The sequence below is a fragment of the Balaenoptera physalus genome (genome assembly GCF_965194825.1).
Source record: "Balaenoptera physalus genome assembly, chromosome: 7".
In the NCBI taxonomy this organism is placed as follows: Eukaryota; Metazoa; Chordata; class Mammalia; order Artiodactyla; family Balaenopteridae; genus Balaenoptera; species Balaenoptera physalus.
The window spans coordinates 40,271,206-40,343,294 of NC_138886.1; the positions used below are offsets into that span (position 1 = coordinate 40,271,206).

At 35.8% G+C, this 72,089-nt stretch overlaps 1 long non-coding RNA gene and 1 pseudogene across 3 annotated transcripts; both read left to right on the forward strand.

The window, feature by feature from the left end:
* The first annotated feature begins 16,089 nt into the window (after positions 1–16,089).
* LOC309664995 lies at positions 16,090–25,842 on the forward strand. 2 transcript variants are annotated; one of them, XR_014266134.1, is made up of 2 exons: positions 16,090–16,205; positions 16,373–25,842. It is a non-coding gene; the product is annotated as an uncharacterized lncRNA (long non-coding RNA). The 2 variants fall into 2 exon arrangements; XR_014266135.1 differs by having other exon boundaries at positions 16,127–16,205; positions 16,286–25,842.
* Positions 25,843–27,346: 1,504 nt separating this feature from the next.
* On the forward strand, positions 27,347–41,965 carry LOC309664302 (ferritin light chain pseudogene; annotated as a pseudogene). The gene is made up of 2 exons: positions 27,347–27,373; positions 38,842–41,965. The product of its transcript is annotated as a ferritin light chain pseudogene (transcript).
* The last annotated feature ends 30,124 nt before the right edge of the window (positions 41,966–72,089 follow it).

Genomic DNA, 72,089 nt, shown 5'->3' on the forward strand with positions numbered 1-72,089 from the left:
ATAAAGATGTTTTTTTTAAAAAAAGAAAGAAAGAAAGAAAGTAAAATGTGGGACTCAAAACTTCCTCTGATTATTTCTAAGAGACCCAAAGTGAAAACTACCACATGCCCATGAGCAGCAGAATGGATTAATAGATTGTGATTTTTATAAACAAAAAGATAACACACAGCAATGAAAAAGTATCATCTTCAACTACACACAACAATATGAATGAATTTCTTAAATATAATATGTAGCAAAAAAGCCAGACACAAAAGAATGCATACTATATTGTCAAATTTATATAAAATGGAACGCAGTCAAACTAGTCTTTAGGTTAAAAGTCAGAGGCTGGAAATGGTCACACTTGAACGGAATTAGTAACTGGGAGTATGGAGGACTATGTCTTTGTCTGCATGCTGGGTACCTAGTTGTGCTTAATTTGTGATCATCTTTGAAGTGAAACATTTATGGTATTTGTACTTCCCTGTACATATAATACACTTCAATAAAACCTTTGAAGGGAGAATGCAGCTGGACCTTAAGATTGCATCTGTATCCATCATGGATACCTTGGAGCAACTAACTCTAGGCTTTTTCAGGCAGAAGAGCATTGGAAAAGTGTGGGCTTTCGATCCATTTGCCTGAATTGGAAGTCTCCACTGCACTGTGACATTCATTAGCAGTGTGTCCTAAGGGAAGTTTCCTAAGCCTGTTTCTCCAGTAAATTTTTTATGTATTTGTGCCCCTCAACTACTTGATGGGGTTTTGTAAAGCACAAATGCAAACCCTGTAAACTGAGAGACCACAAACAAATGTATGGCATTATTCTTCAACAGCCCTTAAATATCTTGAGTTAGTACTATCATTGGCAAAAAAAAGTCAAATTCTGTATTTGGAAGGTTAAGTAATATTTCAGTATGGCCAGCAATTCTCCATAGTTCAGTGGCTTCACACAATATTATTTCTGAATCCTGTAAAAAGTCCAGTTGGGGTTTCCTGGTTTAATGGCCTTCAGGAATCCTGTCCTTGGCTAGGTCTTTGAGATCCTCTCATTTTTTATTTGGAAAAAGAGACCACAGGAAAGGTACATCTATTTCCTAACTGCTTTGTTCCTGAAGATATATGCATTATTCTCACTTCACATTCATTTTGAGGGGAAGTGGCCACATGGTCCCAACTCGTCACAAACAACCTCAGGAAAGTATGAAACTTTATTAGTCCATTAGTCTGCCACATTGCCCTTATGTTCTCCTGCACAAACCACAGATAATTTTTGAGGCTCTATCAGGTAAGCATTTCACACCAAATTCATAAAAATATGAAGATCATTTGATCTACAAACATATGTAACTCTCTGGAATATATCCTCCAAGTGGTTGACTTTAAACTCAATCTAAATACCATGGATTTGCTCACACTTCTGTGAGACAGCTTACATTCATGAACAAACATTAGTTATGCCTAAGTCGCAATTCCTAGGTGTCAGTTCATATCAATCTGAATTTGACACACTTTACTCTTTTGATCTTTAAGGTGAGAAATATCTTGGTGTAGGAGAAAGCACCCAGCACTGATAACTGGGGTCATGGTTCACCTTCTAAATTTGTCATCAAATGTCAACACTTCAAACTAGAGAAAATTCTTATATAGGACTTATTTAACCTTCATAAACTTAATTTACCAAAACCCATTGTTAAATATTGTCCTCTAAAACTTTGGAAATGAAAGCTTTACTTTTACAATAGAAGGCTTACATAAGATATGGGACTTATTCCAAATCACAAAATTGGAACCAAAACTTCAGGCTCTGTATTACCAGTCTGATACATCATTTACTTCTCAGTAAAGCAGGACAATGTCAAAAATAAAAGTGTAATAATGTTTGCATGTAGGATACTCTAATCATCAAGTTTAAGAAAAGATTTGATAAATCTGGTAGACTGTTTTACTGGTAAAAGTTCTCTCTGCTCCTTGATAATTGACCCAAGTAGTACCAGGAACTTTAATTATATCAATAATCACCATAAATTGTATTTATTCCTCATTTTTCGATCTATTTTGTACTTGCAGACTTAGGATCACAAAACATAAGGCAAAAGGTATCACTCTGGAGAGTTTTCATCATACAGACTTTTGCTCCCAGGAAGTGGTTATTTCATTTTAATAGTCCTGTATCTATCTATACATATATATGTAGGTCTCTCATGCCTGAAATGAATTTTCAAGACTCAATGTCTTTATGCTAAGTATTCAGCACTCCAAAAACTACTGCTTCTGAAAATATGTATAGGCCAGGAATGAAGTGTTCTATTTTTACAATGAGATGCAGATTTCCTATTAAAAAGTAAAGCTTTCATTTTCAAGGTTATAAAGGATAGTATTTGAGTTTTGGTGAATTAATTTAGGAGGCTAAAGAAGTCCTACACAAGAATTTTCTCTAGTCTAAGTATTTACCTTGATTATAAATTTGAACATTATTATTAGTGTCCAGCCCTTGACTCTGAATATTTGGGTCAAATAAATATCGGTAGCTGGTACTTATTCACTTTCTGTTGCACTATTTTCAGTTAAATTTGATCTCAAAGCTATTTACACAGTCTCAGGCATCAATTATCAAAATGTATTGATATTATTTTTCCATTTGTCTCTATGTCTCAGAAATACTTTTTTTTAGTTCCCTTTCTTCCTTAAAGCAAAAAACAGGAGGGACACATAAGAAAATGAGGAGATATTTCAGGGTTGAGGTAAGATGTAAAGAATTGTTCCTCTCTTTCCTCCAGTTATAAATAGTGTTTCAAACTCTATTTATCAAGTAAGAATAGATGACTGTTATGCAATGTAGGGCATTGTGGGCCTGGCGTCTTCAATATTTCTCTGATAAGTTTGTAGAGTCCATGGTCACAAGTAAGTACAGGTAGATAGTAAGCTCCATGCACCATCTTCACTAACCCTACACACCTATCAACCAGCACAATGCCTAGCACATAATACTTGATTAAATATTAATGATGTATGGTTGGTAGCAGTTCCTCTACCTCTTGGCCAGTCCTGACCTGTAACATCGTACACACTTCTCTCAATGTTATAGGTAAGCCAAGTAGACAATCACCCTGAAAGTTCTTTAAATGGTCAAGAAAACTCCTAATGTCCCAAACTATACTCTGTCACCTGAAATTCCACTTTTGAGTTTCATTCATTTAGTTAAAAATGTCATTCTTGTTATAATGCAAAGCAAAGAAATATAAAACTGGAGAGTTAATAACATTTGAATCCATTTTAAATTATTTACACATACGACAAATGAGTATCAGATTTTTTCCCCAGTGCCATTTGGTTGGAGGAGGGAATCATTCTGTGGTCTTAGAAGTAGGTTGAGAAAAACCCAAGTCAGTAAGATGAGTTTAGATGAGTTAGAATCAAGAAAACCTCTCCTTATCTCACACTCTTGCCTATGGATGACATAATACTAAAAGCATAGAGATTATTTGGTTATCACCAGTACTTGTATTATACATAATGAAAATGAGATCCACAGATGTGAACTGGTTAAACAGCTAATCACTGGTAGAGCCAAGGTTAGTTTTTAGGAGACCTGACTTTTTTTGGTGCTCCTCCTTTCAGAACTTTGATTTCTTATTTACAAAAGCTAATCCTACTTCAAAGTAAACTAAATCTTATAAAATATTCTGGAAATTCAAAGGAACCTTAAAGGAATATCAACAAATCTCCTGTCTCTGTAATTTTGTACAGTATACATAAATAACTACTTAGGCTCCTTTAGAGTCATTTAATTTTCCAAACATGTAAACTGATTAAGTGTGAAGATTTATGATTATGTAGTTAGAAAAACTGGGTTTAAAAAATATTCTCCATCATTTTCATCAATACTAAATCAGCTCATTGAAATAATCATTGGGATCTATGGCTATGGTGAAAAAACTTGTATTGCTGTACATATAAAGAAAATATCTTTGGGACTTCCCTGGCAGTCCAGTGGTTAAGACTTCTCCTTAGAACCAAAGAACCAAAACAGAAAAGAGAAGCAATACTGTAACAAATTCAATAAAGACTTTAAAAATGGTCCACATCAAAAAAAATCTTAAAAAAAAAAAAGAAAATATCTTTCCTTCTATTTCAAAAATGTATTCAATAAAGAAATTATGATTATGCAAAAAATATGTATACCATGTGCAGTAGTGGAGTGCTGAGGTTAACAGAGTCAAAACTAAGTATATCAGGCAGTGTATTAGAGTTCTGCAGTGAAGTAGGGCCAACAGGATATATATGGATATGTATATATGTGTGTGTATACAGATATATGTATATATTTATATATAAAGATATTCATTACAGGGAATTAGCTCACACGATTATAGAGGTGCAGAAGTCCCAATATCTACAGGATGAGTAAGCAAGCTGAAGACTCAAGACTCAAGTCTGAGTCCAAAATCCTGAGAATCAGGAGAGCCAATGATGTTCCATTCTAAAAACCAGCAGGCTTGAGATCCAGGAAGAGCAAATGTTTTAGTTTGAGTCCAAAGGCAGGAGAAAAGTCAATGTCCCAGTTCAAAGGACATCAGGTGGCAGAATTCCCTCTTATTCAGGGGAAGGTCAGCTTTTCTGTTCTATTCAGACCTTCAGCTGATTAGATGAGGCCCACCCACATTACAGGGGGCTGATTTACTCAATACACAGATTTAAATTTTAATCTCATCCAAAAACACCCTTAGAGAAATAGTGTCTTAATCCATTTGGGCTGCTATAAGAAAATACTACAGATTGGGCAACTTAACAAACAACAGAAATTTCTCACAGTTCTGGAGGCTGTACATCAAAAGATCAGAGTGCCAACATAGTCAGATGCAGACTTTTCTGGACTGCAGACTTCTTGTTTTATCTTCAAGTAGCATAAGGGACAAGGGATCTCTGTGGGGTCTCTCTTATAAGAACACTAATCTCATTCATAAGGGTTCTACTCTCATGACCCTTCGGTCACCTTCCAAGGCCCCTAACTCCTAATACTATCACTCTTGGGGCATTAGAATTTCAACATATGAATTTTGGGGAGACACAAGCATTCAGACTGTAGAACCCAGAATAATGTTTAACCAAACATCTGGGCACTCCATGGCCCAGTCAAGTTAACACATAAGAGTAAACTTCACAGGCAGGCCGGTCTCATTAACTCATCACAGGCAGGCTACTCTTTCCAAATATCCTTCTGTATCACATTCTTTAATAGAAACACAAGAATTTCTTGGGAAAAAGGTTGAAACAATTCTACAATTGGGATTAAGACATATGTAGGCATATATGGCAACTGAATATTCTGGGACAGATGATAGAATCAGACTTTAAAGGTGTTAGACAGAGCTGCTAAGAAAGACATATCCTAAATGTAGACCAAGTCAAGCAACAACATTATTATCAGATAGAAGTGGCTTACTGGATACAGATTAGTGACTATTTTACAAAATGGCCTGGGCCCAGCCACCTTAGCATCTAGTCCCACAGAACAGAAGGACTATATGTGAAACTAAAGCAGTTGTCCCGTTCAATCTGTGCTATTCCAGAGCTAGGCAACTTGGCTCTAGGACATCTTTTACAGAGCACAACAGAGAGAAAAGAGCTAACTCTGAAGATGATCCCCAAGGCCCATAGAACTGAAAAAGCTTTCGATAGCAGCAGAATTGGAGGGTACCAGAGGATGGTGGGAGCCAAGCTTGCTATGTCACAGAAAGGGCAGCTGTGTCAATGGTAGCTGCCGTCTACATTAACTAGAGAGCACTGTAAGTGAGCCCTCTGTGATATCCTGAAACAGTTGGGTGGAGAAGGAACATTTTTCATAGTGCGGTGACTTATTGAAAATTTTATGTAGCCAAACACTCTACTGATAAATTTTCATTTTGTGTTTTACTGCTCTAGACTCATAAAAACATATAAAAATGAGCTTCCCAACAATCCTCCAACCCCAACTCTCTTCCCTCCAGAGACAGTCAGTCCCAAAAGTCTAGTTCTCAGCTCTACATATACCAAGGGGCATAGTAAACAGGCTTCTTTTTGCGTTTCTTTGAAAGAAGACATACCCTGGACTGTGGGCCATGATGACGACAATCCTTAAATGGCTCTTTGTGTTTGGAGGTTGAGGCAACTCAGAGAATCTAAGGAGGACAAACAATAGTGTGCTACATATAGCTCATACTCTCTTGCAAGAACCAGTTTTTTTTTTTTTCAGGAATTTTGTGTTGTTAAACATAGCCATTATTAAAATTTAGATTATATAAACTTACTGTGAAATAAATTTTATTAAAAACAATGTTAATGAATACTCAAAACTCATCACTTCCTAATTATTTTACTACATTTTGTTATTATCTACGCTCTTTCTTGAGGTTGTTTACCTGTTTTGAATTTGTATGGTGGAAATAAGAAAAAATCTCTTTCCAACTTTGCCTTCGGTGACATCATGTTGGTAACCTGAAACTGGCCACGGTGGCAGCATTCACACTACAGAAATTGGCAAACACTACAATTGTGGCTTCATTTTTACAGTGAGCCAGTTGGAAAACATTTACTGTCACATCAGTGGGTTGACAATGTGAGTGTCAAGGTCCAATAATGCTGATCTGATCCTAAGTTACTGTGAGGTCACTGAGGATGAAGAAGAGGAATGTGGTTACAACTTCAATATGGCACCCATGCATAGCAGGATTTCTAAATGTGCTGTGTCTATGGAGAGTGGATTCTAAATCATGATATTCTGGAATACCTCCTACCTTTGAAGGGATCATTCCTTTCTGATCAAAGAATATTGGCAGGGATGACCTTTGCCAATGAGGACCAAGTCTCTCTCCACTTTTTCTGGTGTAGTAGAAGCCTCAGATTTCTTCTACAAAATAATGGAAGGGTTTTCCACTATTGGATGGTATTGCACATTTGCCAAACTTGGTGGTCTGTGTCTGGATCCAAAATACATTTTATTTATATGAAAAAAAATCTTGAAATCTATGATATTACTGGTACCCCTAGTATTGTGTAATGATTCATACTTGTTATATCATGGGGAAAAATGCCTTGTTAGTAAAAATTGAATGTGGTACTAGCATATCTCATAGGGATTATTATTATAAACTGTATTTGTTACCAGGTTTCATATAGACCAAACATTTGAAATATTTATATTGTCATAGAACAAATAGTGGTGTGATTGATGCTTTAAATGTATGCATCTAATTCCAGAAACTATGTCCCATAGTTACAATCTCCCCTCCATGTCTCAGATTTTGTGAGGTTAAAAAATGATTTTACATGTGACATTGGGAGAATTTATGAAGTTAGTAGAGAGGTCATATGACCCCTCTCAAGATCCCCCAAATCATGCTACCTTAGAGATACTCTCAGGATGGCTGATATATTACAGTCAATGCAGCTAATAATCTAGTAAAATTAGGGTATTAATGTTACTGGGCATTTGTTGATATTCACTGATTAGTGAGTTAGTCATGAGAAAAACTGCCCTATCCATTGTATCCCAGGATCTAACCAGGGAAACAAAACCATTTTACAAGCAAGAATAAAGGGAATTTAGTACAGGGGATTGGTTACACAGGTCATGGAAGAGCCATGAGACCAAACAAGGGATGTGAGACAATCCAGAGATTATCACCAACAGAAGACTGCTACCCTCTTATGCTGGAGGGCCAAAGGAAGCAGGTGATATCACAAAAGTCCAGACAACATCCAGGTTCACCTGTCTGACAGGATTTTTAGGACCTAGAGCCCCAGAGTTGAAGACACTGCTTCCAGAGATGCCATCAAGATAGAGAGGGAGACAGAAAACTACTCTGGTTTCTCCCTTCCTCCTGCTCCGCAATCTCATACCAGGGATTCTCATTAAACCTAACCATGTTAACAGTGGGCCCTTGTATATGTAGCTTATAGGGGTCAGCAGAGAAAGAAAAGGACAAGGAATAGATCTGAGGGAAAACAGGTACAGGACTAATAAATCTATAAAATCCAAAATATATATCTATATCTGGATGGATAGACAGATAAAGACAAATTCCCCCCAATGTCCATTAATATTATGACAAGGGAAAAAAAAGAATTTTTTTCTTGCCCGGGTATATTATCTGAATGAGCATTTAATTAATTACTGAATTAGAAGTTTACACACTTCTAATTATTTACACTATTCAATTGTCATTTAGCTTCCTAAATGAGCACAAGATTGCCCAAATATCAAGAGCCTATTACTGATCCAAGAGACTCTTCTTTTCCATTATTCTAATGCTCTCTATCTATACTCATACTGTGAGAGGTACTACAAAATGGAAAACTAGATTGATTTGACAGTTAACCCACTCTTTTTCACCTTGCCTTCTCTCAGATATGCTGAGAAACATAAAATGGCCAAAAGGCAACAAGAAGGAGGAGGAAAAGTACAAGAATTCTCCGCAAACTGAGTGATGGATGATTGAGAACTGACTCCCTTTGCCAAGTGCTTTTATTATCCCACATGTTATCCCTGCATCCCAGGAAACAGCTTGAAGTAACGTGTCAATATTATTATTGCTACTTCTTTGCCATATCCTCATTCCACCACCAAAAAAATAAGAGCCCATCAGAAAATACATAATATTAGCCAAGACTTGGTTTTTCCTTCCTAGAGTTACTTCTGTTTCATGCAGATCCTCTTTACAAAGCTATTCTTAGAGTCCTCTTTGGTATCATAAACTTAAACTAAGGAAAACTACCTTTCCTTCCTTCCTGACACATTATTTCATGAGGAGTGTGTCCTGTTACTTACACAGACAGGCAGACTTTTTTCAAAGCAGAAAAGCCATCTATTTCGCTTGCTTTCCATGTGCTATCTATATACTACAATTAAGCACTTTAAGCATACAAATTTGTTCTAGAAAATAGGCAACTCAAAAATACAAACAAGCCTTATAATAGTATTCAAGTAACCCTTAAAGTATTTGAAAAATAATCTTGCTTTAAAAATTAGAGTGTGGAAAAGAAGAAGTAAAGCTGTCACTGTTTGCAGATGCCATGATACTATACATAGAGAATCCTAAAGATGCTACCAGAAAATTACTAGAGCTAATCAATGAATTTGGTAAAGTAGCAGGATACAAAATTAATGCACAGAAATCTCTTGCATTCCTATACACTAATAATGAAAAATCTGAAAGTGAAATTAAGAAAACACTCCCATTTACCATTGCAACAAAAAGAATAAAATACCTAGGAATAAACCTACCTAAGGAGACAAAAGACCTGTATGCAGAAAACTATAAGAAACTGATGAAAGAAATTAAAGATGATACAAACAGATGGAGAGACAGACCATGTTCTTGGATTGGAAGAATCAACACTGGGAAAATGACTATACTACCCAAAGCAATCTACAGATCCAATGCAATCCATAACAAACTACCAATGGCATTTTTCACAGAACTAGAACAGAAAATTTCACAATTTGTATGGAAACACAAAAGACTTCGATTAGCCAAAACAATCTTGAGAAACAAAAACGGAGCTGGAGGAATCAGGCTCCCTGACTTCAGACTATACCAGAAAGCTACAGTAATCAAGACAGTATGGTACTGGCACAAAAACAGAAATATAGATCAATGGAACAAGATAGAAAGCCCAGAGATAAACCCACGCACATATGGTCACCTTATCTTTGATAAAGGAGGCAAGAATATACAGTGGAGAAAAGACAGCCTCTTCAATAAGTGGTGCTGGGAAAACTGGACAGCTACATGTAAAAGAATGAAATTAGAACGCTCCCTAACACCATACACAAAAATAAACTCAAAATGGATTAAAGACCTAAATGTAAGGCCAGACACCATCAAACTCTTAGAGGAAAACATAGGCAGAACAATCTGACATAAATCACAGCGAGATCCCTTTTGACCCACCTCCTAGAGAAATGAAATAAAAACAAAAATAAACAAATGGGACCTAATGAAACTTCAAAGCTTTTGCACAGCACAGGAAACCATAAACAAGGTGAAAAGACAACCCTCAGAATGGGAGAAAATATTTGCAAATGAAGCAACTGACAAAGGATTAATCTCTAAAATTTACAAGCAGCTCATGCAGCTCAATATCAAAAAAACAAACAACCCAGTCCAAAATATGGGCAGAAGACCTAAATAGACATTTCTCCAAAGAAGATATACAGATTGCCAACAAACACATGAAAGGATGCTCAACATCATTAATCATTAGAGAAATGCAAATCAAAACTACAATGAGGTATCATCTCACACCGGTCAGAATGGTCATCATCAAAAAATCTATAAACAATAAATGCTGGAAAGGGTGTGGAGAAAAGGGAACCCTCTTGCACTGTTGGTGGGAATGTAAATTGATACAGCCACTATGGAGAACAGTATGGAGGTTCCTTAAAAAACTAAAAATAGAACTACCATCCGACCCAGCAATCCCACTACTGGGCATTTATCCTGAGAAAACCATAATTCAAAAATAGTCATGTACCACAATGTTCACTGCAGCTTTATTTACAATAGCCAGGCCATGGAATCAATCTAAGTGTCCATCGACAGATGAATGGGTAAAGAAGATGTGGCACATATATACAATGGAATATTAGTCAGCCATAAAAAGAAACGAAATTGAGTTATTAGTAGTGAGGTAGATGGACCTAGAGTCTGTCATACAGAGTGAAATAAGTCAGAAAGAGAAAAACAAATACTGTATGCTAACACATATATATGGAATCTTAAAAAAAAAAAAAAAGTCATGAAGAACCTAGGGGCAAGACGGGAATAAAGACGCATACCTACTAGAGAATGGACTTGAGGACATGGGGAGAGGGAAGGGTAAGCTGGGACAAAGTGAGAGAGTGGCATGGACATATATACACTACCAAATGTAAAACAGATACTAGTGGGAAGCAGCCGCATAGCACAGGGAGATCAGCTCAGTGCTTTGTGACCACCTAGAAGGGTGGGATAGGGAGGGTGGGAGGGAGACGGAGGAGGGAGGAGATATGGGGATATATGTATATGTATAGCTGATTCACTTTGTTATAAAGCAGAAACTAACACACCATTGTAAAGCAATTATACTCCAATAAAGACGTTTAAAAAAAAAAAGTTAGAGAGTAAAAAAATTTGAAAGAATTGGCCACACTCCTCCAACAGATTCTCTTAACATTTAGCAGAACAGAATTTACACTGATTCTGGTTTATGAGTAAAAGACAAGTCAACTTTAAAGTGAATCATAGATGACAATGTTTTTTTTTTCCACGTGCCTGCTTTGGAGCCGTATTTCTGCTGATCACTCAAAAATTTCTTCTTGAGTATTTTGTGATATATTAGAACCAGGAATAAGGGATGTTAGTGCTGGAAGGGCCAGCCAATGGTCTGCGATTGAATTCACAGATCCTTTCTGCACCAGACTGTTTAAGATCATTGAGTTAGCCTAAGAATTTTGAAGCTGTAGAATTCAGGACAGTACATTACAATATGCCAATATTACTATTCTCCTGCTCTGACATTCTCCACTGATTGACAGATGAAGGAGAAGAAAGGGCAGTCACCATTAACTGAGAGTAAATGAAACTGGAATATTAAAATTCAGGATTATTTGAGTGACTGAATTGGCTGGCAGAGTGTTCTCCAGTTAAGGGTCAGGAAAGATTAATTCTGCACATGACACTACTACTGTATTTATACAAGTCTACTGGGACAATTGTTTGCCTTGAATTATTTTCTTCATTCATTTCAGTCAGACAGTTGTGTTGATTGATTTTTCTTTTTGATGTATGAAATGAATGTTTGACTGAATTTACCATTTAATTTCCACTAATGCACTGTAAAAACAATACATTAGTCAAATCAGATTGGCAGGTATGAAAAAGTTTACCCCAGAACTAGACAGAAATATAATATTGCCTTCTACAGAAACGTAGGTCATATGCCCTGGATTTGGGAAATGTTCCAATTTTAACTATTTTGCCACATTTCAAAAATGTAGGGTGACTGATCCCATAGTAAATATAAGAAGATCTATGAAGTCCAGTTAAAAATAATTTTGTGTGAATCTGAGAATCACATAACAGAAAAGAAAAAACTAGTATGAGATAAATTTTACTGATTTTCATACTTATCAAGAGGTGTTTCTGTGTTAAACTTTTGAGTCTTATTCTAGAAGTTCTTTAGGAACAAATACTTCAAATATATTCATAGAAAACTCTATTTATAATTTCATTCTTCCAATATTTATAGTTACTATGACAGGCCATTTCTCCATATCCCATCCCACAATTCTCTGCTCTGAACATTTGGAAATTGGTGGCATGAGCAGGAAAGTGCAGCAGTTTTTGAGATTGTTATTGAATAATGCTGATTTTATAAAGACTGCTTTCTTCCATAGTTGACAAACTTACTATGGTACAGATGGTTGGCTACTACTCTTAGAGATGAAAAAGTTCTTAAGGAATTTTCCATATTCCATTCACCAATCTGTGTTCTTGTTCAAAGCAAAATTAATTCCTTTCAAAATTAACATATTAGCTTAATAACAATTTTTAATCTTAAAATAATCTATCAGTGAGAATGGGAATTTTTGGTAGGAAAAAGTGACAAAAGATGGGACAAAACAAAGAATTCATAAAAAGACAAAACAGAATTTTTTAAATGGTGGGTAAGAACTTCTGTTTCCCACTATATCAGTTTACCTTAGGAAAACATACTAGAATGGCCAGATAAATCATAAGCAACATTTGACTGTGAGTGTTAGAAAGCTACTGAGGTAGCCATGACCTAGAAAAGTAAAATAGAGAAAGAAACTCACTGAAGCGAGAACAATATTCTGCACATGCTTTTCTAGCCCAGTCATTTAGAAACTATTGATGAAGAACAAAAGTCTGAGAAACCAAATGTGGCTCCTAAGAGGCAGAAATGCCAGTAGATCTTAGAACAATGTCATAGGACTAAGGAAACCAGAGTTGGAATTTAGAATAACAAGGCAAAAAAAAAAAAAAAAAAAAACAAGGCAGATCGAATTTTAAGGACCAAAATCCCAGAGAGAGTAAAGATTCAGAGAATTGAGCTGGATTCAGCAACAGTGTTCCCTTGCAGTATTTTCCATGTGTAATAGGTAGACAAGGCAAAATGCTAAGAAGTCAAACAGAAGCCAACTGAAGTCAAAGCAGAAGTCAAAAGCTAACTAAGTCAAAGACTTAGTTGGCTTATAATGCTGAAGAGACAAAACTGGGGTTCAGAACCTATCAAAGAATTGTGGCCCAATGGAAAACTAATGATATGAATTAGGACATTGAAAGTCTGTGTGTGTGTGTGTGTGTGTGTGTTAGGAAGGTTGAAGCAACATCTACATTGAACCTTATAAAGAAGGAAAATGAGTATGAAGTTTGTCCAGTGACTGAGGTGATCTTCCCCTCTGCTCCCTACCTGAGAATAGGAAATTCTCTCCTGAAGAAAATACAGTTGACCCTTGAACAATGTAGGGGTTAGAGACGCTGACTCCCTGTGCAGTCAAAAATCCACATGTAACTTTATGGTCGGCCCTTCCTATCTGTGGTTCTGAATCTGAGGATTCAACCAACCACAGATCATGTAGTACTGTATTACTTACTGGAAAAAAATCCATGTACAAGTGGATCTGTACAGTTGAAACCCAGGTTGTTCAAAGGGCAACTGTAATGTCATTCAGATTCTCTACAACTTGTCATATCCCAAGTCTGGTATTCATTGAAGAACCACCAAGACTACCAAGAAAAGGAGAATTAGAATAAAAATCAAAACAGAATCAGAATCATAGATGACCTAAACATTAAAGTTCATACATACTTTGGTAAATATTATCAAGTTCAAGAAAATAGATGACAAGGTGGAGAATTTAACTAGATAACTGGAAGCTATAAACTGATTGAAGTTGAACTGATAGAATTAAAAATTATACTAAATTTAAAACTCAGTAGTGGATTGGACACAGGTAAAGAGAGGTAAGTGAACTGGAAGACAGAGTAGTAAAAATATTAAGACTAAAGCGTGGAAAACAAAAAGGATATAAAGTACACAAAAGTGCATTTGAGACATATGGGCCACAGTAAACATTTTTATCATATGTTTAAACTGGAGTCCAAAGAAAAAAGGAGAGAGAGATTGGGATGAAAACAATATTTCAGAAATAACAGCTGAGAGTTCTCTAAAACTAAAAAGAATATATCGAGCAATAAATTCAATAAGCACTAAAAAAATGCAACAAGAATAAGTACAAAGAAAACCACACCTAAGATAACCACAGTACAATTCATGAATAGCAAAGAAAAACAGAACATCTTAAAAGTAGCCAGAGGAAAAAGAGAGATATTACTTTCAAAGGAACAATAGGATTAAGATTACAGCTTACTTCTCAACGAAAATGACTGGATACTAGAAAATAATGGAATAACATTTTTAAGTGCTAAAGAAAATAACTGCCCATTGAGAATTCTAGAGGCAGAGAAAATGTTGTTTGCAAGGAAAGATGAAATAAGGAAATGTGCCGACAAACAAAATTTAGAGAATATGTTCTCATCAGAACTGACTGAATTAAATTATAAAGGGAGACCCCCAGGCAGAAGGAAAATTATCACAGATGAAAATAAGGACTTTATAAAGGAATTATGTATAACAGAAAGGATAAATAAGTGGATAAATCTAAATAAAATCTAACCGCACAAAAGAGTAATAATAAAATATATCAAAAATCAGAATGCATTAAAACAAATGGAAGAGGAAGAAGTAGTAAAAGAAATTTAAGATCTCAGCATTGCCTGAGAAGCAGTAAAAGAGCTAATAAGTCCTGGTACATGTGCAACTGCTACTTATGTAAAAATAACAAGCTAATACAAGGGAAAATGGAATTTGAAGAATCTAAAAGGAAGAAGAGCAAAAAGAACATAACAAGGTGGGACAAATAGTAAACAAGGAGTAAATAGTCTATAAGAAAATACATTAACTGTAAATACTCAAATTAAAGGACAAAGATTATTGAAACAAACAAAAAAACCTAATTCTATGCCACTTACAAGAGACAAGAGTCAGACTGAAAAGTAAAGGATGCAAAAATTATGTCATAACAACAATAAATAAAATTGAAGAAGTTTTTTTTAATGTTAACATAGATTTGAAAGCAAAAAGTACCACTGGCGATAAGGCAGGATAATAAAACCTACTGTTACTTTACAAAGAATATATTATAAATCTAAACTTCAATGCAACATATGAAGGGAAATTCCAAAAATCTAAGTAGAAATAGAAAAATCTAAATTACCTAGATCAGTAACATAGAACCACAACAACAAATCAGCAAATTATAGAAGATCTAATACCACCATTAAAAACCTTGGCCTAAATTTACATAAAACACTGCACCAACAATGATGGAATATATACATTATACGCAAAGTTTTAGGTGCACATGGCACATTTATAAAATCAACTATATGCTGGTTATAAAACAAGACTCAGAATAAGCAAGAAATTTAAAAATCTATAACCAATATTTTACCAAATAGTTGGATATTGAAAACATACTTCTGATCATTATGTAGGTCAAAGATAAAGTCGCAATGGGAATTAGAATTTTATTAATTGAATGATAATGAAAATATGCCATAACAAAACCTGTGGGTTGCAAATAAAGCTGTGGTCACAGAGAAGTTTAAATATCCAAATGATATATCTCTAAATGTAAAAGGGAAAGGAATAAAGCAACTAGAAGATAACCTATCACCCTGAGGTAGGCAGCTCCTGAACTGTACCTGGTGGGGAAGGCAGGGCAGAACTTCAGGAGGCCAGCGGCAGGCAGCATTTGGAAGCAGGATTGGCTTCCAAATGAGGCCAGCTGAGAGCACGCTGAACACCATGTCAGAAGCAGTCTCCAAGAAAGAGCATTTAATGTACAAAGGGATGACTAAAATATATTTAAGAGCTAGCACCCTGACTCCTCTTAAGGATGACTTACGTTGCTGGGGAAAAAATAAGAAGTGCTCAATGTAGAAGGTGAATAGCTGTGTAATTCCCAGGAGAATCTTGGTACCAGGACCACACAATGAAGAACTTGGAGTCCCCATGGCTAATCCAGCAGAGAGAAAAGGAGAAACAGAGATGGGAGAGAAAATAAAGGGAACTCTTGGTGCAATTTGGCGCTCCTGCAGACCCAAGTCCAGGTATACGCTCTTTATCTCCACATCTTAAATAGAAGCCACCACGTTCCTAGGTCTTTCAGGTACTTAGAATTTCTCTTTAGAACCTGAAAATGGGGTCAGGTTTCCTGTCTGGATTGCTACAGTACAAAATAGAAGCAGGATGTTTGAAATAGTTCTCCATCTGGCAGAGGAGGCCTTGCAGCTGTGAGCCACTCACTGCGAACCAGCAGGACATGAAGGATTCTTGAGCAGATCTGAAGGTACTGGGAGGCCTTTCAGGAGTTAAATCCCACAGTAAATACTGTACCTTCAATGGCCCTTTTCCCCTCTCTGTCCAGTCTTCCTCCACTCCTGTGGGGGCCCAAAGGGGTTAAATGAGCACTCTTTGACTTGTGCTTGGTGTTCCCAGAACTTGGGCTTGGAGACGTCCATGAAAAGTCTACTGGCTTGGGTTTCTTGGTCTCTCTGCTCCAGGCTAATCCCTTCAACCCGCTTTTTCCTTTTCTGCCAATAATCCCCCTCTCCAGACCTTCCTAATGCTTTTCTGGGGCGGGAGGAGACTTCCTGAGGGCAATGTTTATTTCTAGAGGGAGAGGTGACGACATGACTTCACAGTGGTCGTCCCCTTGATTATTCAGTTTCTGTCTGGATTAGTCCTGGGTGTTTGTGCACCCCACCCCCAGCCCCAGGAGGCTTTAGAACACTGTGCTTATCTCAGCACTGAGCCTCTCTCTAGCCTCCTTCCCTCTCTCTCCTTACCCATCTTTACCCACAGGACCTCTGAGGAAGATAAGCAGTTCACAGAACCTCTGCTACAGAACCAAACATACTGAAATGACTCTTTACGAAGATATTGAAACAACAGAGAAAGAATACATGAGGATTGTTTCTCCTGAGGGTTCAATTACGTAGGGGGCCTTTAGCAAACTTTGATTGATAAATCTAACCTTTCCTTCCTTGGCAATAGTTGATCACACTGTGATGAAAACAAGTTAGAGAATGGAAAAATAATATTTGGATTTCAACGAAATAATAAAAATGCAGGGACTATCTTTGACTTTTGCAAGGTGAGAAGTGAGTTCACATTTTGATTATGTGATGGCAGGAATCCCTTTTAAAACAGGGCCAGTCTGCATGATGCATTTAAAAATCAACCTTTGCAAATATAGCCACAACTCCCACAAGATTTCTTGATTTCTCTGGGGTCAGATAAACCATCACATTTCAGAGTGGTGCCCTGTATATGAAAGTGATAAACATAATCTGGAAGCACAGCAGTGGCTAAAAATATGGAGCTGGCAGCCATTCGTTGAAATGATTTTTTGCTTTTAATTCATTGCATAAAATGCTAAATGTCCAAATTCAGGCAGGTAGATCTTACCAACCGTCAAGAGCTTCAGCCCTGCTAACAGCTAAGTACGCACTTTTAAACCCTATTTTGACTGTTCCAGAAACTTATTGGGTTTCTTTAATGCCTCTGTTACTATTTCCTTTGTGTCATTCTGTGTTTCTTTAAAAACATAGCTGTGTGACCTTGGGGAAGTTATATTATTTCCTTGAGACTTGGTTGCCTTTTCTGTGAATATCTGGGTATAATTTTAGTATTGCTCAATAGAATTTTCTGTGATAATGAAAATATTCTATATCTGTACTATCCAATGCAGTATTCAATAGCCACATGGAGCTAATAAACATCTTTGAAGTATGGCAAATGCAACTGAGGAATTGAATTTTTAATCTTATTTTTAAATTTGTTTAAATATAAATAATGCTACATGGCTAGCATCTGTTGACAGTACAGATCTACATAATATTTTAAGGACACTCTCCACTCAAAAACTCTATCATTCATTAACTCAACCTAAATACTTTTGCCCTTTGACAAACAGAAAATAATTTATGCTTCCCTTGAAATTATTTTTCAAGACCTTTGTCAGTTTGGGGACATTATATTCTTAAAATTGACTTTGCTTTACGAAACTTTAATAATGTTGGAGTTTTCTGCCCTTGGTAGCACCTTTGTGATTATGGTAAATATTGTGGATGATCAAGGACCATTTCAAGAGATCATGGAGAGAAACCTCCTTCTGGATTTAATTTCATTATGAGGATGTCAAAATGCTAAATTGCTTAAAATAAAACCCATACCGTTTTTATACTAAGTTATATTCTACATGTAGCTGGAAAAATGTTAAAAATATTTTTAAAGAACTGCACATCTATTTTTGAAGCTGATTTGGCTGTTCAAGGCTTGCTAGCACTTTATCCATCTCACTAATATTTCACTTAGTAAACAAATGCAGTTGCCATAATTGCTGCATATGTGTCTGTGTTCCCTTCTAGGTTATATGTTTTTGAAGTTAGAAACTATATTTATATCACAGCCCCTATGTATAGCACAATATCCATTGCTAATTCAGATTGTGTTTTAAGATATGAGACAAAATTTAAGACTTTTGTTATAGTCATAAACATCTAGCAAACCAACCAGAAAATAAAAGCTAATTTTCTTTTGGTAGGCCAAGAACAAAAAAGAGAGGAATACCTAGTGCAAAACCATATCTCTAATAACTACTGTTGGATTTAGAGCACACACATGCTAAACTTATTTTAAAATATCTTCTTATCAAATACTTTGAGGTTGTACCTGAAAAAATTATATCAGAAGTAAAAATAATCATGTGGTCTGAGCAGCCTGGATCACACAAAGTAAGTGTATACTATATATCAAATAGATAAACATGGTCCTACTGTATAGCACAGGCAACTATATTCAAACCTTGTAATAACCTATAATGGAAAAGGATCTGAAAAAGAAATATATATATATCTGAATCACTTTGCTGTACACCTGAAACACAACATTGTAAATCAACTATACTTCAAGTAAATAAAAAAAAACAAAGCAAAGTTAAGTGTAAAGGGAAGTATAGTTTTATAAATTCACCTCTGATATCCAGTGGGCCAACTGAAAGACAACAGAAACTACAACTTTCTAGGACACAGGACATGGCCAGCAAACTAGGCCGTCACCCTCGGTAACGGTCATACCTGCCAAAAAATATACAGACTAGCCTGCATTCATGAATACACAAGAATTCTTCATTTATCTGGCATTATTAGGCAATGAGGTATTGTATGTTAGGATAATTTTTTTATATGACAAATTTAAGAAGAGTTATTTTAACCTTCACTCAGTAATTTTTTTCTAAAATTAAGCAATGTATCCACTGGTGTATCTAATGTTTCCTTGATAACTTGGGGTCATCAGTTCAGTCAACGTTTGCATAAATAATGCAAATGGAAACAAGACAGGCATGCTTACTGAAACTGAAAATGACATAATACTGGCTGGAATAATTGATGAGAGAGCAAGAAAAAAACAAAAATGAAAATAAACCGTGATCAAGAAACAATCAGTCAAGTTCTGACTTTCTGTACTTAGTTTCAAAAGGAGATACCACAAATCCCAGTGAGAGACTCCAGCATCGTTAGCTGTCTTTCTCTTTTGTTTCCACCTTCCTTTCCTTTTCCTTCTACCCTAGATTGGTTCCAGGAAATGTTTATAGCTGCTTGCAAGACAAATTCTAATACTTGCTTTCTCTCACACAAACTTCACAATATGTCCATGTGATAAACAGTGTGGAGGTAAAAGACAATTCATCACAGGGAGGTCTCCTATGAAAATAAAATTAGAAACCAGCTTCTAAACACGCAGAGAGTAGGGCATGGTGTCAGGCACTAATTTCCTTCCAAATTCCTCTACATTTCTAATAGATGTTCTTATTTACCCAGATCTCTTTTTATTGGTGTCCTATTCCAGACTGCTCCACTCCGCCCATCCTCATCCTGTAAAATACATTCACACTCTTTTGTGGCCCTACTTATCTGCCCATTAAATAATCAATCATAGAACTGTCGGAGTTAAATATAGAGTGAAATTAAAATACTGGAGTCACTTGGGGGGTTTAAGCAGCTCCACCAGAAAATACTGGGCATGGATTTAAAGAGGCTGCGCTGGACTTGCGCTTGTCCAAGTTCTTTCTCAAGAAGTATCTGAGATAAGCCTAAATTCAGAGTTAATCAGATTGGCCTGCTTTCTCAGGCGGACTGGAATTCATTGTTCTTTCCCCCCAACACCCTGAGGTCAGTGTCACTTTCCGGAGACGAGGTGGACTTCTCTGCCTACTGCAGAAGCTCAGTTCCCCCCGGGCCCACTCCCTGTCTGAAATCCCACACTTGAGGCCAGATGCCAGCCTTCTCAGAACATCAGTGGTCTCCTTTCAGTTTCTGAACTGCTCAGATTGAGTCCCTGTAGACTCTTTCTCAGCTTGAAACCTGATCTTCAACCCCTTTCCCTGACCTCGATGGTTACCTTCCTACTTTAGGCCTCAGTTGCTTTAGCTATAAAATGATATATTTGCCCTTAATTCTAAAGTCTTCTTTCTAAAGCTCTACAATGTGGTGGCTCCTTGAGAATGTTTCTCTTTGCTGGTTTTAATTTTGTAGAGAATTAAAACCACAGTTACTCTAAAAGACAGTAAGTTACATTGGATAAGGAAAGTGTGCTTTAGTAGTTAGAGTAACAGGGATGGAAGACGACTTAGTGTGTTTTAAGATACTCATGATCCATTCTTGTGAGAGTCAGGGGAAGAAGTGGGACAGAGTTAATACCAAATGATTCTGACAAATTCAATTAACCAAGGTGTAGCCGATTAGTTACTACTTGAATAAGCCACACATATCCAATTCAAATTTTCCTTTATTTTTCTAAGACGGGATCCCAGTGAACTGAGTCCCATGTTCAGTAACTCCACGTTCAATGGCTTAGTCTTTAAAAACTGTTATGTTGCTGGAAGAAGAAATGTTGCCTGTCAGTCCTAATTGATGTTTAGCTATCAAGCACATTTGAAATAAATTTATTACTTTGCCTGATCTCAGTGTAATACATTCCAAAGGGGCAAAGAGCACACGAAAATTTATGGAGTCTCCATCTTCTACACTAAAGTGTGCAATAAATTTCATATTATTTGGCCGTGAAGTTCACAAGCCATAGAAACCACACCATTAGCAATGTATACAGTGGTAAACAGCAGGTAATGATAATGATATAAAACAAAATAGACTGTGTATGTTGGCACAGCTGCCAATAAAGCAATCATTAAATGCATTCATGTGCATCTACGGTAGGTAAGCTCTTTGAGGGCAATTGCTATGAATTCTACATACCTTTCAGGATATTATAGCCCAGTTTCTATGGCCTTTATTCAAAGACGCTGAGAAAGGGTTACTGTGGGTAAATTCAGACCTTCTCTCAATATAGCATTTGGTCAACATGCATTCTGAACAGCAAAATTTCACACTGCTTTCAATTTTCCTACACTAATTGCCACCTCAACAAATGCAGGATTAAATATAATGGATTATAAGAAGTTAGAAAGGAAAGATGGAAGAAAAGAAGGTAGGAAAAAGGTGGGTATGGAGTACTTCAACATTTATGTAAAGAGTGGACCTAAAACTAACCTGAGGTTACCATAAACTATGAGCATATGCTATAGAAACTTAAATGAAAAAAAAAATAAAAACAGCAAGGGAAACTCAAAGATTCTTTGTTTTTTCACTTTACTGCATACACACGTCCATCTTAAATAGTCTATATGCTTATATCCAATAAGAGAGCATTGTTTTGCAAGGCTATTTGGGTTCTATCAGCATGTAAAGGTCGGACAACTCAACTTTAGCAGAGTTAGCCTTCAAGTGAATAATTGCTTCTTTCAGGTTGTGAGCATTTGAATTTTCCAGAAATGTTTCCCAAAAAATGAAAACTAAAAGAGTCCTACGACAGCATCCTTTAGAAGTTTTATACTATCAAGGTTTTTTGTAGGAAGAGTATACTTGTTGATTATCAACACAATGATTCCAAGCAGGTCAATTTATGCTGAGAATATTATATAACAAAACCCACTTCACCTCCATTATACTGACAATGATCTTCCTTACTTCCACCCTGTGCTTCTTAGTAAAGTTTAAAATACTGAGCCAAGGACAGTGACAATGCCAGAGACTCAGATGTACCTATAGGTGCCTTCAGACAAAATCAGCCACCCAGGCTAAAGTCCTGGTTTAAAACATCCCAACATGAATGAATCTCAAAAACCATATGCTGAACAAGTGAAGCCAGATCAAAAGGGCATCTACTGTATTATTCAACTGACATGAAATTCTAAACTGGGCAAAATTCATCTCTAAAGATAAAAAACAGATCAGTGGTTGCCTTGGGGTGGAAGGTGGGGATACTTTTGCAAAAGGCTAGGAGGAAACTTTCTAGGGTTTTAGAATTGTTATCTATCTTTATGGGGGTGGTAGTTATACAAATGTATACATAAATTAAAAGTCACTGAACCGTTGACTAAAAATATCTGCATTTTATTGTATGTAAATGATACCTTAATAAGGTTGATTACAAAATGAACCAAAAACAAAACAAAGCAAAAGAAAAACCTCTCAAGACCTCAAAGGAAATACACTGTTTTCTTCCAGGGTACCAGATTGGAATGAGGCATTGGTCTGTTCTACCCTCAGATTATCCCTAGGATTATCTAGTCTATTTTAAAGCACTAGAGTCCCCTATCAGAAAAACTCACCCCACGTTTGATTACCTTGATTTCTTCTCTGCCTCTTCTCCCAAACACAGTGAAGTCATTTATGGAAGAAAAACCAGCTTTTTCCAACTTTGCATCATCACATATTCTTTCCAAAGCTATTATTTATGGAATAAAATTTGGCTACAGTTTGTAAAAATATAGCTTTTTGAGGCTTACAAATCTTAACAGTTAAACTATTGCCTCCACTGGAATTTGGAAAAAAAAATTATTTTGAAAATGAATAGCTGAGATTTGACATTTTTGTTTTTTGTGATTTTCTCTTCCCCTGAGAGAGAAAGGGTAAGTGTGAAAGTGAGTAGGAATGAGAAACACATACATAAAGAAAAAAAAAATTATCTTGCTGCCTTTTCATGGTTGTAATTTATAGGAGGCCCTTTTCAACAATCATCTATTATCAGAATCAATAAAATATAATCTCCATGAAGTCCAGGCCAGTATATTTGTCTCTTTTTCAGCAGATTGCAGTACAAACCACATTCATGGATATGCTTCTTGATGATCTTTGTAATACTATAACAGTTGACCATTTCCTCATGCCTCTTCACCTTAACTTAAATCTGGTTTTTCACTAATGACCTCACATTTCCTTCCCTATCCTTCTCTTCTCTATCCTTTCCTTCTCTTGGTTTTTGGCTTCTTTTCCAACTCCAACTCCAACTAGCATTTCACTCTGGAACCAAAGGAAGACTCACACCTTCCTGCTTTTTAGTGATACCTCAAGTTCATTACCATATTGTGATCACCCTGAAGAATATCCAGACAATTGTTATTTCAGAGCCATCTGACAGTTTGTAGCTCTAAAAATTAACCAAGGACTGCATTTGTCAAAAATATCCTAGTTTAAGATTTTGGTAATACAGCAACAGTAATTCCGAAGTCATTTATGACAATCAGTGTGGGAAGCACCCTACTTCGGGAAGACCCTTTGCCATACAATACTCTTTCCCTGTCAGGTAATAAGGAATCATGGTGTGGAAAGTAACCTTTTGTGGAAAGAAATACTTGGCTTCAAGAAGGCGTGAAGTTCATACATTTTTCTTGAATTAGATTCCCCATTAATTATTTTATCCACAAAGAGGTAATTATTAGAATTATGTAAGCGATTAAGGAGATGCTACTCCACATTCTTTCAGCTTGTTGACCTCTCCCACTTTATTTCATGTGGCTATCTGAAACATCAGTGATTTACATGTCTTTCTTTTTTTAACAGATTTGTGTGTGTGTGTCCCCATGATGAAAACATCATTAAAATAAAATCTCATGAATAGACTCTTAAGAAGCAGAGTCTACTTAAAGTCCTGGAAAATGTGAAAGCACTAATATTCATGGACAACTTTACACTCTGAAATTTACTCCAAATTTTGTTGATCTCTATTTTGTCTAGGAGTTTTTCAAATTTTCTACCATCATCATTTGTTAGTTTTATAATTACATAATAAAGGCATTAAATCATACAATCTTTTGTTATCCACTGTAGTTTTAAAACTATTCCTTTCCTTGTCCTCAGCAGATATGTCATAGATTAGTACACAAGCAAAGACTTTCAACATAACAGTACTTTATAGTGACAAGAACTATACTCAGCTATCTCTATCCTAAGACAATGCACTATAAAAGCCCTAGGAATTCTTAAGCATTAGGAATATAGAGACGATCAAGGGACAAGGTCCTTGCCTTCAAGTATACATAATCATTATAGCAAATGCTTAAATAGCACTTAGTATATGCCAGGCATTATTGTAACTCATCACAGCAGTCTTACTATACTCCTTTTTAATAGATAAGGAGAGAAAGCCACAGGGAAGCCATAGGGTAAAGCCAGAATTTGAACCTAGGTAGACTAGTACACTCTCCACGGCTTTAACTACTACGTTAAAATATATATATATAAAAGTTATATATATATATAACTCCAAGTATTCCAAAGTTACAAAACACTTATCTACCAAAACTCAAAAAAGAACACACAAACTTGCATAGAAAATAAACATGTAAAAGTTCATAAATAAACCACAATATAACCTGCTCCACACAATATACTGACTGCAGTGTCCTGGGCCTCTCCCATCCTTAGGTAGCCAGAAATTACAACAAAATGATACTTTTCACCTTTGGAAGCCACACCATCTCTCATACTAACCAACCCATTACTTCCTTAGAGAGAGCAGGAAATTAACCTGAATATCATGAAAAAATATATATATATAGCATTACTGATGTAGAATCTTTGTTTAAAGACAATAACTTCAATAGCAGAGGGAACTTTACCATTGCAGGCTTCAGATAACCTCTGTATTTCTCAGATTTCATGCTAAATCATAAAATGCCATATTGTGTGTGAAGCTATTTCTTCAATAGTCCATTTTCTAAAATGGACTAGCAAAGCAGTAAATACTGAGGAACATTTTGGCTCCCAAATCCTAAAGCCATTCTGATTATGCCTGGGTGATCATGGGGACATCATTGGAACCACCAGAGGACTGGCTGAAATACCAGTGTTCTGGCCAGCTTATAAATTAGAAATTATACAGAATCCAATTTTATTTTTTTGTTAAGTAATTTCTATGAGGCTTTTGGGATGTCAATATAAAGTCCTATGATGTGTAATCTTTATCCATAAGATGGGGAACAATGCCAATCCCCGTCATAAATACTTTCACAATCTGACACTGAAAATCCACTGTAGGGCATAGGATCTGCAAATAGGATATGAATCACACACATCCACTCATTCAGACAATCCGCAAATATTCATTTTTAAGTCTACTATATGCCAGTAATGTACCAGGCTCTAAGATGCTAAACCATGTTAAATGCTGAAACAGACATACTCAGTTCTGGCCCTCCTGGAACTTATTACCTACAGAAGTGCCTTCATTGTAAATGGTCAGGTCTCAGCCAATGCTATTATCATCAGCAGGTGACCAAATGATAAGCTTGCTTTCTAAACAAGCTCCACACTCTTTGCTTTCAACATTTTTGCTTTCCTTCAAGGCACATAATCCAGTGGTCAATTTCTCCTAGTTAGTGAGGTTTGGGGAAAATTTACCCAGTGAACAATTCCTTGTGGCCTCACTCTTTCATCACACTCTCCCCTCTGCTCTTGAACTAAAGAGACCTGGATTAAAGTCACTTGTTCTAATCCTATTATTTTAAAATACAGCTGCTCCTGCTTTGAGGATTTCTACTGGACCAACACTGTGGCAAAGCAGCACTGAAGCAGAAGCAGGTAAATTTCAAAATGACAGCTCTAAAAATATCCACTCTCCTTTTGTTCTCCTCCTATCCCTTTGCTCTGAACACCTCTTCCCTGAGGCATTGCCTTTACCCTTCTCTGATTATTCTCCAAAAGGGTTTCCAAGAGTGGGGAGTATTTACGGTTTCATTTGCTCTCAAGTCCTTGGTGGAAAAGGATGCTTGCTTCCTGATTCTTACTACTTCCACACTCACATCGTTAACACAAAAATCATCATTTTTTAAAAAATATTTCCCTCAGCTTCATATTTCTTCTGGGCCAACACTGAAAGAGTATTTTCAAAGAAACAATATCCTCTCCCCATTGCCCTTCTGAGCGTTTCACGTTCTTACCTCTAGTCTCATTTTCAACACTTATTAAGGGATGCATCACAAAAATAGAAGAAAGTTCTTTGTGCTTTCCCTGTACCAGCCAATTATTCTAATTTGTTCTGTCTCTAAAGAACAGAATGCGAAATCAACACAAAGCCTGATTATGCGATCTCTTCCAAGGGAAAGATCTGAGAGTTGTCTATTTACTAATGAAGCTCAGTGTGTATTAAGGGTTGACTGAAGCAATCATCAGGAATTTTCATCCCTTAAATTAGCGTTTTCCACCAGATACACATCTTTCATTTTGGATAATATATCTTTTAAGTTCAGGATACAGCTGGACAAAAGAAAAGAACAAAAGGTAACCAACACAACAATTTAAGTAATAACACAGTACCAGCTATCATCCTTCCCTGAGGAATTCAGCCTACTTTATGGACACAATTTAGTACAAACTCATAAGAAAGCTAACAAAGCCCCAAATCACTTCACAATAGCCTAGAGAGGTAAAGGTCAAAAATTATTACTGCCAGGCCCAGCAGACGTCACCTACCGGAAAGAGCACAGGACAGGAAAACCTGGAAGCCTGTGTTCCAGTTTCGGTTATTCCTGTAAGCATTAGTATGATCTGAGTGAACTCAGTCTGCCCTGCTTTTTCTGTTTATAAAAACCTACATCATCCTCTCAGTAGAATGAAATACCACATCTGAAAAGTTGCAGATCTCTTTAGGAAAGAAACAAAAATCATGCTTTCCAACCAAAATGGAATAATTCAGTCAATGGAGACTTAATAAAAATCTGCCATAAAGCAATTGTTTTCTTGAAATCTATCTTTTGTGGTATACTTATTGGGGTAAGGAATGTTAGGAAATCATAATTAGAGTTACCAATTATTCCAGAAATCAAGGTCATTAAGTTCAGACTCCAACTATGACCTTGACCCAGGCTTACAGAGATGTAAGAAGTCCCAATACCTCATATCCAACATACATGGGAGAAACAAGGTATGCAGACAGATCCTCTTATAAATATCCCATATGTAGTGCTTTTATTGCAGGGTCTCAAATTCGTTGCCATTCTTCGCATCCAGATATGGGCATTTTCCCTTGAATTTGGGCAGGCTTTCCATGGCTTCAAACAGTAGAGCAGGGGTCAGTAAATTATGGCTGGTGGGCCAAATCTAGGCCTCTACCTGCTTTTATAAATAAAGCTTTATTGGAACACAGCCATGTTCATTAGTATATGTATTGTTTGTGTCTGTTTTCACATCACAGCAGCAGAGTTGAATAGTTGCAAAAGAGACTGTATGGCTTGTAAAGCCTAAAATATTGACTGTCTGACACTTTATGGAAAAAGATCTCCAACTCCTGCAATAGAATATACTGAAAGTGATGCTATGTAATATCTATAACTAGGTCATAAAAGGTCATGCAGCTTTTGCATGATTCTCTTGGAATGCTTGAACTCTGGACACTCATTCTTGGGATACTCTATCTTGAGCCCTAACTACCATGTTATGAGAAGTCCAAGCCACATGGGCAGCCGTCTGTAGGCACTCCAGTCAACAGTCCTTGTTGGGCCCAGTCTTCAAGTCATCCCATCTCAAGTGCCAGACATGTGAATTAAAATTATCTAGATGATTCCAGCCCCAGCCATTTGAATCCTCATGAGCTGAGGTTTCAGACACCAGTCATGGAGTAGGGACAAGCCATCTCCTCTGTGTACTGTTTGAATTGCTGACCCACAGAATCTGTGCACATATTAAAATTTGTTTATTTCACCACTAAGTTTGGAATTCTTTATTATGTAGCAATAGATAACTATAGCACTGTGTCTGTACACAGGAGATCTACATTTCACAGAGCACATATTTAGATGTGAATGTTGACTCCTCAATTTCTATTATGAGAAGAATGTATACACACATATAGATATAAAATGTTTATGTATATGTAAATATTATACCTATATAAACTAATCTATATTATCCATAAAATGAGGGGCCTTTGATAATAGCTAACATTTTTTTTCAGTATTTATTATGTTCCAAGAACTGATAAATTCTTGCATTGTATGAATTTTCTCTTTTAACCCTCATAGCAAACTCCCTGAGAGAAGTAATGTTATCTCTATTTTATAGATGAGAAAACTGAGGCAAAAACAGGTAACATGCTCAAAAGTACTCAACAAGTAAATTTTAGAGTCAAGATTTGAACCCAAGTTCTCAAGTTTTGGATCCCTTACTCTTAGTCACCAAGCTATAGACTGAGGAAGGGGATGAAAGCTGAAGCCATTACCTCATGTTCGAGAAGTTAGACAGAAACTTAGCAGGTATGGTTGAAAGAAGACAGGACTTGGAGTCGTTAAGTCCAGAGCCTCAGTTATGCAATGAATTCTCCTCTCATCTAGATATAGGTTTGTTTTTAGAAAATGAAGAAGAGCACTGCATATTTTGATTGTTAATTTCTGTACTTAATGATTACCCAAGAATGGAATTTTACCAGGGAGTTATTTTGCAATGACATAAATTATTGATACAAAATCAAATCTTTATTAAGTCTCCATTGCATCAGAAGTCTTTCCCACTCTTCATTTCTTTTTAATCCCTTTTCTGTCTACTCTTGGCCAAAGCTTGAAGCCTAATTTAACATTTGGAAATAAAATAATGCAACAGTCATAACACAGCAATTCCAATGCCTACTGAAATGGAAGCTCTAAATAATTTTTCAGATAATTTAGGCAATTAAAAATATTTACATCATAGATGCAAAGACAGAAGTTACTTGTGTAATAAAATAACTGGTGAGACAAAAGTTTCTGGTCAAGTAGATTTGTTTAAATATGAACACTAATCTGAGTTCTACCCCTGTGCTAAAACCCCGTGACAGGCTGCATACAGCTTCTAAAGGGATATTTCAGTGCACTGGGTCAACTTCATCCCATAAAATGTGGTATTATTAGTAGTACTAGAAGACAGAGTGTGACTATTTTCTTCGGGACATAGATGAAGACCCCAAGATAGACAATATCAAGGACAAATTATGTGGAATAAGATATTATCTCAGTCCTTGGAACATGTCATCCAGGATAGAACAAGAAATAGATTTATTATCAAGTACATGAAGCCAGAGCCAGTAAGCAATGAGTGGTAGACGGTTAAAATAGACAGGTTTTAGAAGTAGAGGCACAGATGTAGAAAACAAACTTAGGGTTACCAGGGGTTTGGGGGGGAGGGATAAACTGGGAGATTGGGACTGAAATATATGCACTACTATATATAAAATAGGTAACTAATTAGAACCTGCTGTTCTTATTAGCACAGGGAACTCGACTCAATACTCTGTAATGGCCTATTTGGAAAAGACTCTAAAAAAAAAAGTGGATATATGTATATGTATAACTGATTCACTTTGCTGTACACCTGAAACTAACACAACATTGTAAATCAACTATACTCCAATAAAATTTTTTTTTAAAATAGGTTTTAAGAACCACAGTCAGGGAGCAGTGTGGACTGGAAAGATCTGGCAAGAAATATTTCTGCATCCTCAGATAATCCTCCCCAAGTTGGCTATTGCAAGCGTGAGCATTTAAGAGATCTTTGACCTAAGGAGGACATGAGATTAACAATCTAACCCAATGTGCACGAATTATTCTCCTCGGTGCTATCAGAAATCAGATGGCATCCTAGAGCAAGGGTCAGCAGATCTTTTCCGTAAAGGGTCAGATAGTAAATATTTTGGATTTTGTGTACCATACGTCTCTGTTGCAACTGCCCATCTGCTGCTGTAGCACAGAAACAGCCATGCACAGTACGTTAATGAATGGGTGCGGCTGTGTTCAAGCAAAATGTTATGTACAAAACCAGGAGTCAAGCGAGATCTGATCAGTGGGCCAGAGTTTGCTGACCTCAGTTTTGGGTCAGTGTTCACAGCTGAATGAGTCATGAGGCCTTAAGTTCCAGTTCTCATTGTATTACTTTCTACCTGGGTGAACCTGGGTTCATCCTTTTATTTATATGGGCCACTTTATTAGTCAAGGTTCTCCAGAAAAATAGAACTAATAGCATGTGTATACAATGTGCCCATATATATTGATAGATACAGATCTAGATATCGATATTGATATCTATATCCGTATCTATATATAGATAGAGAAAGAGAGAGAGATTTTAAACAACTGGTTCACACAATTATAGAGGCTTGGTAAATTCAAAATCTGCAGGTTAGGCATTCTAGAGACTCTAGGAAGAGTTGCAGTTCAATTTCTGTTAAGTCTTCTGGTAGAATTCCTTTTTGCAACAGGGAGGTCAGTCTTTGTTTTATTAAGAGCTTCAACTGATTGGATGAGGCCCACCCATATTATGGAGGATGATCTGCTTTACTCAAAGTCCACCAATTTAAATATGAATTTCATCCAAAAACACCATCACAGGGACTTTCCTGGTGGCACAGTGGTTAAGAATCCACCTGCCAATGCCGGGGACACAGGTTTGAGCCCTGGTCCAGGAAGATCCCACACGCCATGGAGCAACTAAGCCCGTGCACCACAACTATCGCGCCCGTGTGCCTAGAGCCCATGCTCCGCAACAAGAGAAGCCACGGGAATGAGAAGCCCGCGCACCACAACAAAGAGTACCCCCACTTGCTGCAAATAGAGAAAGCCCACGTGCAGCAACGAAGACCCAACGCAGCCAAAAATAAAAATAAATAAATAAAATATAAAAATTTTTTAAAAACCCCAAAACACCATCACAGAAATATCCAGAATAATATTTGACCAAATAACTGGGCATGGTGGCCCAGACAAATTGACATGTAAAATTAACCACCTAAGCCACAGTTTTGTCATCTTTTAGTGAGAAATTTGATTTATCTGAACTATTTTGATACCTTCTAGAGGTAACACCCTCAGTTTTTCACATGGTAGGCAGCAGAGGGAAAGAGGCCATTTGCCCAGTCAGATGACACCTATAAGGATAAAATGCTGTCTTCTCTCTCCAACCCACAAGGATGAATGCCAAAAACACGTCACTTATATCTGCTTTAGCTAACATACGATAGGTCTGGAACTGACCTATGCTCCCAGTAAGTCCCATGAAATGCTGTTTCATTAAGGGGAGACTTTACTTGCTAAGATTAGAAGCAAGAGAAGGTGGTGGATGAAAAACTGCCCAGGGATAGAAGTTCATGCAAGGGAGCAGGAGAGAGAATGGGTATCCGAAGATGTGCGCTCTGAGCCAACACTAATTCCACAGCATAAGGTTGTAATTCAGGGAGCCAAACTGCTGGGGGGGGGGATTTCCCCCCTTTTTTCCCCCAAAGAGGGACAAACCAAGCATATTGGCAAAGGAAGAGCATTAGTTATAACAGATAAATTCCTTTTCAGAGGTGATCTCTCAAATGATTTGGCTCAGTGTAGACTATGATTTGGCTCCAAAAACCATAAGCTAGAGCCTTTCATTCCAGGTCCCTCCTCAAATATCCATGCTAGGTAGAAATTTGGCATCAGTAGTTTTTGAAATCTCCCCAGGTGATTATAATATGCAACCAGGGCTGAGAACCGGGAGATGTAGAGAGAATTTAAATTGAACTTTAGTTAAACAGTAAAACAAGTTCTGACTCTACTGGCTGGAGCTAGACAAGGGCTATGGATTTAGTGGGATGAGAAGATAAAGAACACCAGGGAGCAAATCAAATACTTTACACCTGTGCTTAGCTAATTGTTACTCAGATAATTCAGACAATCTTACAGCACCTGAACACTGAAATTCCTTAGCTCTGTTTAAAAAAAAGTAACTCTTCAAGTAACTGAACTCTGAGAATTATGTAAATCATAAAGAAAAAGAAGAAATCTTATTTTTTGAATTAGTTGATTTCATATATACTGTTTCACTTTCATGATATAAACTAGATATCTTTCTTTCCATTTTATATTTGAGGAAAGTAAGGCTTTAAAAATCTCAGTAATTTTCTCAAGGTCACTTATTAAGGGTGTGGTAGGCAGCATAATGGCTCTTAAAAATGCCCCCACCCTAATCCCTAGAACCTATTAATATGTTACCTTACATGGCAAAAAGGACTTTGCAGATATGACTGAAGTTATAGACCTTGCAGATATGACTTAAGTTATAGACCTTGAGATAGAAAGATTATCCTGGATTATCTCATGGAACAAATCTAATTGCATGAATCCTTAAAAGCAGAAAACCATTCCCAACTGTAGAAAGAGAAAGAGAGAGATGTCCTAATAGATGCAGGATCAGAGAGATGCAACATTTCGGGTTTTGAAGGTGGAGAAAGGGGACTCTGAGTCAAGGACTGCAAGTGACCGCTGGAAGCTGATAAAGTCCAGGGAACAGAAACACCCCTAAGAGCCTCCAGAAAAGAATGTAGCTCTGCCAACACTTTTTTTTTTTAAACATCTTTATTGGAGTATAACTGCTTTTCAATGGTGTGTTAGTTTCTGCTTTATAACAAAGTGAATCAGCTATACATATACATATATCCCCATATCTCCTCCCTCTTGCATGTCCCTCCCACCCTCCCTAACCCACCCCTTTAGGTGGACACAAAGCACCAAGCTGATCTCCCTGTGTTTTGCAGCTGCTTCCCACTAACTATCTATTTTACATTTGGTAGTGTATATATGTCCATACCACTCTCTCACTTCATCCCAGCTTACCCTTCCCCCTCCCCGTGTCCTCAAGTCCATTCTCTATGGCTGCATCTTTATTCCTGTCCTGCCCCTAGGTTCTTCAGAACCTGTTTTTTTCTTTTTCTGATTCCATATATATGTGTTAGCATACAGTATTTGTTTTTCTCTTTCTGACTTACTTCACTCTGTATGACAGTCTCTAGGTCCATCCACCTCACTACAAATAACTCAATTTCGTTTCTTTTCATGGCTGAGTAATATTCCATTGTATATATGTGCCACATCTTCTTTATCCATTCATCTGTCGATCCTGCCAACACTTTTACTTTACCCAATTGAGACCAATGTCAGACTTGTAAGGTAATAAATTTACGTTGTTTTGAGTCACTAAATTTGTGGTAATTCATATGAAAGCAGTAGAAAACAAATACAGAGGTCCTACAAGAGCCAGTCTATATATTTATATTTAAGTATTTCTAAAATGAATTTAACCTTGTGATTGACAGCAGCAGCACCTTCAAAGGGATCCCACCACACACCTGAGGCAAAAGTAGCCTAATGCAAAGCAGTGACAGCAGCAGGTCACTGCCCCACACTTGGGGTAGAGGGGGACTTGATCTACTGTAGCAGCAGCATAGCCTGAATGGGAACCCATCCTCCTGTGGCACTAGTCCCATCAACACTAGTCTAATCTGCTAGCATCTGCTGTGCCAACAGGCCCAACATATACAAACACTCCAACTCAGTAGCATTAAGTGATCCAGGCTCAGTGTTTCCTGAAACTCATATCCAATGACACTGGAAAGTTCAGATATCACCTACTGTTATGAAAACATAAAAAAACAATAACAGAAGACTGGGAACTTCAGAAAGAAAAGGGGAACAATGGAATGGGTGAAAAAAAAGTGGGGCAGTATAATAGACTATCATTAGCCTCATGAGTTTCTTAAATTCTATATGATGGTCAAAGCAAAAATTATGACACCATCTGATGTGGTTCTCAATGTATGTAAAGGAAATACTAAAGAAAATCATACTTTAAAAGTGGGGAATATTAAAAGACCTAAATGGAAGTAAAATTTTGAAACTTCACTTGAAGTAATGAAACACTGATTCCAGTAGGCTATGATAAGTTACATATGTATAGTGTAATGCCAAAAGTAACCACTAAGAAAACTGTACAAAACAGTGTACACAAATGATTTTAAATAAATTAAATTAAAATGGAATTATTAAAAAATGTTTAAGTAACCCACAGGAAGGCAAAATAAGAAAAACATAGGATTGAGAAATTAAGGTAAAAAACAGAAAACAAAAAATAAAATGGTAGATCTAATCTTTAACATAGCAAAAATTACATTAAATGTAAATTATCTAAATAACCAAGTCAAAGACAGAGATTGGAAGAGTAGATTAAAAAATAGCAAGCATGATCCAACTATATACTGTCTGTAAGAAGTTTACTTTAAACATCATGATATAGGTAGTTTAAAGTAAAAGAATGAAAAAGATATATCATATGAACGTTAATGAGAAAAAGCAGGAATGGCTATATTAATATCAGATAAAATAGATTTCAGAGCAAAGGAAATTATTAGGGGAAAAGAGGGTCATTACATAAAGATAACAGGATTAATCCACCTAGATGATCTAGTGATACTAAATGTGTGTGCACCAAACAACAGAACTTCAAAATACATGAAGCAAACACTGAAAAAAGGAGAAAATTTTAAATCCACAATTATTATTTGAGACTTCAACACAGCAATTTATAGAACTACCAGAAAGAAAAACCACCAAGGATATGGAAGAACTGAAAACATCATCAATCAACAGGATATAATTGACATTTAAAGAACACACTCAATAAGAGCAGAATACATACTCAAGTGTCCGTGGAACATTCACTCATATACCATATACTGGGTGATAAAAATACATTAGCAGATTTAAAAGAATTAAAATCATATAGAGTATGTTCTCTAGCCATAATGGAATCAGACTAGAAATCAATAACAGAAAGACAACGGGAAAATCTTCAATCACATGAAAACTAAACAACACAATTCCAAATAACCAATGGGTAAAAAAGAAAGCGTCAAGGAAAAATTTTTAAATGCATAGAATAAAAGACAATGAAGATATAACAGATCAAAGTTTGTGGAATGAAGCTAAAGCTATGCTAAAAGGGAAGTTTATAGCACTAAATTGAGAAAGAAAATATTTCAAAGCAATAATCTAATTTTCTATATTAAAATACTAAAAAAGGAAGAGGAGAAAGCACTAAACAAGCAGAAAGAAGGAAATAATAGATATAAAACAGAAATCTATGAAACTGAAAACAGGAAAATAGGGGGGAAAAAATCAATAAAACAAAAGGCTCGTTCTTTGAAATAAACAATCTAATCAATAAAGATCTAGCAAGACTGATAAAGATAAAAAGAGAAATGGCACAAATCACAAATATCAGAAATGCAACCAGGGATATCATGAAATATCCTGAAGGTTAATAAGGGACAAGTTACTATGAACAAGTCTACACTATAAATTCAAAAATGCAGACGAAATGGACCAATGCTTCTAAACCCAAAACTACCAAAACTCAGCCAAGATGAAATAATCTCAGTTTTCCTGTAACCATTAGAAACACTGAATTTTTCATTTAAAAACTCCCAAAAGAAATATTCAGGCTTAGATGTTTCACTTTTACCCAAGACTTAAAGAATTAACACCAATTTTACATGATTTTTTAAGAAATAGAAGTAGAGGGAACAGTTCCTAATTAATTTTATGAAGCCAGTATTACCTTGATACCAAAACCAGACAGGGATAGTATAGAAAGAAGAAAACTACAGACCAATATTTTTTATGAAATTGGCTGTAAAAATCCTCAGCCAAATATTAGCAAATCCAGAAATATATAAAAAGAATAATATACCATGACCAAGTGGTATTTATTCCAGTTATGCAAAGTTGGTTAAATATTTGAAAATCAAACAATGTAATCCACCATATCCAATAGACTAAGAGGGAAAACATGTGATCCTATCCATTAATGCAGAGAAAGCATTTGACAAAATCCAATCCCATTCATGATTTTAAAAAAAGAAGAAAAAAAAATTCCAAGCAAACTAGGAATAGAAAAGAAACATACTGAAACTCATAAAGATGATCTACAAACAACCTATACTGACATTATATTTAACTGTGAAAGACTGAATGCTTTCTCTGTAAGATCAGAAACAAAGCACCGATATCTGCTCTCACCACTTTTATTAAACATATTACTGGAGGTTCTAGTAAGAAAATAAAGCAAAAATAAATAAATACATAAATTTAAAAGTTAAATTTTAAAAAAATGCTATTTAAAAGATAAAAGGACTATTCCTATTATGTTGAATAAGAAGGAATATATCCTACTGAATGTTGAATAGTAATATATCCTATTATATTGAATACAGAAAAGTAAAACTGTCTGTATCTGAAGATGAGATGATAATCTAAATGGAGAAAATACAAGGAATCCACAAAATCTTGAGAAATAATATTAGTTTGTAAATGTTTTAGAGTACAAGATCAATACAATTTTATCAAATTATATATTAATAACAAATGTGTAGAAGCTTAAATAAAGATATGTGATGCCATTTACAACTGATCTAAATAAAATAAATACTTAAATATAAGCCCAATAAGACATTTATAGGACCTCTGTACTGAAAATTACAAAACGTTGATGAAGAAAAATTTTAAAGTCCCAAACAAATGGGGAGACATACCTTGTTCACGGATTAGAAAGCACAACATAATAAAGATGTCAATTCTCCCCAAGTTAATAGGCTTAACACAATTACTCTTAAAATGCCCTCAAGGTTTTTGTGGATATAGACAAGCTTATTTTAAGATTTATATGGAAAGAAGAGGCTGAAGAATAGCTAAAACCATCTGTAAAGGAAGATTAAAATGGGAGGAATTAATCTACCCAATTTCAAGATTTTGCAGTAATGATGGAGGCTAGATACGTAGATCAATGCAACGGAATAGAGAACCCAGAAAGAGACTGACATAAATACATTTAACTTGTTTTTGACAACAGTGCAAAAGCTATCAAGGAAGAATAGACTTTTCAAAACATGGTACTGAAACAGTTGGACATCCCTCAACCAAAAAAAAAAAAAAAAAAAAATGAACCTTAACCTAAACCTCCACACCTTATACAAAAATTAAATCAAAGTGGATCATAATCTTAAATGTAAAAGCAGGACAGTTTTATTAAAAAAAATAGGAGAAAATCTTTGGCATCTAGAACTAAGTGAATAAGTCTTAGACTTCACACCGAAAGTATGATCAGTTAAAGCAAAAACTGATAAATTGGATCTCATCAAAATGAGTTAAAAATGCTCCATAGAAGATCCTTTTAAGTGGATGAAAACTCAAATTACACAGTGGGAAAACATAATTGAAAATCCCATATGAGACAAATGACCTGTATTTATAATATACAAAGAACCCTCCAAACAACTTTAAAAAATCCAATTAGAAAATAGGCAGAAGACAGGAACAGACATTTCAGGGAAGAGTATATACACATGGCAAATAAGCACATGAAAAGATGTTCAACATCATTAGCCATTAGGGAAATGCAAATTAAGACCATAATGAGATATCAGAGAATAACTAAAATTAAAGTATAGTGACAACATCAAATGCTGGCGAGTATGTGGAAAAATTATATCATATCACTGGTGGGAATAGAAAATGGTTTAGTCACTCTGAGAAACAGCTTGACAGTCTCTTTTAATCCTAAAAGTAGATTCACCCTACAACCCAGTAATTGTACTCTTGAGCATTTAACCCAAAGAAACAAAAAATTAAGTTCCCACAGAAACTTACACATAAATGTTCATAGCAGTTTTATTTATAATAGCCCAAAACTGGCAACTACCCAAATGTCTTTCAATGGGTGAATGTTTAAACAAATTGTGATAAAATCTTATGATAGAATACTACTTAGCAACAAAAAGGAACAAATTATTAATATATGCACAAATTGAAATGAACTTCAAGGGGATGATGCTGAGGGAAAAATTTTAAAAAGCCAATTAAGTAATTCATGATTATGTTTATACAGTATTCTTAAAATAACAAAACTGTGGAGATGGAGAACAGATTAGAAGTTGCCAAGGATTAGAGATGGGGGTAGAAGGTACAGCGGGGGAACTTTGTGAGGTTTTTGTGGTCCCAGTACAAATAATACAGCAATCTTGGTTTTAATCCCTAAAGATTTTTAAAAGCAATTCCTAATAAGAGGTGTCCAGATATTTAGCAATGGCAGCAGATTAGAGGTATAGCTCCCCACCATGACAACTTCGAAAGAGATCATACTAATTCAATGCATATGTTAGTTTTAAAAAGGCCAGTCACAATACTTAAATGGTACACATCTTAACGATATTATTCTGGGTACCCAGCTACACCAGATGGACTACCAGGATTTTCTGTACATTCAATCTTATTTAAGACAGCAAATCTTATAATACAACAGTTTAAAGAAAAGAAAAAAAACAAACCTCAACTACAGTTGGATATTCTCATAGGAAGACGAGGTTAAAATAAGTAGCAGCGGTTCAAAAGCTTAAGCAGTGGTACCTAAATTGGTTGCACATTAGAATCATCTGAAGCACTTTTTAAAAACCCTCACACCGACTGTTGGTCATCCTAGACCAATAAAACCATTTTAAATCTCCTCAGACGATGCCAACATCTAGCCAGAACTGAGGACCAGCGGACTAAGCAGAGGGGACGTTCCTACGTTCCTTGCTCCAACCCCCGACCACCCTCCAACCATTCTTCCAGTCGCAACCTTTAGAATCAGCCACTCAGCTATCCTCAGCCTCCAAGACAGGCCAACACCGTTTTCTGAGCTTAGCTCCTTATCACTGATCAACCACGAGTTCCCAGATTCGTCAGAATTATTCCGAGGTGGAGGCCGCCGTCCACCGCCTGTTCAACATGCATCTGTGGACACTTACCTCTCTCTGAGCTTCTATTTCGACAGCAACAATGGGACTCTGGACGGCGTGGGCCACTTTTTTCGCCAGTTGGCCGAGGAGAAGTGTGAGGGCGCCCAGCGTCTCTTGAAAATGCAAAACCAGTGCTGCAGCCGCGCCCTCTTCCAGGATGCGCGGAAGCCTTCTCAAGATGAGTGGGGTAAAACCCAGGACGCTGTGGAAGCCGCCATTATTAGGGAGAAGAACCTGAGCCAGGCGCTTTGGGATCTGCGTGCCCTGGGTTCTGCCCGCGCAGACTCCCACCCCTACGACTTCCGGGAGAGCCGCTTCCGGGACGAGCAGGTGAAACTCATCAAGAAGATGGGCGACCACCTGACCAACCTCCGCAGGCTGGCTGGTCCGCATGCTGGGCTGGGCGAGTATCTCTTTAAAAGGCTCACCCTCAAGCACGAACAGGAGTCTCCAAAGTTCAGCGGCCTTTGAGGAGCCCCTCTGGCGTCAGAGCTTTTCCTGAAGGCCCTCTCTGCAGCCGCCACTAAGCAGCTTTTTAACCACCCTGGAGCTCTCTCCCATGCCTTGGACCAAATGGAAACAATAAAGATTTTTGCAGGAAAAAAAAAAAGCGCCTATTTGAAACACAAACAGACTAAAGAGAAAAAAAGAAATGTGTGTGTATATATATATGTATATATATATATATATATATATATATATATATATATATATATATATATATATACACGTTCTTTTAACATACGAATTGCTCCCACTTTATCTGTGTGAAATAAGTTTGTTCCCGTTATTGGGCTGGTTCTCAAGCTTTGCTGCTCATTTGAATTACCTAAAGAGCTTTTTTAAAAAAAACATTGGTGTCTGGGTCCCAGCCCCAGAGATTTTCATTTAGTAGGTCTAGGGAGGAGCCTGGGCACGGGGAGGGCTCAGATATCCCCAGGTGATTCTAATGTGCAGCAAATTTGTGAATCACCTCTTGGCTTCAATCCAGCTAGTGATCAGATATTAAATCTAAGACACATGGGCTAGTGTGTGAGCTCTGTTGCTAGGTGTATTCCATTTTCTTCCTCCTGGAAGATTCGTGCCAGGGAAAATGATTGATAGTTGTGTTACTTCTCTGAAATGGATTGAAATTTCCAATTAGCTTGAACAGGGGCGGGTGAACGGGTGAATGCAATAAGGTGTATCATTTACGTATTGCCCTATGTGTATGGCTAGAAGCTTTTGCAATTGAGGTCTGCTCTACTCTTCATGCTAATGGTAATGCTTGTCCTCCTAATGCAGCTGTAAACTTTACAAGCCCCTAGGTACACAGCATCACAAAATATTTACCCCTCCCCACTGGCCCACTCTCAAGCTTCACTCCCCTTCCCCAGTACACAAATGTACATCAATGCGCTTGAGACCAATATCAATATATTGACCTTCAATTCTTCTACTTTGCAGCTTCCCTCTTATCAGGAGACGTCAGCATTTAGTGCAAGGACAAATGCTTGCCTCTTGGTGAGTAATGTGGACAATGCCTCCAAGAGACAAATAGCCCTCAGGGAGGGGGAAAAAGTCTTTCAAAAAGGTTGATGCCCAGAGGAGGCATTTTCAGTCATCTCAGCTTAGAGGTCAAATATCCAAAATAAAAATGGTTAAGAAAAAGAAGAAGAAAGGAAGAAAGGAAGGAAACAATTTTCTTATCTCATTGTAATAAGGCAGTTTTCCTTAAAAAAAAAAAAAAAGACTTAAACCTTAAATTCTCTTTCCTAATCAAAATGTGCTTTTCCATCTTTAGACTATTCCTCCTATATCCTGTATTATTCATGATGTTTGATTCTTGAAATAGCACATGGCTGAAAACAGAAGCTAACCTCTTGTCCCCTGTGAATTAAATCTTCTTTTCCTAGGACCCGTCTACAATGTACAATTTGGGGTTTGCCAACATAATTATTTTCTCTGAAATAAGTTACAGCGTTTTGCCTTTTCAATATATAGTTATACAACCTATTGTTAACACAATATAGTTAATATAGTCAATATAGTAAATACAACTATAACACACATGATATGATGCCACTTTGGTGATTTTCTTCATCCATGTAATTCTGAAATTTGACAGTATATTTTTCATATTCTAATGAGCTGAGTATTACCTTTGCAAGGATAGAAAAATAAAATAAATTCATAATATTCTTGTGTGGTTTGTCCCTGGGGTGGATTACCATAATGGGGGGATATTTGAGTCTTTCCCCAAGTCATTAAAAAATCTCCAGCAAGCAGCCCCTTGTCCTCTCCAGGGAGTGGGGGAAAGGATCTTTAATCATAATAATCCTGGGGGGAGAAATCTCAGAAATAAGACATCTGCTTCTGTGCCTTGTTGTTTTGCAGAATAGCAATGATTGCTTTAGCAGCTTCTATTGCCATATGTGTACAATAAGTAAATGAACATAAAATTGAATGAACACATAAAAGAAGGATAAACCCACCCAGCTTTAACAAATCCACTCTCTCACCTGCTGTGCCCTGAAACATGAAAAAAAGAATCACTGGATCATAAGGATTAATAAAATAACAGTCTCTGTTAACAATATTGACAGGAGGTATAAGGATAATTTGTCTGATGTGGGACCAACAGCTTAACTGCTTAATTCTTAACTCTGCCCTCTTCCACCACTTTTCTCCTAATCGGGGAATAAAAATTACCTATACATTTGCGTTAGAAGAAATCAAAAGTCAGTAGTCCAAACATTTTTTTAAATTTTGTTTTCTGTCCAGTTGGAAATGAAATACATGATTGAATTTTCTTCATCATTCATATAGTCAATGTGGAAAACATTAGGGCCGTGAATTTCAATACAGTAAGAGAAATTTTTAAATTGGTCTTCCCAAACCACTAATAAGGTAACCGATATTGTATATAATGCTAAAATCTTAGAGACTGAGTTTGATATTTGAAAAGTTCTGAAAACATTAGCTAATTTCTCCTTATCATATTTCTCATGCCTCAAAGCTGGGTATTACTTTTTTAGAATAAATTTATTTATTTTTATTTTGGCTGCGTTGGGTCTTCATTGCTGCACGCGGGCTTTCTCTAGTTGCGTCGAGCAGGGGCTACTCTTTGTTGCGGTGCACAGGCTTCTCATTACAGTAGCTTCTATTGTTGTTCCACAACTCTATGGGTTCCTTTTTAGGTCCTAGGAAGAACCCTAGAAATTAGTTCATGTAATTATATGCTTTTTCAAAATTGTCAAAAGTGAGATATTTTAACTTCAATCAGGTAAGACCAGCGTCTCTTTCTTTGCCAATTTTCCCTCTATCATATTCCGCTATGTTGGATCATATTGGAATGGCCACAGGCTTTTTTGAAATCTGGCTAAGGAGATGTTTTAGGTGAGGCTATTATGTGATTTTCAGACACCACCATATGTAACTGACTATAATACTATCCCATTACAGGAATAACTTCCAGTACTCTTACTGACTACTCTACTGACTTAACTGGCACAAGACACAGAAGCATAAGGACAAAAACCACTTTACATTATAGCCACGTCCTGCACTTCACAGCTCTCAAAGCATGTGCATTTGAAGAAGAAAAAAAGAACTGAAAAGTATAAAGCCAGAAGCTATTCTGTGGAAAATTATTTCAATCATCAGGCATGTGAAAGGTAAGTCAAAGATTCAGTTCTCATCAATGATTAGTCAAAACAGAAATTTTCTTCTGTCAAGAATATACTCCATCAATAACAGAGTGTGTGTGTGTGTGTGTGTGTGTGTGTGTATATAATGGAATGGTGTGAAAGAGTATTTTATCAGAATTACTGTAATGCACAAACCTATAGCAGTACTGAAATCAGTAATGCATTTATAATAGTAAATATTTAGGAAGAAGTAATCCATAGAGATTTTCTCAAATTTAACAATGAAAATTAATGTGACATTATGAATAATAAATTGTGAAGCTGAAATAAACTTTTCTAAACTATTAATAACTAAAAGCAAATTCTAATCAACCATGTTAAAAGAAATCTACGTCTATAAACTACAAAGTTTATTTCTTAAATTTTTATTTCTAAAATACATAAACTGTCATATGAGGAGGCAATTGAAGAATATATAGCTAAAAGAGTGGGGAAAAAGTTTTATAGAGATACATCTGGCAGTAGTTAATTTTTAAATGTCATTTTTCTAGATTTTGTGATACCTATAGTATTGATATTTGACAGCATTTAAAAAATTGTAATTTGAAGATTTGCTACTTCCAGGTAGAATAAAATATTTTGAAGCAAAACAACGTTTCCACTGAGAAAAGCAAAAACAGCCAAATAAAATAGCCAGCATTCAATCAAAAAGTTCTAGACATACCAAGAGATAGAATCATATGACTAAAATTCTAAGAAAAGAACAGATACTACAAAAATATATAAGATATTGTGTATCTTTATCAGGAAAAGTCTTTATCAGGAAAAGACTTTAAAATCATCAGAATTAATATTATATTTTATTTATTTGTATATTTTATTTATATATAGATATTTATATTTGTATATATAGAACTTAAAGCCCTAGTTAAGGCAGTGACAATAGCAGTAGCAATGGCAGTGAAAAGAAATGGTTATATTCAAGCATATTTTGTCAGTAAAAGTCCAAGATCAAATGTCTGACTGCATACATGGGACGGATAGAAAGAATGGGAAAAATCAAAGTTAACTTTAGAGGTTCTAGTGAAGATGGGGTTGCCATCACCCAACCCAAGGGGTTGCGATCATCCCCAAGGTCTAGGAGACTCAAAGGGAAGGTCATGGTCAGAGGAAAAGATAATTGGTGGGAAAATAAAACTCCCAGTATCTCCATCTCCTTATACCAGCTTTGTTCTTCTTCTCATATACATAGCAGCATTTCATTCAAGGGGAAAGTCATTGATCTGATCGGTCAAATTAAACAACATAGTTCAAAGTACATTTACAGTGGGTAGTTCTTCCACAGTTTACAAAGTCATGTTCACAATTTCCCTCTTCATACACCCTGGAACACATTGGCCATTCCTCCAAAGTTCCACTCCATACAGTGGACCAGAGATGACCTTAGCCCAGAATTGAGAGCTTGGCATGAGATGGTGTCAGCCCCACTTAGCGCTCTGGCATAAGTTATAACCCAACCCAGCTTTACAGAGAGCTCTGCATGGAATCTTGGGAGTAAACTCAGCCATAATAATGTGATTCTGTTTTTCACTTGGCTTTCTTCCTTGCTTAAACTTTCCCTGGCCACTCTGACAAACAAACGTTCAGGCATTCCTGGGCCACTCACTAACTTTATTCCATTTAATGTCATCCAGATTCCCAAGAAAATTACTAACAATAAGGAGGGAAATTTGGAACATTGTTTTAGATGCCTGAAATATACAGGTAATTGAATCCAGTAAGTAGCAAATTATTTGGATCTCAAATATGCCAGTAGAATAGCAGACTAAGCTCAATTTAATGTACTCTTACTGGAGACACATGTAAATTCTGGGTGAATTTTGAAAAAGTTAAAAGCTCATAGCTGAGATTAAAAGAAAGAAAGGGGGCTTCCCTGGTGGCGCAGTGGTTGAGAATCTGCCTGCCATTGCAGGGGACACGGGTTCGAGCCCTGGTCTGGGAGGATCCCGCGTGCCGCGGAGTGGCTGGGCCCGTGAGCCGCAGTTGCTGAGCCTGCGCGTCTGGAGCCTGTGCTCCGCAACGAGAGAGTCTGCGATAGTGAGAGGCCCGCGCACCGCGATGAAAAGTGGCCCCCGCTTGCCACAACTAGAGAAAACCCTCGCACAGAAACGAAGACCCAACACAGCCAAAAATAAATAAATAAATAATTTTAAAAAAAAAAAAGAAAGAAAGGAACACCTGCATGTTTCAGAAAGTAACAGAGAAATTAAATCCAGAGAAATAAGAGCGGACTGATGTCTGTGGGTTCTGTTCCTTAGTATAGGCCTTATGTAAATAGGGGCTGGAGCTAGAAATCTAACATTACCTTGAGGCCAGGAATTTAGACTCAGGACGGAACAATATTGAGAAGTTGGTACAGATATCCTACAGAAATTTCATGAGGAACTGCTTAGTCCATTAAAAGGGCCAAAAGAGGTGGTTAGGAAGATTGATATCTCTTTAAAACCTTCAGGTAGAGAAAACATCAACACCTCTGAAAAGTAGGCCTGTCCTTCCCAGAGTTGTGATGGCCAGGTTGTCACTAACCTGTAAGGCCCTGTATGAATCAGAAACTGCAAGGTGAGTAATTCAAAGAAAAACAGGTGCAGGATGGGTATGGCAGTAAATCCTAGGACCCCATCAGAGACAAAATTAAAACCACTCTAAAGGGAAATTTTAACAAACCAGAGCAGATAGTATCCTAACCAGAATAGAATAATAATTCTGAGGAAGTTACTTTTGTTATTTAAATAATATTCAATGCATTTCCATGGCCAGGCCATTTTGAAGAATTCTAAAACATATACAAACAATTCATTTACATCTTATATATCCCACCATCCAGAGCAAAATTCACTTAAGAACTGTACTGGTGGAAACTGGGCAGCACTATGGAGAAAATAAAAAGGTGTTTACCATAAAAAAAGTGAAGGTAAGAAAGATAATGTCTAATTTTTAATTATCCTGTAGTTTATTTAAATCTTTTGGAACCCTAAAATAGAGAAAACCTAGGAGGAAATGAAGATTTAAATATTTAGAGATTTATCAACTCATCTATAAAAGCTTTATTAATCTCTTCTTTTAGTAACATTCCTGAGAGGTATAAATGTGTCTAGTGATAGGGTTGAATAAGCCTGAGAGAATTTCAATTGTTTACTATTCTTGGTCAGCTATTAAGACCTTTCAAGAGCATCTCAATTTTCATGGCATCATCCAACAAAAAGCAGGATATTTTACAGAAGGTCCTGGTCCACTTTTTGGCTTGCTTTTGTGTTTATGTTTTTGTTTTTTTCATATTGGGTGGTACATTAGGCTACCTATTGCATACTCCCTCATTCATGCATGCATTCATTCAAACAATATTTATTGAGTTGAGATATTTAATTAACACTCAATAAATGATGCTTAGATGAATGAATGTGCTTTTTATCAAAGTAAGTGTAAGTACGGAGAAAAATTACAGAATGTATGATCCCAGCCCCACAAAAGCTTACAATTGTGTTGAAGATATAACATATGCTGATGAAATAACTAATATATCATATTGGATAGTTTCTAAGTTCAAAAATGAGTTTTTATAAATAATCAGAGCCTAAGGAGGACAAAGAAGGGACAGTTCATTAGGGGTTGAATATATCAATAAATGTACATTTGAGATGAGATTTGAGGTTGACCTTAAAGAAAGAAGAGGACTTAGATATATGAATAGGGAACAAAAAAGGCATGGTGATAGCATGTGCATAGATAGTGTGGCCAATATTTATGCTCTTCATTAAAGATAGTCATAGATAACCCAAATGTAACTGTTTCCATGGGTCCATTCTCAGTATCCAAACAAAATGGCAAATCCTATCTTAGTAACACTAATGAATAACACAGTCTTTAACAAAGAGATTGTGAAGGAAAGGGGGAGAGAAAGGCTTGCATCCCACACCACACAACAAAACTTATTTAATTGTTTGTTTAATTTTCTCCCTCTGCAAATTTCCTCTCCCTCTCTCTGCACATCTCTCTTCTCCCACATCCGGCCACACTCTACCAGCCATCTTTCCAGATCTTTCCAGATCTCTCCATCCTAGTTTCATTATGCCACAATTTAAACATCTCACAGGTCTCCAGGATGCATCCCCATCACTTATTCCACAAAGACAAACAAAGGACACTTCTCAGGATCATGTTTCTTTGAGGGAAGAGGTGATGAGAAGTGATTATAAATAATATAAGGTGGAGAGCAGTGACTTAAAATACCATTTTTCCTCTTAGAATGTGAATACAGGGAACTTTGGGAAACTAGAAAATCTAGAAAGGATTCATTGATGATTATTTATTTTCAATGAATAAAATAAAATGTAATAATAAGGCTAAACTCTGACAGATTAACTTTTTCAAAAGTTGCTTTCACACACCTTCACTATTGGGATGTTTGATAAACACATCTTTCCTTCTTTACTTTTTTCTTTCTTTGCAGATACTGGCACCAAACTTTCAAACAATAAGAACCTTCCCATAAGTCCCTTGCCAGGCAAGATTAAGGTATAATAATCCAAACAGATTTTTGAATAAGATAACTGGTTGAAAGCACAGGAAAAGAGCTGGGTTGCTCTTTTTCAACAGTCATATAATGAGTAATATGGGAATTGGTTTAAAAAGTCTCTCTCCCTGAGGGGCTACGGTTAAGATTAGAACTTTTGAGGCCAGAAGAGCAAAATAACTACAACAATCCACATATTTTCAAGAGCAGCCCTTTGGATCGGAGGGATTGATTTTTCCCACTATTTTTTCAGCAACCCAACTGGTGTCTTTATTAAATGACATAAGAGAATACAGTGTGGCCAAGAAGGCTTAGATTTCCTTAGCCCCAAGTCAGATATTCTCAATTTACTGTCCACTCAAATTAAAAAGAGAGTTTTACAAGAGGAAACTAGATACAACTGAGTGTACTTTTATTTCAACCCTTTACCTGAATTTTTTGTTTTGTTTTCAATTCTCCACTGAAGTGCCTACATTAATATATTTTTAAGAACATTTCATTAAGTTGAAGTATTCATTCAGTATATTCATTTACTATAATTTGGAAAAGCCAAATCATTTAGCCAAATTCATTTCTATATTGCCACAGCAGTGTATTGTGAACTAAATGATACTTGGCAGTTCTTTACTCAGATACTAACTCAATTAGAAGGCAGAACAAGGATACCTACCCAGTCAGGGAAGGAAAGGTCACTTAGCCTCTGTAGCTGTCTTAGGTCTCTTATCATCACATTAACAAATTGAAGACTAAAAACCATATGATCATCTCAATAGATGCAGAAAAAGCTTTTGAAAAAACTTCAATATCCATTCATGGTAAAAACTCTCCAGAAAGTGGGCATAGAGGGAACATACCTCAACATAATAGAGGCCATATATGACAAGCCCATAGCTAACATACTTAATGGTGAAAAGCTGAAAGCATTTCCCCTAAGATCAGGAACAAGACAAGGATGCCCACGCTCACCACTTTTATTCAACGTAGTTTTGGAAGTCCTAGCCACAGCAATAAGACAAGAAAAAAATAAGTAAATAAAAGGAATCCAAATTGGACAGGAAAAAGTAAAACTGTCACTGTTTGCAGATGGCATGATACATAGAAAATCCTAAAGACACCATCAAAAAACTATTAGAGCTCAAAAATGAATTTGGTAAATTTGCAGGATACAAAATTAATATATAGAAATCTATTGTATTTCTATACACTAACAATGAACTATCAGAAAGAGAAATTAAGGAAACAATCTCATTTACAATCACATAAAAAAGAATAAAATACATAAGAATAAACCTGCCTAAGGAGGTAAAAGACCTGTACCCAGGAAACTATATGACACTGATAAAAGAAATTAAAAATGACACAAACAGCTGGAAAGATATACCATGGTCACGGATTGGAAGAATTAATATTGTTAAAATGACCATCATACCCAAGGAAATCTATGGATTCAATGCAGTCTGTATCAAAACATCAAGGGCATTTTCCACAGACCTAGAACAAATAATTTTAAAATTTGTATGGAAACACAAAAGATCCTGAATAGCTAAAACAGTCTTGAGAAAGAAGAACAGAACTGGAGGAATCATGCTCCCTGGCTTCAGACTGTGCTACAAACCTACAGTAATCAAAACAGTGTGGTACTGGCACAAAATGTAGATCACTGGAACAGAATAGAGAGCCCAGAAATAAACCCATGCACTTATGGTCAATTAATCTCTGACAAAGGAGGTAAGAATATGCAATGGAGAAAAGTCTGGGCTTCCTTAGGGATGGTTTCATCAATTAATTTGTTTTCTTAAATGGGCCGTACTTTTCCATGTCTTTGTACGCCTTGTGATTTTTTTGGTTGAAAATTTGGCATTCAAATATTATAATGTGGTGTCTATGGAAATCAGATTCTCCCACTTTCCCAGGGTTTTCTGTGCTTTTGATTGTTGAAGGCTGTAGGGACCTTTCCAAACTATTTTTGCAATGACTGTATTCCTTATCGTATGTAGGCACTGAAGTCTCTGTTCCTTTAGTTCATGTTTAGCTGATGTTTTGACAGAGATTTCCTTGAATTCCTGGACCTAAAACAAACAAAAACAAATATAAACACGCACATCCACATGCACACTCAAAACCACACACCTCTCCCCATTTTGCAGATTGCTGGATCACTCCTTCAACATTTAGCTGACTTGCACTGAGTTCAGGGTTCAGCCCAAGGTAAACGCTTAGAGACTTCTCTCGTGTTTTCAGAGCATGCATCTTATCTTGAGTATGCATGTGGCTTTCTTTTTTTTTTTTTTAATTTTATTTATTTATTTATTTATTTATGGCTGTGTTGGGTCTTCGTTTCTGTGCGAGGGCTTTCTCTAGTTGCAGCAAGTGGGGGCCACTCTTCATCGCGGTGCGTGGGCCTCTCACTATCGTGGCCTCTCTTGTTGCGGAGCACAGGCTCCAGACGCGCAGGCTCAGTAATTGTGGCTCACGGGCCTAGTTGCTCCGCGGCATGTGGGATCTTCCCAGACCAGGGCTCGAACCCGTGTCCCCTGCATTGGCAGGCAGATTCTCAACCACTGCACCACCAGGGAAGCCCTGCATGTGGCTTTCTTAATTTCTCTGTACACATGTGTACTTTTTGTAAGTTCTAATTTCCCAAAGAATCTCCCCCAACTTTTGCTCCTGGATCTTATGTGGTCTATGGTATTTCAATTCACAGTCTTTTGCCCCAGCCATCTGTGCTTTGTTAGTTCACCTTGCACTTTTTTTGAGCAATGACCACTGCTTTTCCAGACTATGTTCCAAGTTAGGTAAAACAGAGATAAGCATCTTGTGTCAGTCCTTCAGGTAGTTCCCAGACAGGTTAGAACGGATACACATAATAATCTGAGAGTAGGGACTCTTCTGCTCCCTCCTGAACCAGGATTGAGGGTCCCATACTAGGAACATGGTCTGCTGCTATTTTAAGACTGTCATTGCATTAAGACTCCACCACTTTAAGACCATCACTACACTAAGAGTGGATGTGGCAAGGGCAAGTAAAAATGCCACAAAGCTTTCCTGCCATTTTCAAATTGCCTCTTCCCTGGTTCAGTATGTGTTTGATTGCTGTAAATCTTTGGCTGATTTCAGGACTAAGATAAACTCAAAGAACCCCACAACAAGAAACAGTATAATCAAACTCTCAGAAGCCAAAAGACAAAGAAAGAATCTTTTCTCCAAAAGGAGAAAGAAAAAAGAAATTCGTTACAAAGAAGCGATCCTCAAAAAGATTAATAGCTAATTTCCTATCTGAAACCACGGAAGTCAGAGGCCAGACATATTTAAAGTGCTGAAAGAAAAAAATTGTCCACCAAGAATTCTATATTTGGCCAAACTGTTTTCAAAACTTAGGGAGAAATTAACACATTCCCAGATGAACAAAGGCTGAGGGAGTTTGTTACAACTTCCTACCACTGCCCTATAAGAAATGCCAAATTGAACCTTCATGTAGAAATGAAAGGACACTAGACAGCAACTTGAAGCTGTATAAACAAATAGAAATCTCCAGTAAAGATAAATACATGGGCAAATATTAAAGCCAGTATTGTGTTATTGGCTTGTAACTCCACTTTTTATTTCTTACATTATTGAAAAAACAAATGCATAAAGTAATCATAAATCAATGTTACTGGCTCACAATGCATAAAGGTGTAATTTGTGACAACAGTAATGTAAAGAGGAGGAATGGAACTGTATAGGAACAGAGTTTCTGTATGCTATTGAAGTTGGTTTCAATTCAATTTATATTGTTTTAACTTTAGAATGGTAAATGTAATCTTCTTGATAACCACAAAGAAAATATCAATAGACTATATGCAAAAAGAAATGAAAAGGGAATCAAAAGAGTTCACTACAAAAAAATCGACTAAGCACAGAAGAAGTCAGTAATGGAGTAAATGAGGGGCAAAAAATGCATAAGACATACAGAAAACAAGCAGGAAGCTGAAAGAATTAAGTTCTTCCTCATCAGTAATTTTTGAAAAAGTAAGTGGATGAAGCTCTCCAATAAAAACATAAACATTGGCAGAATGGAGTTTAAAAAAACCCATAATCCAATTATATGTTGTCTGCAAAAAACTCACTTGATATCAAAAGACACAAGTTGGTTGAAAGTTAAAGTATAGAATAAAATATCCCATGCAAATAGTAACAGAAAAGAAAGAAAGAAAGAGAGAGAGAGAGAAAAAAAGAAAGAAAGGAAGGAAGGAAGGGAGGAAGAAAAAAAGAAAAAGCAAGAAAGGAAGAAAGAAAGAAAGATCTGGGATGGCTATGCTAATATCACACAAAATAAACTTTAAATCAAAAACTGTCACAAGAGGAAAAGGAGGGCACTATATATTGATAACAGGTTCAATCTATCAAAAAGATATAACAACTATAAACATATATGTACCAAACAACCCCCAAATATATGAAGCAAACATTGACAGAACTGAAGGAAGAAATAGATAGTTCTAAAATAATAGTTGGAGATCAATACCTTGCTTTCAATAATGGATAACACATCTAGACAGAAGATCAGTAGAGAGGTAGGGGGATTGAATAACACAGTTAACCAACTAAATCTAACAGCCATATATAGATCACTCCACTCAACAACAGCAGAATACACATTTTTCTCAAGTACACATGGAACATTCCCCAGGATAGACCATACGTTAGGCCACAATACAAGTACCAATACATTTTTAAGAAATTGAATCATACAAAGTATCTTCTTTAGCTACAGTGAAATGAAGGTAGAAATCAATAACAGAACCATTGATAGCCATTTCCCATCATGCCTGCCACACATGATATAAAGCAATGAAGGGAAAAACCTGATTTGCTATTTAGAAAAGTGGGAAAGAGGACATACCATTAACACAGAGTGTGTGCTGTTGCCCATTTTCAGGGATAGAAATAAATTAGCATCATTTATTCATTAGTGTGTTAATTTCTTGATCAATCATTGGGCAGCCAGTGTTGCTGCCTGATGGGAAGATTTCCTATACTAAGTATTGAGTGGAGCCAACCTTGAAAGGGACATTTAAAAGGATTACACTGTGATGGGCTTCGCAGTACCCTTCCTCCTGTGCCAGTATTTAGGCTAGGGTATTTCCATGGAGTGTGTACAATCATAGGCCCCAGGTCACCAGAATTTAGTTTGATTTGTTTTGTTAATACATTCCCTGAGTGCTTTGTCTTTTGTATCCTTTTGCATTTACTTCATTCTTTATTATCACTGCGAAACAACTTTGTTTTCCTGTTCAGATGCTAAAAAGTGGCTATCAATACTTCCTGAGTTTTACACATCACAGATCAGTTTTATATATCAGGGTCAGAGACAGCAACTATTTCCAATGACTTTGAGACATACTTTGAATATGTGATTAACATGTTCAATGTTGAAATGTGTGTCAAGCTCATTATACTTGCTCTAAAAGGTTTCAAACTGCAAAGATTTTAAAATCTTTATCTTTGAATAGTTTTCCTGTGCTGTCCCTTGGTGTCAGACTGTTAATGTGCAGTCTGGCACCTTCAAAATAATGTGGCTTTGTAACCAATTATTTACATGTTGTTTTATCCACAGAGAATCCTAAAGTCAAAACATACAACTCAATTAACTACATTTCCTCCTGTTCACATTTCCCTCATCTTTTCTTCATCTTCTGTCTATGTTTCCTTGGCCCTGTTTATATTAAGTGCTTTTGCCATTATATTTGATTGTGTGTATTCTGGTGAGTTACCACAATGCTTTATGAGACATGGTAGGATATAAATGCATGTAAGTTATATATATACATGTATACACATATATATATACATATATATGTGTATACATATATACATAGTTTGCTTGAGTGCAGTGTTTTTTGTTTTCTGTACTGAATTCATTAGCATGGGTCAGTATAAAATTTAGCATAGGTCGATATGTAATTTGTAAACTAATAATATAAAGTCTTAAAAGTAGGAATTAAGTCTTTTAAATTTAATTATTTATTGTAAAGAGCAGAATAGCATACATAAACAGGTGCCTAATGAAAACCTGTATTCTAATTTGGAACTCTCATGAACACCTATTTGTTTTCTTCTAATGGTATGATAGTAGGCCATTTGATTATTTTTATTTTTATTGCTTTAACTTTAGAACAATGAAGTATTCCTAAATTTTAAAAAGTATTTTTCTTTATTTGATGCGGGTGGGATACTGGAGAAATGAAAGGTCAAACACCTATTGAGGAATCCATACTTGTCTATATATTGTGCACTTTTATTTCAATAACTGATTTAAAATTCCTAAAAGGATGCTATAATAAGTTATTATGCCATTTTACAGACTGAATTAAGTGAATTTCAGGGAGGTATGAAACTTGCCTAAGGCTATCCAGTTGCCAAGTGGTAGAAGTGAGAATTAAATCCAGGTATATCTATTGCCAAAGCTTCTGCTCATCTCTTTACATCATCCACTTTTAATAGCCAATGCTTTCCTGCTTACAAATATGACTGAGGTTTCCAGACAGTCAACATTGCTTTTTAATCAGATAGAAAAATTACTGTTGATTCTCTAAAGACATATTCTTTTTCCATTAAGTGACTTTAGCTGTTCAAATAATACTTCCAGACAGTAGTAATCATACAGTTGGAGACTAAGAACAGAACTCAGGGATGTGTCTAGCAGTCAGTAAAGACCAACTGGGCTCACTGATGATATTTATGGTCATTTCCTCTAGACTAACTTAATCTTATTAATAAGACCCTAATACTTCACAGTATTGCCCTTGCCTGATTGTTTGTTCCTCTCCCTCTATCACTCTCTCTTTCCCCATATTATTATTATTATTGACAATTTTTGGTGAATTAAACTCAGGGATTAGTATTCAAGAGTACTAGTCACAAAAGCAGAGAATCCTAGATCACACCAAAGGAAGAAAATAGAGAAAAAGTATAAATTATATGAATACACACACACACACATACACACATGTACCAACTATATGTTGCACTTCTCCAAAATCTATTCAGTATCTGCACATTTATTGTGTATTAGCAGTAAGGCTAGAAATGAGCATAACACTCTGTTTACAAGATATAGAAAACAGACCCAAATATGGAAATTACTAGCAATGAGAATGGGGAAGAAAGACTATAACAAGGAATGTAGATGTTATTTTTGTTTCCTAGCTACGATGCCAAATATTGAACTTTCAACTTGAGACAAGGAGACCATAAAAACTTGTATTAGTTTCCTAGAGCTGCCATGACAAAGTACCAGACACTGAGTAGGTTAAACAACAGAAATTTACTTACTCACAGGTCTAGAGGCTAGAAATCTGAGATCAGGTGTCAACAGGATTGATTTCTTCTGAGGTCTCTCTTCTTGGCTTGTAGATGCCATCTTTTCCTTTTGTCTTCACATGGTCTTCTCTCTGTACATGTCTGTGTCCTAATATTTTCTTTTTATAAGGACACCAGTCATATTGGATTAGAGCCCACCCATTTGACCTCATTTTACCTCAGTTACCTATTTAAGGGCCTCATCTCCAAATACAGTCATATTACGAGGTATTGGGGGTTAAGACTTCCGCATATTAATTTGAGCAGGACACAATTCAGCTAATAACAGAAGATAAGAGTAATTTAAGCAAGTAAGTAACTATTTTTTACAGCGAGTTGCTTAAGGATATGAATGTACTCAAGAAAAACAACAAGAAGAAATTACATAACATTGTACATTATACAAAGATATTAAATTAATCATCATAACATCCTGTGAGATGGGCATTAAATTAGACTAAGCAAGATTAAGCAACTTATCCAGAATTGTATACTTAGTACTTTCCAGAATTTAAACCAGGTATTCTCCCAGTTCCATTCTACGTTATACATTCATTTCATTATTTGAAATGAATTTTGAGTCTTCATTTTGCTTAGTTTCAGAAGTTATATGGGGATAGAAAGGAATTGGATATTTTCAGTGACATTCACACACGAGGAAGGAAATTGAGTCCAGAAGCTTCAGTGATGTTTCCATGTAGAAGGCTAACAACAGAACCAGAAACACCGTTGTCCTTTTGGTTCAGTGATCTTTCCCAAAGCACTACAAGAATCAATTTTAAGAAGCCCAATGTTTTCCAGACTTTCACCAATGGGCTCTGTAGGGTCCTCTAATAATATCTAAGAGACTTCTTAGTTTCACATTCCAAGCCACTTAAGACCAGGAGTTCTGATTGTTCTTTGTGAGGAAATCAAGTGACAATCATAGCTGGTAATTTAAGATAGTTTCTTCAGGGCCCAGGCAAAACCTAATACACAGTAATAATCATTGTTAATTGCATCTTTGACAATGATTAATCAGGTATCAAAGAACTGTATAAAATGGGAGAAATTATGGTCAAAGAGAAATATAGACCACAAATATTTAATTAATGCTCAATTATTTATGTTTAACTTTGGTTAAGCTAATTTTCCTTCTTCTAGACAATTTCCAATTCATCTCCACAAAGAGACCAGAATAATCACCTTCCAATACAAGATTTATTGTGTTCCTTTAATTAAAAGCCTACAGTGACTTCTACATTCACTCCACCAAGTTTTGCTATGAGAGAAAAAGTAGCCATTATATTTTGTCTTGAATTAGATATGCCACCATACTTTACTTAGCTCATCCTACTGAAAGCACTTTGAGGGCAGATCCTACAGTCTTGTCTTACATCCTCTACAGAATCAAGCCAAGGGAATCACACATAGTTATAGCTGGAAAAACATTTGTTCTGGGTTGATATTTTTAGCCTTTAACACCAAGACTTTATCACCAAGACCTATCTTTACAGTCTCTAAGCAGAAGACCTTCTTGCCTTCCATTTTCATATTGACTAGGAATGTAAAGGGAAGAACTGAGCAGTAGCCATAGTCCGCTAGCAGCCAGCACAGATAACTCATCTACGGAGATATTGTTTCTTTCAAAAGATATAAACATAAGAGGAAGTCCTAGAGTTTGAAACAATTGTGCATAAATAAAATTCCATAAAAACCTAGAAATCCAGATGCAGATCAGTAACATACTGGTTAAATAAGCTGTTATGTTCATGCAATGGAAAAGTGTACAGACATTAAGAAGAACAAGATACTCTTTTCTATGAGATTCTCTTTTCACTGAACTCATCAGTGCTGCAAAAACAATGTTAAATAATAGTTTTTCTTTAACATTATATCAGGCATCTTCATCTTGTCCTGCATTTATTGCCAGTGTTACTAAAGTTTATCATTTACCTCTTTCTCTTTTAGATATATAATTTTTTCTTATTGTGGAAGCATTCATCAATTCTTATTTTACTATTTCTTTTAAATTAGAAATGAATATTGAATTTTATAAAATATCTTTGGGGGATATTTCAAATGACTGTATAGTCTTGTTCTCCTTTGACCTTGTTATATGGTAAATTATATTTTGTTATTTTATATTATGCTATTTATTATATATTGTATTATGTTTACTAATTACATTTATTATATTATAATTACATTATAATTAAGGTAGCATTTTGTTTCAGATAGACAAAACAACCAGTGGAATAGGAAGCAACTTAAGATTAGATTCAAGAGCATAAGGGAATTGAGATTAAAATAAAATTGACACTTTAGATCTGTAGCAAAAATTATTCAACAAAAGTGGGAAAATATGGCTATCATTAATAAATTTTAGATATAGCAACTAGTTAAAAGTAAACAAATAATGAAACTGTAAAAGTATCAGAAACCTGGGAGACTTGAAATAAATTATTCATGAGGAATACCTTTCTAAGATACAAAGAATTTAATTATATAAGAATTAAAATTTTCCACATGGCAAAATGTACTACAAAGATCAGAAAACAAGCAAAAGAAATTGGGAAATATATTTAGAAATAGATATGCTTTCTTTACAACTTTTGAGAGAAGCACATGTTTCTTTTTCCTTTAACCTGTTATGTGGGTATTAATCTATAATGTAAATGCATGGTTCCTTTCCTTTAACCTGTAATGTGAGATTTAATCTATATTGTAAGTGTGTGGTTCTTTTCCTTTCATCTGTAATATGAGTGTCAATATGGGGCATTGTTTCCAAGCACAGACTTTGGATGTTCCTGTACGGGTCCCATCACTGACCATCCACAAAAACTTGCAAATGTTACTTTACTTTCCTGGGTGTTAGAGTCATACCTAAGAAATGGAAGCAAAATAGAACCTTCCCCCAGGGATGATAGAAGGTTTAAAGGAGTAAATATGTAAATGACTTAGGACAGTGCCTAGTACAAGAGAGATCAATATAAGTACTTATCAATTTTTTAAAGAGACAAATGAAAGAAATAAAATGTAGTGACTTAAATCTATTGATATATATTCTTGACATTAAACTACCTTTTCATTCATTGGATGACCTAACTTGGTCATGCTTTTTCTTACTCTAGTGAACTTGGGTAGCTAATATAATAGTTTAAAATTTTTGCTTTTATATTTACAAGTAAATTTGACCTGTAAATTTATTTTTCCTTACAGTCCTAATCTCTTTTCAGTATTAGGATTATATAGACTTCATAAGATGAATAAAACAGCATTCTTCCTTTGCTACTCTCTAGAAGTTTTTCTTTATGAATACTGATGTTATCTGTTTAATAGAAGTTTGATAGAATTCACCTCCCAAGTGATCTGGGTGGGTCTGGTACTTTCTTGGTGAAAGATTGTAAACTATTGACTTAATTCCTTTACTGGTTAAAGAACTCCAGCTATATATTTCCTCTTGTGTCAGTTTTGGTAAACTTTAGGAGCTAGGAAATTGTCCACCTTACATAAATGTTCAAACTTACTGGCATTTCATATATTCTCTGTTTGTACTCTCTGCTATAACATTGTCCTGATTCTTTCTGTATATTATTTACATATATTTTTGTTTTTCTTAATCGAAGTGTGTTTTTTAAATCTTTTCAAAGAATATTATTTTGACTTACTAAATCACCTCAATTTTATACTTTTTTCTGTTTTATTAAATTTTGCTCATATCTTTATTATCTATTTTTTCTATGTTCTCAAGGTTTATTGTTTTGTTCTTCTGATGTTAATTAAAACACTTGGTTATTAATTTTAATAAATCTTTTTAGTTATAAATATTTGAACCTTTTTGAAGATTCCACCTTAGTTGTATCTAAGGGTCAGCTCCTCCACATTGTTGCTGGCCTAAGGCTTAGTTCACCCTATAGCAATGTATATATTGACATTTTTTCCCCTAGACTTTCTGTGTTTTGCTACTTCTCACTTTTCTTTGAAGAGAAGCCCTTTGAAATATCCTTTACTTATTTTACAGCCAATAAGTCTTTAAAATAATGTGTATTTTTTAAGATAAATCTACTTATATAATTAGGCAGAAAATCTGATGTGCCATATTTTTTAAAACAGCATAATTTCACTCTTCTCCATGATTAATCTGCTGTTTTACACAACCTTTGAGTTTTTAGCTTTATCAATGACATGTACTTTAAAAAATTTTTAAAGCTACTACCCAGTCTTTTAAAACATCCTTGTTCCTTGTTTCAGTTCTAGTTTTATGTATATTTTCTGCCTTGCACCTGATAATTCCAACATCTGATGGATGGCCTTGGGAATCTAATTCTGGTATTGATTGTTTTTGCTGATTCTCTCCAATTGTAGCTGATTTCTTCATTATTGTGTAAATTTAGATCATGAGCTCAGGTTTAGCTAAACTTTATCTGTGGGAATGCTATAGGCCTGGATTGAAGTTCTACCTCTCCAGAAAGGGTTTAGCTTTGTGTTTGGAATACCACCTATTTGGGAGCATTTTAAGTTAATTTCTTAGCTTCTGTTTGCAAGACCACAAATAAATTTGCAACCCAAACACTGTGAACACAGATCTGGGGTTCAAAATTCTCAAGATTTCCTACTTGTTTCCTACCCAGAGCAGAGGCCAAGAGAATTTGGTCTTAGTCTCCCTTTGCCAGCAGATATTTTTTCTACTGGCACACCCTTTCATTAAAGGTGAAGCTAGGGATAGGTTTAGTTCTAACTTCCCATCTAGTAGGGATGGAGTCTTATCTCCTGCCTCCCATGTGGTCATGGCCATTTAAAAACAAGTCTCTATGTCAGGTGTGTCATTAAACTATGGCCTGTATTCCAAATCCAGACAGCTGCCTATATTTTATGGCCTATGAGCTATGAATAATTTTCCCATTTTAAGTGGTAACATTTTAAATGGTTACCTAAGTACCTAAATAATATCCTCAGTTTTGCCTCTTTGGTCCACAAAGCCTAAAATATTTGCTATCTGGCTCCATAACAACAGGATTGCCAACTTCTGTTCTAAGCTATCAAGATCTTCAATCCACTCTTAATATAGCTATAACTCTCACACATGTACCACCCTTCTTTCATGGGTCCTGGAAATTTCTATTGCACACTTCAAAAATCAACCACACACTTAAAAATAAGGTGTTTACATTTAACCTAGCATACCGAACTGTTTTCTTTTAGGAGAGTTTTTCAAGTAATCTTGCCCACCGTATTCTTCATAGCTTCATTAATAATGGCAAAAAACTAAAACAGCTTAACATTCAACAAATGGGAATTGTTCATAACAATTACAGAAGTACATACAGTAAAAAACTATAAACTGTTATTGAAACAGTGAGACATAACTATTTTTATTCTTAGAAAGCTATGTTTATTTAGGTCCCTTTTGTTTAAATAAGTATATTTCTGTGTATGTATGTATATAGTCATGCATTTATATACACATACATTATTTGTATATTTATATAAACATATGAAATACATACATATACACATACCTTTGATTTATATTTGTATACATACACAGGAATATAATTATATATATCATATATTTATATACATTGAACCGAAAACTGGTAGTATACATATATATTATGTATAAATGTATGTATATGTGCCTGTGTAGAAAAACAGGTTGAGAGATATGTAAGCATGATTTAGACAGGGTTCAAGATTTTAAAAGTAGTTATGTGTAGGTAGTGAGATTATGGCCCATTTGATTTAAAATATTGCATATTTTTACATCAGTTGTTATGATGAACAGATTCCTATGTAAATAAAATTATAAGTAGCTATACATACTTGTATGTGTAATGTATAATTAAAATATATATAGTTTTATATATGTATTATATTTATATTATATAATTGTCTTATAATAATACATTATATATTGTGTTATATACAATATATTAAATATAATGTATTATATCAGATAATAATTATATATTTATATATTGTGATATAATTATTTTATAATCAATATATGATATATCATATTAATATTATGAACATATTAAACATATAAATACATTACATTAGTCATATATATTTTGTATATAATATATGCTATGCAAAAAATATATTACTATAATACATAATTGTTATACATTAATATAAATATTAATATATTACATTTATACTTTAATATTGGTATATTTATATTATATGTAATAAATACATAGCTAATGCTCTTTAAAGCCATCTGCTACAAGAAGTAGAATGATACCAGGAGTATGGCCAAAGCAAATTCTAAAACTATAAGATTACTTATATTCATTTATATGTCATTTTCCTGGAATCTGCATCTGGCTATTAGAGAGCACACACAGCAAAATCACCAAAAAGTGCCCAGGAGGACATGGAATCCTTTATTTATTGGAACCTCAAAGGAAACATAGTGCTATTCGGTCCCCCGTCAGAGAGCCAAGAGCAAATTTTGAAGCACCCAGTAAAAGCCAATTCAAATAAAAAAGCTTTTACACTTAAACTTGAAAAAGTTAAGCTCCCAAGAGACCCCCTACATCAACCACTGAAGCTCATTTGGCAGTAAAAACAATAACATTCACAGAACAACAAGAAATCTAAAACAACAGTTGTTTTACCAAAAAACAAAACAAAACAGCTAATTAGTGTCTTTCCTGTTTGAAAGAAGGGGGTGGGAAGTGGGCAGAAGACCTGAGAGGAAAGACAAAAAGAAAAGGAAAAGGAAAATAAAAGTTTCCAGTTTGACAATCAAGCTGTCTTCTGCATCCGTTTCGTCCCAAGACCACAAAGCCAATGTGGAGGATTTTTCCTCCTTTCCTTTTCTTTTCATGAGACTGATCACAACCAGCACTGCAGATTCCATCGAATTAAGAAATGCTGTTGCATACATGTGTGAATGAGCTGTGAGTATAAAGTACCGGAGTAGAGGACACCTAAAGTGGAACGTCCTCATGAATGTCCATGTGGCTGAGCAGGACGTTAACCTGTCATAGATGTGCTAAATCAGAATAGTTGGGTTTTATTTTATTTACTTTTCCCTGGACTGTGTTGAATGACTATCATCTACAAGTTCAGGCTACTTTTTGCTGAGGATTAATGCACTGGGAGAGCTGAGAGAAAACTGAATAGTAGGGCTGTCTTTTTCTTGACCAGTTCGCCTTACTTTCCCAAACCCAAAGTCTTTCCCTAATTCTTTCTCCTTTTTATTGTAGTAAAATGAACATAACATAAAATTCACCATTTTGATCATTTTACAATTCATTGTACCATTCAGTGGAATTTAGTTCTGTCACAGTGTTGTGTAACTATCACCACTGCCTAGTTGCAAAACATTTTCATCACCCCAAAAGGAAACCTACACCCATTTTAAGCAGTCATTCCCTATTTCCCTCTCTTCCAAACCCCTGGCAACCACTAATGTATAATATTTTCTGTTTCTATGGATTTGCCACTGCTGGACATTTCCTATAAATGGAACCATACAATATGTGGCCTTTCGTGCCTGATTTCTTTCACTTAGTTGCATCCATGATGTAGCATGTATCAGTAATCCATTCACTTTTATGGCTGAATTCCCTGATCCTGTTTTCTTCATACTGTTTGAATACAAAATTAAAAATATGTTGAGAGTGAAGCTCTGTTTTAATGGCACATCTATGAGGCCAATTCATTTAAAGAAGGTGAAAATGGAGATATTGTTGTGAAATGATCATCATTGAGAAGCCTCAGCCAATTTGATAATGAAAAGTTTGGGAAATGTTGCAAAAAATTATTTGCTTTATATTAAAAGCCTTTTAAACAAGGATTCAGGAGATTGTCTTTTTCTTAAAGGTAACTTAAATGAGTCAGAAGAAAATAACTGCCCTTTAAAACAGATTTTGAAAGGATTCTATTTATTCTTAATAACAAATGGGAGTACAGGTTGTTCATATCCAAAATGGACTCCCTGTCCAAACACTGTTTATCATTCTAGCCACCACTATCGAATTATATTTCTTGAGAGTAAGGCAGCTTAATTTCTGCATATTACTTTTTAAAATTCATCTATCAAATCCATTAATACAGTATAAACAAGAGATGTTCGTGTTTAAATGCAGTTCAAATATCAGGTATAAAGAACCCCCAGTAAGAAAAAGAATCCTGTATCTCTTGCCAGAATGTTGTCAGCTCTGGGGTGCTTTGCTAGCTGAAAGACACTTTTATTGTTAAGAGGACAGAGGTTGTTTAAGAGGGATGAGAGCCAAAAAATTTTAAGTACTTGTATGTGTTAAGAACAGTGCTAGGCTATCTCATACTCTATATCAGTCAAGGCTCACCATTTTACATATGTGAAAAGAGAAGTTAAAAGTGTTTTAGTAACCTACTGAAAGGCACGCGACCAGTAAATCCAAGCAAGAATTCAATCCCAAATCTATCACACTGAAGTTTGAGCTAATTCTTGAGATTAATAAAAATAGCACTAAATTAAAAGTTCAGAGATATTTTTTATTTCATACTCTTTCACTAATGCTCTTTGAAGATGAATCATTTCATTTATATGGGCCTTAGTTTTCACAACTATAATAGTTGGAAGCTTGACTAGATGATCTCTATGTAGTCTTCCAATTCTAAAATGTTCCATTAATTTGGATTCCTACAATAATTGCCCTTGCAATATATGCATGCTGCCACCAAGCGGCAGTAGAGAGTACTAGTTCCTTTTTTATCCCTAGTGGGGAGTGTATTTTGACATCAGACTTATCCGTCAATAGTACAACCTGTTAATATAACTCTAAAATAACAAAATAATCTGGTATTATTTCCTGTGAAGCAGAAGCTTTACATTGTGTCTATGAATCGTATCAGAATCACCTTTAGGTTTTTAAACATAGTGGAAATCCAGAACCCATTGAATGAGAATCTTCAGAGATGGGACTTGGGCATCTGGATTTTATTTATTTTTTTGCTTCTGCAGGTGATTCTGATATTCAGCCAGTTTTAGGATAAACAAACAGAAAGTGTAAAACCCCCTTCCACTAACTGTTGACATTTTATAACTAACCTTTAGTCTGATATACACATACACATACACATTCACATTCACATACACATACAGATTATGGGCATGCCTTGTTTTTATTGTACTTCACTTTATTGCACGTCACAGACATTGTGTTTTTTACAAATTAAAGATTTGTGGCCACCCTGTGTCAAGCAAGTCTATCAGCACTTTTTTTCTAACAGCATTTGCTCACTTTGTGTCCCTATGTCACAATTTGGAAATTCTCTCAATAGTTCAAACTTTTTCATTATTATTGTATTTGCTATGGTGATCTGTGATCAGTGATCTTTGATGTTACTATTGCAAAAAAGATTATGGCTTGCTGAAGACTCGGATGATGGTTAGCATTTTTTAGCAATAAAGTATTTTTAAATTAAAGTATGCACATTGTTTTTTCAGACATAATGCTAATGCACACTTAATAGACTATAGTATAGTGAAAACATAACTCATATGTACTGGGAAAGCAAAAAAATTGTGACTTGCTTTATTGTGATATTCTTTTTATTGTGGTAGTCTGGAACCAAAACCACAATATCTCTTAGGTATGCCTTTATATGGCTTTGTAAATATTGCTCTTACTTAAGCTCATCAAATATAACTCATTCTAAACAACATTTAACACTTTTTTCCATCCAATTTTAGCTTCCTTCTTTCAAGGTCATCCTCTGAGTACCCTAAAGGTACAGATATTTCCATGAAATATCTGTGTCTAATTTGCCAGCATTGAAACCCAACTTTTTTTCTTTTGTCCCATGATAGAGAAGTGAAAAAATTCATATACCCACACATACACCTTGAATTTTCCACACAATAGCTTTTTGGTTTAATAACTTACTAAAGGGAGCATTGCAAAAATACCCACTCTAACTTAAAGCAATAGTGTTTTCATTGTCGTTTCATTTCAGTTTTAAATATTTATACATTTTTCTTGATCTCTTTAACTGAAGGGTCATTGTATGACTTTTTTGGGGGGGTGGGGAGGGCCACACTGTACACCATGTGGGATCCTAGTTCCCAGACCAGGACTCGAACCTGTGCCCCCTACAATGGAAGCACAGAATCCTAACCACTGGACCACCAGGGAATTCCCCCTATGATTTTTAAATTTGTTTTAAATAATCATATATATGAAATTTTGCTATATATTATGCATATGACATTATCGTAGGAGACTATATTTTATGATATGTTATTGTTTCTTTAAAATAATGTTTATTCTTTCTTTCTAATAACTTTTTGTGAAATTCTCATATAATTTGGAAAAAGTGTGGGTTTTATTGTTGTTGTTTAATGTTAAGTTCTTTCTGAATCACTTAGTTTGAACTTATTCATAGCATTATTCAAACTTTTATTTTTCCTTATTTTTTTCTGCTTGATCTATCTAGTTTTAAGAAACTTGCAGTAAAATACTAATTTTTTTATTTTTAATTTTTTTAGTTTTCAGTTCCACCTTATGCTTCTAGCACTTGTTTTATCACATATTTTACAGTCTATTTTAGGTACCTACATGTTCATGATTGTTATATATTCTTGATCTATTTTTGTTTTACCAGTATATATAATCTCTTTATGTTTTATGACGTATTTTATCATGAATTCTATTTTATCTAGTTTTAAATCACTACACTGATTTCTTACAGTTCATATTGACTGGTAACTCTTTATACCAAAACTTAAAATTTTTTTATTATCAATTTTTTGTCCTATTATTTTAAGAATTAATCAAGTAGACAACATGTTGTTCAATTTTGTATTTTTAATCCAGTCTTCTGGTATTTGAATTCAACATATTTATATTTACTGCAATTAATCTTATATTAGGATTTATTTTGGCTATTTAACTTTATATTTTCTATTGCTTACACTTTCATTTCTTTCTGCTTTTTCGTCTCCTCCTATATGGCCTTTCATTGGATAGATTGTTTTATTTGAGAGTTAAACATCCTAGTTTTTTTCTTCTAGTGGTTAAATGTAATTTATAAAGACCCACACTTAGAGTCATTTCTTCCTATGAATATTTTAAACATCAATATATAATGTTTTTCAGAAAAGAAAAATGGAGCTAACGTGATTTTTCCTTCCTCTGGGCTCCCCTTACCTATTCATGTGCCCACCCTTCTCATTAAGAACTTTAGTTCTGAATTGGTATGAATATGCTCATTAATCTGATCTTTGAGATTTTTTTAAAAAATAAATGAGAGTTACCATACCTCCTGTATATTTTACAGCATATTATTGAATTAATGAATTTAGTTAGTTAGTTATGACATACTTTCATAACAAGTGTTTTCAAAGGAGGTTTTTATATGGTAACCCTTCTGACGCTTTGCGTATCTGAGAATGTCTTCACTGTGGTTTCATCTTAAATGATAATTTAGCAGTATATAAAATTCTAGTTTCACACTTATTTTCCTTCAAAAGTTCGAAATTATTACTCCATTATCTTCTGGCCTGCATTTGTGATCAAGAAACCTGATGTCCGTATGACACCTGTTGATTTACAGTTCATCTACTTATTTTTTCTCTCTGGACTTTTTGAATTTTTCATTGTGATGTCCTTAATTTTCCTTATAAATTTAAACGTGTGGTTGTTTTTCCTCTTTCCTATCCTGTTTGGAACACTTTATGGTTTTAATCCAGGAGCCTTTCCCAGTATTTATAAGTGTTGTTCCTGCTTCAGATTATGAATAGTTTCCCATATCACTTTGTAAGTATTCAGCATGCTGATTTGCAAATCTGGCATTGTTTATTATTAATTCAATATAAATTTATTATTTCAGTACACTTTTTTATAGTATTTGTGCTCCTCAGATGACTTGAAGCTCATATTGTCCTGTCGTCATAAGCAGAACCACCACACATGACTATGCCAATCGAACGTTGCATAAACACGCCTGGTCAAGGGGACGAGAGGACCTGACATGCACCTGTGCTTCATCACCAAGTTGATGCTCTGGAACAGGACTGATCCTCCCAGAAATCAAAGTGAACTTTTCTTCACCCAAAGGTGTCATCTGCTTGTCGAGCCAGGCCATATGGTGCTGCCTTTTCCTAATTCTTGGGTCCAGAGTGAGTGCTTATTTCTAATTTTTCTGCCTAGACATGTTGTGCCTTTAAAATTGTTTCAACAATTTGCCCACCTTGTAGAAAGTATGTTTTTCTAATTTTTCATCCAGAAAGGATACTTTTTTCTAATTTATACAAATAAAACTTATGTGTAGGGTTACCATGTATCCTGGTTGGCCTGGGACATTCCCAGTTTATACCCATAGAGCCAAGGTAGTTATTAATTGCTCCCCTTTCACTATCAAAAATGTCCTGATTTGGATGATAAATTAAGTGGTCATCCTACTTGTAGGTTCCCTGTAAGTAGCCTTGGATATGACTACTACTTGGGTAGATTGTTAATGTGTACTCAGGAAGGGGGCCAAAGCCCAGGCTCTATTTTGTGATGCCACTTTCTCAGTGACTTAAAGAAGAGGGATCTGCCCGGAGTGGATGGGCCCTAAAGCAAAGATCTTGGTTTGAATTTACCTATTTGCTGCCAAACCCCAAATAAGTTTGTGACTCTACCTTTCAGCAAAACTCCTTGTCTGACTTTCCTGAACATAGCTTTCCTTCAAGGGCTTTTCACCTCCAATCATACAACATTCAGAATCTAGGAGAAAAGTAGAAGGTAGTTATGACGACTCAGACTGCTGACTGACACTTCAGCCAGACTTTAATACTGCCCGGGAGTTACCTACCAACCAAGCTATGCTGGGCGGCTGCTGCTTTTTTTTCTTTTTTAAAGCAGCCCTACTCCAGAGTTCTGCCCTGACCAATCTTTCGATGGGGGCTCCCAGTCCTACACCTACTTAGGCTCCTTTTTCCATCCTGTGCCAGGTCACAACCACCTCCATTTCCCCAGGAGTTTCTGTAGGGGCTTACATTCATTTTTCAGATCTATATACGCTTTTTTTACTTTTTCTGTCATTGCCAGAGTTGGATTTGTTGGAGACAACCAGCAGCCTATGTCAGTGCTGCAAAACCAAAACTCCTCTCTTTTATTTTCATAGTCCTGTTGACTTCAAACAGCAAGCCCACAGATAATCATTGCAGGGCCAGGAGCAAGAGAAAATATGGGCATCACATGTTATATATCCAAATATTTAGAATTAAATATCTACCCAAATCTGTTAAGCATGTTTTATATCCTCTTACCTTGACAGATACACCTTAATGAGAACTTGGAAGGGCTGGTTACACTTTAGATACAGTGGGAGCTAGTCCCCATCAAGGACCTCCCACCCATGGCCCACCCAAGATAGGCTACATAATTTGTATGGCACAGTGCAAAATAGAAATGTTTAGGCCCCTTATTAACAAAGTATGAAAAAAATGTCATTAAAGATATTAAACTATGAAGTTTTCCCCTTTCTTCTGCAGTCCCTCTTCTCTCTTTCTCAACTTGTCATGGGTGTTCTGTATTTACTATCTAAAGAAAAATTGAAATTTTAAATTATTATCATGAATTTTATATCCTTTTAGTATGTAAGGCCAATTTTAAATGCAAACATCTTTATACTGTAAAATCTTTCTGTTGCACCATTTTATATTGTGCAATGTCAGTTTTAAATATGAATATGAGAGCATTTAACTTGTATGCAGAATTACCTAAACTATATGATTCATATTTTATAGCTCATTATATATATAAAGTATATACATATGTATGTATGTATATATGTTACCACAACAATGGAAACATTGCACGAAATTATTTCAACTTTTTTTAGTTCACTTTTTCATATATGCACATCCACCAAAAATCTCTACCTTCACCTTACTGATGAGTAAGAAAGGGCTAACTGGGAAAGGAACTATTGATCACCCTTTCTCTTTCCTTCTATGTCATCACTTTCAGTATAAGTGGTTGGCTATTAAAGAGAAGTAACACAAATAAGAAAGAATATGATAGGGTTCCTTGGTCATTCACATTTCTTAGAACACCAGTGCTTACTTTCTGCATTCAAAGCAAGTTCTGGTTCAAATAGAAAGCATGGCCTCTCAGGACTGTCCGTGCCTGCCCTTAGTAATAGACCTAACTTGCTTACCTATACTTGCTTTGAGTCTCACTGAGCTCCCGTGCGTTGTGAATTCACTGAAATTCTGTGCTCATGGGGCACTAGGAATGCTGCCATGCAAATAGGGTGGCAAGCAACAGTGGTGAGCATGCATATTGCATGTATCTCCTCTGTTTACATGCATGCTCCATTGTCCTATTAGACTCCACTTTTGGAAAACAAATCCAAAGATGAAATTATTAAGAATATCAAGACATCAATAGCAGAGCATTAAACTAAGTGCAGGGTCCTTTTCTGTGCAGATCCCTGTGACTGCACAGATTATATGCCTGGGCCCACCTCACTTCTCTTCCCAGCCTTGGTTCTATCCTGTATACCTTCACACATCAGCCCGTTCAAACCATGCTCCATCCCCTGCAAACAGCTATGTGTTGGCCTTCTACCCTTGTGAGGACAAATCCAGAGAAGAGGCCTGTGCTGGCACCGAAAGCAGGTTTGAGGATTTGGGGCAGGAAATTTCAGAGTCCCAACCTACCTGGATCATGGTCTAAGGACAAGGGGTCTGGCCCATGTGAGTGTATCCCCTAAATTTCATGATCTCTTTATTCCAAGAGGCAGACCAGAGAGTGACCCTCTAAAAGCACAGGGTCCGTGGTAGGGACTACACTTGCCTAGGTCTTAGGTACTCCAGCCAATCAGCCAATACAGTCTTTGTTCTTCTCCTTCTCATCATAATCAATCTTATTGAAGAGGTACTTGAGCAGCCATAAAAGTCTCTGTAGACACCTCCTCGGTTTCTCCCATACTTCTAATATTAATGACACTATTGTCAAAATCTCATTTTCTGGCATTACTGTGAATTGACACAACTAAGTGAAAGGTCCAGAATCAGAAAACTGTAGAACTTTATAGTCTTATGGGATCTGTGGCTCAAGAAGTTATTAAGAGGCTTCTCCTAAGTAGAACGGGTAATTGGTAGCATAACAACTGGTGGGTCCTGGACCTTTCGACTCCCAGTCTAATGCTCTGTATTATGCTGTTTCAAGACAGAATTAACTGGTAATATCTTGACCTTTGACCTATGGTTTGTAAGACCAGCCTATACCACTGATGAAATGCAGCTCTGAATGTGAGGATCTAAGAGAAAAATCAGACCCACTATTAGTATCTTGATAAGTGTATGAACATATGTAGTATGTATGCCTATGGCAGTCATTGTTAATGAAACAAAGTCCTCTTTCACTTGGAGTGTCATACTTCTTCTTCCCATTAATAAACAATGAAAATTGGAACAAAAGACAAAACCTGTAATCATCCAGCTATATAAAACTAAAAATATTATACAGCTCAGAAATACACATCTAACATTAAAACTGAAAACAATGACAACATATTAAGCTTAAGTCTAACATTTTGTAAATAGCCATTTTAAAACAGGCTTTGGTCAATCAAAGTTCTCTTATTGGTCAACAATTGCTACAGTAATGCTGTGTAATAAGCAATCAAAAAAAAAAAATCTTGGTGGCTCACACACTAGTCATTGATTCTCAAGGATCGACAGGACAGGTGGTGCTGTGGTACTCAGTGCTGCAAGTCTGCAGGTCCAGGTTCGCAACATGTGTGTTTTGTGTATCTTGGGCCCACAAGCAAAGCAGGATTGGTTCTTCTTACAGTGATGTCAAAAGTCAAGACTGGGCTTCCCTGGTGGCGCAGTGGTTGAGAATCTGCCTGCCAATGCAGGGGACACGGGTTCGAGCCCTGGTCTGGGAAGATCCCACATGCCGCGGAGCAACTAGGCCCGTGAGCCACAACTGCTGAGCCTGCGCGTCTGGAGCTTGTGCTCCGCAACAAGAGAGGCCGCGATAGTGAGAGGCCCGCGCACCGCGATGAAGAGTGGCCCCCGCTCGCCGCAACTAGAGAAAGCCCTCGCACAGAAACGAAGACCCAACACAGCCATAAATAAAGTAAATAAATAAATTAAAAAAAAAAAAGTCAAGACTGCAGGTAGACAAACAGGATCTCTTAAGACCTAAGAGAGTATTGGCACATCGTCACTTCTGCTCACACGCCCTGAGCCAAAGAAAGTCCCATGACCAAGCTCAAATTCAAGGATTGGGGAAGGACAACCCACCCACAATGAGATCACAGTAAGAGTGTGAATGCAGAGAGGATGGAAGAATTGGAGACACTCATTCAGACTACCACACACCAGATGCCAACAGGAAGAAATGGGGTGAAATAATTTTGGAGTCATGCCTGAAGGTATTAATCCTAATAAAAGATACTTATTTTGTTCATATTATCCTTTTAAAAATTTCTACTAGTTGTTAGTAAATTGCTCTGTGTGTGTGAATATTTTTCCTCATGGGGAATCTAATGATTTTGTCATTTTATAAGAGATCAGAATCTTCAACTGCAGTTGATTCACTGTTGGCTTTCCTGCAAAATGACCACCACCCAGAGGATCCTGAAAAGATGTCTCTTCACCATTTAATATTATGTCCATGGTTTTTTAGTAAGGCTTTGTCATCACCCATTTTGGAAGCTAATGCTAAAAACATGGCTGCACTGGAGATGTAAAATTTCAGGTCTTTCCTTTGGAAATAGCTTTAACTCTTAAGCTAAAAGTTAAAAACCAATCAAACAGTGCACCACAACAAAGAGTAGCCCCTGCTCGCCACAACTAGAGAAAGCCCGCGTGCAGCAACGAAGACCCAACACAGCCAAAAATAATGAATAAATAAAAATAAATAAATTTATTTAAAAAAACAAACAAACGAGCAAAACCACTAACAGCATTGTAAAAGGGAGATGGGGAAAAGAGATGAGTGTGACTCCAAGGAAATAATAATTGTATTAATATTTATTTTCTTTAAAAAAGGCCATTTCTTCCCTCTTTTACCATTCTTTAATTGCAATAATAAACATTATGCAGAATTGGGAGATTGGGATTGACATATATACACTAATATGTATAAAATAGATAACTAATAAGAACCTGCTGTATAAAAAAATAAATAAAATAAAATTCAAAAATTCAAAAAAAAAAAAAAAACATTATGCAGCCCTTCTCTAACCAAGTATTTAAAAGTATGCTACAACAGGAAGGTATAGGGTATGGTTTTGAGGAAGAAGATTGGGGAGGGGTGGGGACTAAAGAGAAGCAGCTACTCTGGAAATATTCTTAAACAAAACTAAAACTGCAACATGAACTTGAACTTTCGTTGTTTCATTTTAAAAGTAAGCATCGTATTGCTTCATATTTTCATTTTTATGTTTAAAATACTATTTATATGGACATTTTAACAATATTAAGTCTTCCAGTCTATGAACATGGGATCATACTACCC